General features: G+C 46.7%; 1 long non-coding RNA gene across 1 annotated transcript; it reads right to left on the bottom strand.

Annotated features, from left to right (window-relative positions):
- Nucleotides 1–26,771: 26,771 nt before the first annotated feature.
- LOC125940772 (uncharacterized) lies at nt 26,772–37,953 on the bottom strand. The gene is made up of 4 exons (XR_007463984.1): nt 37,937–37,953; nt 36,882–36,929; nt 30,809–30,876; nt 26,772–27,051 (listed from the first exon to the last, which is right to left on the bottom strand). It is a non-coding gene; the product is annotated as an uncharacterized LOC125940772 (long non-coding RNA).
- Between the last annotated feature and the right edge of the window lie 34,136 nt (nt 37,954–72,089).

Raw genomic sequence — 72,089 nt, 5'->3', positions numbered from 1 at the left:
CTGATTTCTCTTGGCACTCTTTCCCCGTTTGTGAAAACAGATGAACAATCTTAATCCGGCCTGAAGCCCTATCATGACAATGCACGCCCATGTCGAGCCAGCATACTGGCCTTTCGAGTGAAATGTGATGATTTATTTGGCACGTATTTAGATAACAACCAGTCTGTCATGTATACATTCGTCTATTAACTCATTGACGAATGATACTGAGATCCTACTATTTGGAACACGTACACTTCATACATACCTGACTCGACCATCCAGATTACATGTTGCACCACGGTGGCCATAGCACAGGAGTACCCTCCGTTATGTGGTCACACCCTCATCACTACAAAATAAATTATGTGTTAACTTATAGCAGTAGCCCATTAAAGCTGTCACATGGTGAACACATGCGAGGAGCACCTAAAAATAGTCACGAAAACAATGTTTGCAGTAGTGCAGGGTGGCAACAGTGCACATGATAATATGGCCAATTAATCTCTGTAAAATTTTCAACACACGCAGGAGCAGCACATCACACACAAATGTTTCGTTGCGTATATTTATGTCAACATACCTTGTCTTAAAAAGTAAGCTGTACTAGTAGCAAGCTGTGATTTTTTTCTCATAAACTGCTCGTAAACCGAAAACCTCATAAGCAGAGATTATTTACGACGTCGAAGCATTTATAAGCGAGGACACGGGATTGCAGTAAGAATCGGTGAAGAAACACATGGGTCACTATTATGCAACTTCAGCAGAAAAGGGAGAGCTCACGCACAGGCGCACATGATCACGATTATTTCCGAACGTAATATTTCTCATCGGAAGAAGACGCTTATCAAAATTTTCAATTTTGCATTGAGGCAACAAACTTGCATAACTAAATTCTGCCAACCGGTACTCAGCAAGCATCAGCACAGGTATTACTGTTGTCATGGGAGTACCATTTCCTACGTTCACGCACTCTGTGCACACACGAGGAGCACGCACAATGCGAGTGTAGTTAGCAAGCATGATTACTTACCTTTCGAATGGTACGACCCGGTTGAAAAGCGCTCTCCTAGTTGCCAGTGCTGCGTCGACGATGTTACTCTCAGCCAGCGCCTCCTCTATTTTTCTAAAAATAAAGGAGGTGCTGTCCCAGCATACATGCGTATAGATGTTGCGAGACACCATTGAACGTCCTATATCGTACATTATAGTTTAGCATAGAAAAAAATTCTATAATGTATTTTCGAGGTTCTTAAACGGGCATCCAATGCACTATACGAGTGCTTTTACTTTCCGCCTAAATGCAGCCGTCACGTCCTCAGTGTGCGCCTGAAGGCGAGAAGCGAAATATCACTGAAGTGGAACGTTTCAGAAGACGTCCCCAGTTGTTAGCCATATTTCAGTGCATTATGTGGAATAGAGAATTGCGCGGCATCATTTCGCCGTTACTTCGCCTGCAAGAAGCACGTGTATCGCTTTCACATAAAGGCCGCTGGCATTAGCGCCGATGAGCGTACACCTGACTTCGGCTGTGGGGAAGCAACTGGTGAAAATGCATGCCTTAACTTCAAACTGATGCCTCAACTTCATCAGATACAAACAGTGATGACACTGCTTCAAACTTTGACTTCATTGCGACAATCAGGGAAGCAGATAGCGATGTTCTACGTCAGAATCATGGAAAAGTTGAAGCTACCGTTGAGTACCACAGATGAAATTTTCACCGTTGTGAAAGCCCTCATTTATGTTGTCATAGAAGGGATGTTCAAAAAAACTGCAAAGTTCCTAGATGAAAAAATGTGGCACCGTGCACAATAGAAAACCTGGCATGCCAACTGAATGCTGCGGATATTGTTATCAATATATTTTCCGACTTGACAAATACTCACATGAGAAAAAAATACATTTCGGAACACTTTATTTACACTGAAGCTACTCAGATGCCACTGCAGACTGGCAGTTACAAAGACTTTACATGCTATATTTCTATCTCTAAACTGTTGACAAATTTCCTGAAATGCGAGTACTTGCTAGAATGCATTTCACAGTCCGTGTCAAAATCGCAAGATGTGCTCTACGACTTTTCTGATGGCAATGCATTCAGTTAGTACCGTCAGCTTGCACACGATGCCAGTCATGGCACTATATTTCTGCTTTTGTACACTGATGAGCTGGAGCTTGTAAACCCTCTTTGTGGTGCTGCTGGACGGCACAAAATTTTACCAGTTAACTTTTCTATTTTGAATCTACATCCTCGGCATCGGTCAAAACTCAGTGCCATTCACTTGCTTCTAGTTGTGGAGTACCGTGTCATGCTACGACATGGCCTGGCCTAAGTGCTACTGCCACTCGTGCAGGACCTAAATATAATACAAAAGAATGGAGGGGGCACTGGCAGTCTGCACTCTAATGTTGTGACTGTGGCATTCTTGGGAGATAACCTCTCAATGCACCGCTTGACAGGTCTCCAGTGCTGCTTTAGCAGCGGCACAGTCTGCCATTACTGCTTAGCTCAACACAGACAATTGCGGATGCTGCATAATTTGGATGACTGTATCGAGAGGACAAGTGTAGCACACAAGAGCCACCTTAAAGTATTCACACTTGACCTAGCTATAAATGGGCCCTTGTACGGCATTACAAATGTATCGCTATTGCAAGGCCTTGAAGAGTTTGATGTCACTGAACAATTACCTCCTGATGCCATGCATGACATACTTGAAGGGGGTATTGACTGCGTTCTTCGCCATGGTTTGAAGGTTTAGTTGCTGACGGAGCGATCCGCAAGCAGGACCTTGGAAAAACATTGTCCTTCAAGTATGGCTTTCATGACAAAAAGGCCATACCTCCTGCCATTAGGGACGCATTTCGCAGGGGCAAAGCCAGCCTTAGGGGATCAGCAAGCCAAAAATGGTGCCTCTTGCGGCTGCTTCCCCAAATATATGCAGAGTACATTCCTGAAGGCAACCCTCATTGGATGGTGTACTTGGCATTCAGGCATCCCAAAGCCACTGAGAAACCAGCACTCTTCCAAGTTCACTTTCATGTAGGCACAAAAAGGCACTTAAAAGCGGATCCTAACTGCATATACTTCTGTTGGCATTTATATGTCACAGGCACCTTCCCTTCAGGATGCTCAGTGGCTGGCTTTCGCATCGTTTCTGCACAATGAAAAAATGGCTAATTCGCCCGTTTTGCTTATTTGTCAAGATATAACTTCTGAACAATGCTTTGATGCACACATGCCAAAACCCATCTTTTCTTATGGCTGCTGGTGACATTGAACCCGGGTTGACGAGGTGGAACGCATAGAAATGCATCTGGTGCGCTGTTGAAGGCTGTGGTTTGTCATGGCCCCTTTATGTGCCGCATGCTTTCTATTTATGTGCCATATTGCCTGTGTCTTCGAGTGTTACAGATGGATAATGGTCACCACGGTCGATTTTATTTGTAAGGCAAATTACAATAAAGAATTACTATGTATTGATTAGCAGACATCAACTGTGCCACTGTACATATTACTAGTTGGCTGTGCATACAATGTTGTAGAAGTGTACTTTTTTGTTTTGTTTTTGTTTTTTTGCTTCTGGAAGAACCATAATGTATTTGATCAGAATATTGTGATGCCTTATTGAAACTGTGGCAGACACCTGCTTATTTCTTCCACACAGTCTTAAAACAGTTTCTTGCTCAGGTAGTGTGCTTTTGTTCATCATAGTATATTTGTTTTTACTTTTGTTATATGTTAATTACATTACTTTCGCTTTTAATCATTGTGGTGCGATTATTTAAAAATCATTGGATGGCAGTACTTTTGAATTGTGCAGATTTATTATGTTATTAGCTAGTAAAAGGTGACAGGCTCTTAAATGGCAATTTGGGCTCGTTGATAATTTATTACAAGCAGTAGATGTATAGCACAACTATGTATAGGCTTTTAAGGACTGGCACGGCAAAGTAATACCCCTGTCACACGAGCAGATATAACCGCGGTTAAGCTTAACCATGGTTTACAGGGTTAACCGTGGTTAACGCAAGCGCGGTCTGCATTGCTACACGGACTTGGTTAAGCAAACCGATGCAATCACGTGGTCCTCATGTGTGCAAAATATTTTGCGCGAAGTTCACTGTGTATAATAAAGAAATAATAACCAGCATGCAGATAAACGTTGCAATAAAATATACGCTCACATTTTCAATACTACAAGCCTTTATAACTAAATAATGTTGATGAACTTGGCGAGTTTCAGATTAAGTCTTTCAACACTGCTTGCTGTAGCCGGTTTACAGTGGCTAGTAGCCGGTTAGTAAGCCTTTACGAGAGCCAGCGCATTCCATTGCGTTTCTTTTTGTTGTGCGTGGTAGTTGCGGTGTGTTAGCAGTTTGTGCGCATTATTTCCTCTGCTACAGGTTACAAGTGTCGTATGGCCAGTAGGCTTTGCTGAGAATAATTCACGTCGTGTGTTTTCTGTGCTCAAGTGGTTTGTGTGTGTGATTCGAGTTTTAGCATATATTCGGGCATTCCTTGTGTTCGACCGCAGTGCGGTAAGGTGATCCTCCCAAACCCGTATAAATGTCCTTGTTGTAGCGTTGGGTTGTGTGTCAAAGGGAGCGTTGGTTCTCGTCCGTAAGGGAGAGTAGCCGGCGGTGTCATGGCGTGAGGAGTTATAGGCAAAGGTGACAAAAGGTAGCGTAGTGTCCCAGTCATGGTGTTCCGACGAAACATACATAGAGAGCATATCAGTGATAGTGCGATTCAGACGTTCAGAAAGACCGTTCGTTTGTGGGTGGTACGCAGTCGTCAGTTTGTGTTTGGTGGCACAAGAACGAAGTAAGTCTTCAATTACTTTAGATAAGAAGTAGCGACCCCGGTCGGTGACAAGCTGAAGAGGAGCGCCGTGATGTAAAATTATGTCTTGCATCAAGAAGTCGGCGACGTCTGTAGCGCAACTGGTCGGGAGAGGTCTTGTGATAGCGTAAGGGGTCGCATAATTCGTAGCAATGGCAATCCATTTATTGCCAGCGGTTGAGAGAGGGAAGGGGCCAAGAAGGTCGAGGCCAACACGAAAAAATGGATCGGTGGGTATGTCAATAGGCTGGAGGAGCCCAGCTGGAGGAAGAGATGGCCTTTTTCGGCGTTGGCACGACGCGCAGGCAGCGACATAACGTTGAACAGAACTGTAGAGACCGGGCCAGAAAAAGCGCCGCCGTACACGGTCATAAGCCCTGGAAGCACCAACTAGGCCGACTGTTGGGACATCATGCCGTTGCTCGACTACGGTCGCCCGAAGGTGCGCGGGAACGACGAGTAGTACTTCCTGTCTCTCGGGGTGCATGTTACGATGATATAATGTGTCATTTACAATGACAAACAGGCGAAGAGACCAGTCCAACGAGCCAGACTGCAGGCCGTTGATGAGATCATTTAGAGACGTGTCCCGCAGTTGCTCGTCACCAATGTGGCTGAAAGCGGAGAGCGAGAAAAGGCCAGGTGGTGTATCCTCCGTGGTAGCTTCGGGGGCATCAAGGGGTGCCCAGACAAGCAGTCGGCATCCTGGTGTAGTCGGCCAGACCTGTACACCACAGTGTACGTGAATTCCTGGAGACATAGAGCCCAGCGACTTCGACGCCCAGTTGGGTCCTTGAGGCTCGAAAGCCAGCACAGAGCGTGGTGGTCAGTGGTAACAGTAAAAGGCCGCCCGTATAAGTAGGGGCGAAATTTGCTAACTGCCGAAACAAGAGCGAGGCACTCGCGCTCGGTAAAGGAATAATAGCGCTCGGCACGGGAAAGAAGCCGGCTGGCGTATGCAATGACTCGATCACAACCACATTGGCATTGGGCTAAAACAGCACCAATGACATTGCCACTCGCGTCTGTGCGTACTTCAGTTGGAGCATTGGGATCAAAGTGGGCGAGAATCGGCGGGGTAGTGAGTAGCGTGATAAGGTGTGAAAAGTATGTGGCTTGAGCGAAACCCCACGAAAACGGAGCGTCTTTCCTGAGAAGATCTGAAATCGTCGGAAGTACGAGCACAAGCCCACAAAACTCCGAACATCCTTGGCACAAGTTGGTACAGGGAACTCGATGACAGCACGAACCTTGGCGGGGTCGGGACGGACGCCAGTTGAATCGACGAGTTGCCCGAGGATGGTAATTTGGCGGCGACCGAAGTGCCATTCCGAAGAATTAATTTGTATCCCACCCGAAGGAAGCACCGACAGGATGGATGAAAGACATGTGAGGTGTGTGGCAAATGTCCGGGAGAACACGATCACGTCGTCCAGGTAGCACAGACAGATGGACCAATTAAAGCTGTGCAGCAGCGTGTCCGTCATTCACTCGAATGTGGCCGGGGCATTGCACAAGCCAAACGGCATAACTTTGAACTGATAGAGGCCGTCAGCTGTAACAAATGCTGTCTTTTCATGGTCCCTGTCGTCCACGGCGATCTGCCAGTAACCAGAGCGCACGTCGATGGATGAAAAATAGGTCGCGCCGTGAAGGCAATCCAGAGTGTCATCAATTCGCGGAAGAGGATATACATCCTTCTTGGTGATCTTATTGACATGCCCATAATCAACGCAACATCGCCAACTGTTGTCTATCTTTTTTAACTAAGACAACAGGGGAAGCCCATGGACTCGCGGATGGCTCAATAATGCCTTTTGAAAGCATCTTGTCAAGCTCTTGTTGAATATTATGACGGGGCGTCAAATAGACGAAAAAGGGATAGTATTTATCTACAGGGATTGTTGGCAGAGATGGCCAAGATGGCTGAACACGCGCAGCGTTTTTCGGCGATCGTCGTCTTCTTCCTTAATGCAAGGAGGCGGCCCGTAACATCTAACCGCCCCGGCGGGCTGAGCGCCGTCTCGGCGCAGACTAATTACACGAGGAGGTGACGGAAAAGTACGGCTTCAGTCGGGATACGTGCACGACGTCACGAGATGGCAGGGTAGATGGTGAAGAACTGTTCAGCGGGGCGATTTCATAATTCACGTCACTAAGTTGCCGTAAAACCTTGTAACGTCCGGTGTAATGCGATAAAAGCTTTTCGGAGAGACCGACGCGACGAGAAGGAGTCCAGAGAAGCACAAGAGATCCCGGAGAAAAGCAGAGGTGCCGGTGGCTGCGGTCGTAGCGGTCCTTCTGGCATAATTGTGAGTCGGATAGTCGCTCATGAGCTATCTGACGTGCCAGATGGGCTCGCGCGGCAGCATCGCGGGCATACTCCGTGGTATGTTGTAGAACAGCAGGTAGGAGCTTGTCAAAAGGCAATGCAGGGTGGTGGCCATACAGGAGGTAAAACGGCGAAAAACCGGCGGTGTCGTGACGGGAGGAGTTGTACGCGAACGTGACGTATGGCAAAGCGCTGTCCCAGTCCCGATGATCGTCAGACACGTACATCGACAGCATATCGATTAAGGTGCGGTTCAGCCTTTCGGTGAGCCCGTTGGTCTGCGGGTGGTACGCAGTAGTGAGCTTGTGCTCCACAGAACAGGAACGAAGGAGGTCATCGACAACTTTCGACAAGAAGTAGCGGCCTCGGTCTGTGAGCAGTTGCCGAGGAGCACCATGACGAAGGATGACGTCATGAAGGAGGAAATCGGCGACGTCAGTGGCGCAACTAGTCGGCAAAGCTCGCGTGATGGCAAAACGCGTAGCGTAGTCGGTCGCAACTGCGATCCACTTGTTCCCCGAAGCAGACGAAGGAAATGGGCCGAGGAGGTCGAGACCGACGCGGTAGAATGGCTCCTGGGGTATGTGAATTGGATGCAGAAGGCCTGCAGGCAACCCTGAGGGCCGTTTACGTCGCTGACAAAGGTCACACGCAGCAACGTAGCGTCGAACAGATCGGTACAGACCAGGCCAGAAAAAGCGGCGCCGCACGCGATCGTATGTGCGGGATACGCCAAAATGCCAGCGGTCGGAGCATCGTGGAGTTCCTGGAGAACAGTAGCTCGAAGATGCTTGGGGAGAACAAGCAGAAGCTCTGGGCCGTCGGGAGTGGTACTACGACGGTAAAGAATATCGTCGTGAAGCTCAAACAGACGAAGCGATGGGTCGGGCTGACGAGAATTGAGGCGGTCAATTATAGATCGTAACGTGTCGTCACTTTGCTGTTCAGCGCGTATGTTGGCCAGATCTGCAATAGCCATGACGAAGTCCCCGGTATCACGTTCGGTGGTGTCGGGAGGATCGACAGGGTAGCGGGATAAACAGTCAGCATCTTGATGCATCCGGCCAGATTTGTAGAGCACGTCAAAGGTGTATTCCTGTAGTCGTAACGCCCAGCGGCCAAGCCTTCCTGTAGGGTCCTTCAGCGACGAGAGCCAGCAAAGGGCATGGTGGTCCGTGACCACGGAAAAAGTTCGGCCGTACAATTAAGGGCGAAATTTTGCCACAGCCCAGACCAAAGCCAGGCATTCGCGCTCAGTTATCGAATAATTCCGCTCCGACGACGAGAGAACGCGGCTGGCGTAGGCAATGACACGGTCCTGGTCGTTCTGGCGTTGAGCGAGTACTGCACCTATGCCGTGGCCACTAGCGTCGGTGCGAACTTCTGTAGGGGCCGACGGGTCATAATGCGCCAAAATGGGCGGTGAAGTCAGTAAACTGACAAGGGCGGTGAATGCGGCAGCTTGTGCACGACCCCAGGAAAAAGAGATGTCCTTCTTGAGTAGGTCAGTAAGCGGCCGGGCAATGTCGGCAAAATTCCTGACGAAGCGGCGGAAGTAGGAACACAAGCCGACAAAGCTCCGTACATCGCTAACTGAGCGAGGAACAGTAAAGTCTCGGACGGCACGCACCTTGTCGGGGTCAGGTTGGACACCACTAGCATTAACAAGGTGTTCGAGAACGGTGATGTGACGCCGAGCGAAACGACACTTGGAGGAGTTGAGTTGTAGGCCAGCGCGGCGAAACACATCAAGAATGGCCGACAGGCGGGCTAGGTGGTCCTCAAAAGTAGGCGAAAATAGAATCACGTCATCTAGATAACATAAACACGTAGACCACTTATAGCCCCGAAGGAGAGAATCCATCATTTGCTTGAAAGGTCGCGGGGGCATTAAACAATCCAAAAGGCATAACCTTGAATTGGTAAAGTCCATCCGGTGTGACGAACGCAGTCTTTTCACGGTCCATGGCATCAACGGTAATCTGCCAGTATCCGGAGCGTAGGTCGATGGAGGAAAAGTACGTGGCGCCGTGGAGGCAGTCCAAGGCGTCATCGATTCGGGGCAGGGGGTAGACGTCCTTGCGTGTGATGTTGTTCAAGTGTCGGTAGTCAACACAAAAGCGCCAGCTGCCGTCTTTCTTTTTTACTAGCACCACAGGGGACGCACACGGACTGGAAGAAGGTTCGATAACGCCCTTTGTGAGCATTTTGTCAACTTCGCCTTGGATCACACGACGTTCGGCGAGGGAGACACGATAGGGACGGCGACGGATAGGGCTCGCGTTCCCCGTGTCAATGCGATGTTGGACAACAGACGTTTGGCTCAGAGAACGATCGTCGAAGTCGAAAATGTCGCGGTAAGACTCCAGGAGGCGGCGAAGGTCGGTAGCTTGATCAGAAGGAAGGTCATCAGAGATCATTCCGACAAAGACATCGCGCGGCGAACTGGTTGTGGTGCAAAGGAAGGACGAACTGGAGGAACGGGTGGAATCCAACGCACAAATCTCGCAGTCTTCGGCAGCAGTGATGGCCGCGAGTGACATGCCTGCCGGAATCAGTTGAGGAGAGGCGCTGAAGTTTAAAATAGGAATGGCGATGCGGTTGCCGGTGACGGTCACGAGGGTGTTAGGCACGGCGACGTTCTTGGCGAGCAGAACGTCCGTTACCGGGGATAGCACGTAATCGCCATCAGCGACAGGAGGGCTCGAGACCATGGCGATATATATGGCGGCTTGCGGGGGCATGCGCACATAGTCGAGAGAGCAGAGACGTGCCGAAGGCGTGGTTGGGGCATCGGCTAGGTGAGGTAGTTCGAGCTGCAGGAGGCCAGTTGCACAGTCAATTAGGGCAGAATGAGCCGCGAGAAAGTCCAGACCAAGAATAACGTCGTACGAACATTGTTCAAGAACGGCAAATAAAACAGTAGTTGGGTGATTGGCGATTGTGACGCGGGCGGTGCACATGCCAAGGATGGTGGGAGTTCCTCCATCGGCCACTCTTACAACGTGGGAAACAGCAGGTGTGACCACCTTCTTTAGGCGACGGCGAAGACCAGAGCTCATGACGGAAATATAAGCCTCGGTGTCGACAAGTGCAGAAATCGTCACGCCATCAACGTCAACGTCCAACACACAGCGTCGAGTCGGCAGAGTAACTAGAGGGTTTTCGGGCAGAGTCGTAGATGCAGCGTTACCTCCGGGCGCTGCATCGTTTAGTTTTCCAGAGTGAAGGAGCCATGGTTGCTCGGCGACGGGGCGCGGCGAGGTGGCGGGGAGCGGGAGGATGGACGGCGGTACGGTTGCGAACGCGACTGGTGACCTCTAGGTGACGGCGAGCGGCTGGACCATGTCGTGGCAGCGTCAGGATTGTAGGGGTGTGCTGCAGATAGTGGTTCAAAAGGGCTGCGATCAAGGCGGCGAGCATGGCCAAAGGATGGAGTACGTTGCGGGAACGACCAGCGGTTGTGACAGTAGCGAGCAACGTGCCCGACACGGCGGCAGTGAAAGCTGATAGGCCGATCGTCTTCAGTTCGCCAATCAGCAGGGTTTCGCGATCGTGGAGCGAACCGCGGATATCGAGGGAACGATGTCGGGGCCCCGGAAGCGGATGTAGGGCTGACAACGGCGCAAGCAGCGTGGACCCCGAGATTCGCGAGTTCGTTTCGCACGATGGCTTGGACTAGCGAAACCGCTGGTGTGCTCGAGTCGCCGGCGTTAGAGTTGGTAAAGAGGCTAGCGGGAGCCATTGCCTCGATTTCACGACGGACAATCCTCGTCAATTCGGCCGACGGCGGTGAAAGGTTAGATGGCGGCCGCTATTCACACGAAGATGTTGCAGCGGTGTTGGGAAGCTGGGCGAATGGTCGTTCAATACGGCGGCTCTTAGCCTGCTCGAAGCGCTGACACTCCTCGATCATGGCATCGACGGTAGCACAATTTCTGCACATGAGCAGATTGAATGCGTCGTCCGCTATCCCTTTCAGGACGTGGCCAACCTTGTCAGACTCTGACATGTTACTGTCAGCTTTATGGCACAGCGCCAGCACATCCTGTATGTAAGACAAATACGATTCCGTGGACGTCTGGGCGCGAGTTGACAGCTGTTGCTTCGCAATAATTTTTCGACTGGAGGCGTTACCGAACAGGTCACGGAGCTTTTGTTTGAATGTATCCCAGCTTCCGAAGTCGGCCTCGTGATTGTCATACCCCAACTTCGCCGTTCCACTAAGATAAAACACCACATTAGCCAGCATGACTGTCAGGTCCCAGTGGTTGGAATCGCTCACCCGTTCGTATAGCGTGAGCCATTCCTCAACGTCGATACCATCGGTGCCGTTGAACATTCCAGGGTCTCGGGGTTGGACGACTACAATCGGTGTCCGCGGCGCAGAAGCAGATTCCGGTTGGTGTGCCATGGTGGTCGCACCGCAGCACCGACCGCTTCGGAGCTCCGTCGTCTGGCGAGAATACCCCGCACCTCCCACCAATGTGGGACGGGGCGTCAAATAGACGAAAAAGGGATAGTATTTATCTACAGGGATTGTTGGCAGAGATGGCCAAGATGACTGAACATGCGCAGCGTTTTTCGGCGATCGTCGTCTTCTTCCTTAATGCAAGGAGGCGGCCCGTAACAATATCTTGTCGCTCGGATGGTGAGACGCGATATGGTCACCGGTGAATCGGAGGCGCATCGTCAGTGTGTATGCGATGTTTGACGAGAGAGGTCTGACCTAAGGAACGGCCGTCAAAGTCGAAGATGTCGGAGTATGTCACGAGCAAATGACGGAGGTCGTCGACTTGGGAGGGCAGAAGGTCCGGGGCAATCATCTTTGTGTTAGCCCTCGATCTGTACCGACAGAGAAGTGGGCACGTCGGCGGACAAAATTGCTGACGTAGGATCAGGTGACAGTGATGAAATCTGGTACTCATCTGATGGTGACAGGGTGGCCAAACTGTGCCTTGGGGAAGAACTTGAGGACAGTGTCCGAAGTTCAAGAGGGGCAGGCAAGTCTGGTTTGTCGCAACAGTCACAACAGTGTGGGGAAAGGATATGTGCGACAAAAGGACACTGGTAGACGGAGTAACCACATAGTCACCATCCGGTACACTGGGGCAAGGTACAGCGACAATACAGGTGAGAGCTTCGGGCGGCAAACGAACAAACTCGGCACAAGAGAGCTGGCTCTGGACTACGTCAGGGGCGTCTAGTGAAGCGGGGAAATCAAGTTCAACGACACCGGCCGAGCAGTCAATTACAGCAGAGTGGTCAGTCAAGAAATCAAGTTCAAGGATTACGTCATGAGGGCAGTGGCGAAGAACATGAAACAACACGGAAGTGTGGCGGCCAGCGACGCTCACGTGTGCGGTGCACATTCCAAGCACGGCAGGAGTTCCGCCGTCAGCGACATGCACAACGTGGGACTCTGCAGGTGGGAGCATTTTGTGTAAGCGTTCACAGAGATCAGATTTCATGATACAAATATGTGCACCGGTGTCGATAAGGGCAGTAACGGGTAGGCCATCCACTTTTACGGCAAGTTGGTTCTCGTGCGTGGGCAAGGATAAAAGAGGCTTTGCAGGTCGTGGGTCCAATGCAGCGTCACCTCCGGGAGCTGCATTGCTCAGTTTTCATGGGAAGAGCGGCCAGAGGGGTGCGGCGATGAATAGCGGCGGGGCAGAGGGGACCGGGAACGACGATCGTGCGGAGAAGGTGAACGGCTGGAGCTGCGGGTTGGTATAGGAGCGTCTTGGAGTGGTGAGTTGTTACGAGCGGGAAACTGCAGGGGCCGATTGTCGTCGCGGCGAGTGTAAAAAAATGAGCGAGGGGAGGAAGGTTGGCGATACCGGCAGTGAAATGAAAACATATGGGCTTATCGTCCTGGGTTCTCCACTGGGCCGGATCACGATAGCGGTGCAACGTTGCTGTATTTCTGTAAGGCGGAAGAACAGAACTGACCCGAGGGTGAGGCAGGGATGCAACAGGCTGGAGTCCTGCGTTAGCCAGCTCTTCCCTCACGACGGCTTGGATTAAAGAGACTGTCGGTCGGAAATCGGCGGAAGGGCGTGCGAAATAGGAAGGTGGCGACGCCGCCTCAATTTCACGACGAACGATAAGGACAAGGCTATCGGTGGTCGGTTGCTAATTGGGCGGCTGAGCGTCCGCGCAGGACGATGTAGCGGCCGTGTTTGGAAGACGCATGAATTGTTGGGCGATGCGGCGACTCTTCAGTGCTTCAAAACGCCGGCATTCCTGGATAATGTCTTCAATAGTCGAGCAGTCCTTAAAGACCAGCAAGTTGAAAGCATCATCAGCAATGCTTATTAGGACGTGACTTGCTTTGTCCGCCTCGGTCATGGTGGCATCAACTCGGCGGCAAAGGGCGATAACGTCAAGGATGTACGACACGTACGACTCCGTGGGAGATTGGGCTCGACAGGAGAGATCTTTCGAAGCGGCGTTCGGGCGGCCATTTGGTTTGCCAAATAGGTCACGAAGCTTCTGCTTACATAGATGCCAGCTGGTCAGCTCCGTATCATGAGTGTCAAACCAGACGCGTGCTGTCCCACTAAGGTAGAAACCGACATAATCGAGTGTCACTGTCGGGTCCCACCGATTGTTGGTTGCGATGTGCTCGTAATTCCTAATCCAGTCATCAACGTCGACGTTGTCGGTGCCGAAAAAAGATCCTGGGTCACGGGGTTAGATCAAGATCACTGGATGGGGTGCCGGTGTTGCGGTTGACGCAATATACCCGCCTGTTGACACGGTGGAACTTGCCAGGACACGTGCGCTGCGGAGTTCCGTCTTGAGTAGTACCCCAGCACTTCCACCAAAATGTCACGGGAAACGGTACGATTGAAAATATATTTATAAAATATATACAGCGAGCTGTAGCACTGCCAAGATGGCGGAAAGACAATCTCTTCAATCGTCGTCTTCTTCACCCAAATGGTCAACATCATGTTTGTCCCATTGCGCGCAGTCTCGTAACATTATATATGTATATGTCACGAAAATGTCAGGCTAGCAACTCGAAGAGTGCGCTTCATTTTCTCATCGCCCGCGCTTCCTCTTACTCCTTCACCGTCATTCTGCTGAACAACCGTGAACCGTCTGATATAGATTCTGTTCGAGCTAGGGGTCCTCTTCTGCGCATGCGTAAATATGCCAGCCCTTTGTCTAAAAGCATGATGGAGGCCATGTTGACACATCCCTCCCCGAGTTTAGAAATCCATGGAGATTCCGCGATTTCCCGTGTTTCATCGTTTTACTCTTCTTAATAACGGAAGTGTTTACAGGGTCGGGCGAACAGTTCTTGCAAGTGAGACAATGATTTCGTAGAAACCCTTAGAAAACTTTTCTTTCACTCGCAGTTTTTCGCGTTGCCTGCGTGCTCCTTGAACTTATCGTTAACAAACCTCCCAGTTTCGCCAACGTACACTTTTCCGCACCTTAAAGTAATTTGATAAACTAGGCATTGTGTGGAATCAACAAAAGGCAGCCTGTGCTTTAAGTCGCAGTCACGTAGCGGAGTTGCTTCAGGGTCGGTCACTGTGCGAAGCTTTGACAGCTTGTGAGGGGCAGAGAACACAACTTTCACGTCGTAACGCTAGGCCACCTTTTTCCGATTGTGTGAGAGCGTGTGAACGCAAGGTATCGCAGCTACCTTCTACTTAAGCTGTGCGCGAGCTTCACACGTTTGCAGCTTCGTGCGGAAGGTTTTGAGAGGGCTTTCTGCGACCGAAATGAGGAGGCGATGAGGATATCCGTCGCCCAATAGTTTTTCGACTTGATGGTTGAACGCATCTGAAATACAGTTGGGCAAGATTTGCCGAGAGCCTCTTTAAGGTACAACGTGACAATAGCTCTTTTAGCGAGCTTAGAATGGGCGGACTTGAAAGGTATCAGTTGTTTGTTGGCGCGGTTCATAGCACCAGCAGACACCAACACCTTTAAACCGGAATCCAGATATATAAACATCTAATTTGGCCATTGACCGGGAGTTCGTGCTTCAAGTCAAGCGGACTCATTACATCTTTAAACATAACCAACACCTTCCTGATTTAACACTCAATGGCCTGCACTTCGCAATTTAAAACAACCAGAACATAATCAACAAATCGGTGCACTTTACGAACGTTCTTGTCGGTGAGCGAGGCGTAAATGAGACGATCGAAATGACCATGTACTAAGTCACTAAGGACTGGGGCGATGTATATATATATATATATATATATATATAGATTGTACTGGAGATTATCGGTGCCGGCACGGTGAAGTGTGAAAGAGGAAGTCGACGAACTATGAGTGCGCGCTCGATCGGTGTCCAGCTGAGACTGCTCCGTCTTTTTGTACTTCAGTCAGACGCCCTGTGGACTTGCAAGAACATCCCGTGACATTTGGTGGAGGTGCTGGGTGAACGTCTTCCCTGACCTGGAGCTCCGCAGCCGTACGTTGCCATTTGCGGCCAAAATGACCGACGACGCCGGCCCTTCGCAATCCGCTCACGATCACGACGTGGAGGACTGGCTTGCAGAGTATGACCGCGTTAGCGCGCATAACAAGTGGGCTGATCGTAACAAGCTGACCAACGCCATCTTTTATCTGACTGATGTGGCAAATCTGTGGTTTAGAAACCACGAAGCCGAATTTACAACCTGGGATGCTATGCAGGATGCGCCGAGTTTGGCGAAACTCGGGATCTTCACGAGCTCTGGCGACGCCCCAAGATGAAAGAACTAATGGTAACAAGACAAAGTTTGTCCGTCGGCACGCCTCCAGTTTCTTTGGTTTATATGGATTCACTCTGGGTGGCTTTCAACCCTTGGGCGTTGCCATATGGGCGGTCGAGAAACTGGGGCTCACGTGATCATACGGTCGGTGCATGGTTGTGCCTTCTTTCACTTGTTTGTCGTTCCACCGAGTGCATTACAGGCACAAGCAAGTTATAAAATAAATGCATTTAGTACAATAATATTAGTGACATTAATGTGGGTTATAAGCATTTTAAAGTTTACAAGATGTACACTGAATGTGTATTAGACTAATTTGTAGTATAATACGTTTCACGTTATACCACGAGGGGACGCTTATCCTCCTCTTTTTTTCTTTCTATTGGATTGGCACGGCTCGCTACGTACTTGCGCTAGCATTCCCGACCACCGATTGGTGTGCGCTTGGTTTTCTCACTGGGGTTCCGACAGATCACTCGTTGCTCTTCTCTTTCCTCTGCATTGGATTGGTGCGGCTCGCTACGTGCCTGTGCTCCCATTTCCGAGCACAAATTGGTGTGCGCCTGGTTTTCGCACTGGGCTTTTAACAAATTGCTCGTTGCTCGCACTAAAGTAAGGCTGCGAGACGAAGTGAGCGTCGGCTAGCGCAGAAGTGGTTTGCCGCGCGCTTACCGTGTAAGCACTCAGGTACGCCGGAAAGCACTCATGCAAGGGTCAGAAAACTACGCTTTATTTTCTTTTACTTTGCGATGCACCTTCATACTGTCAAGCGTCGAGCGATGGCTTCTATCAACCGCAGGAAAGAGTCTTTATACTGGGTAGCCCGAGCGGTCCGTGGGTTCTAACAAACGCAAAAGAGGGTCTTTGCAGCGCACGTGGCCGTTGAGTACCACCACATCCATCCTAAGTGGGACTCCATCATCGGTGCAGTTACCCTGTACCCATCGCTGACGAGGTGGCGCTTCACTTTTTGACAAGAACTTTCTTTTAGGAGCGAAGCTCCTTATAGCGGCACCCGTTCCGTCCCCGTAGTAGTAGTAGTAGTGTGTAACCAGTCTGAATTTCGAAGTTGTGTCCGTAGCGCGGAATCGAACCAGGGACCCCTCGCTTTCGAGCGCGCGGCGTTAGCCCACTACGCCACGAAGCGCATAGACACACGCACCACGATTGCAATAAATACCCAACATTAACGAAAGGCCGCGTTTCTAGCGCGTTTCTAACGCGTTTGTGCTAGCGCGTTACGGCCCGTGTAAGAAGCTGGTGTAAGACGCTGTGGACTCTCCGCCTTACCTTCAACGCGTTTCGAACGCGCTGCCCAAGGTGGTGGCAAGTCAAGTTCAAGTCGAGGAGCGTTTATGAATACGGGGGGTATACTCTCTCAGCAGTCATGTGATGGCGTCGGCAAACGCGGTGCCCGTTCCGGCATGTGTAAATGGCTGCGTAAGACGCTGTGGCCGCTCCCCCTTACTAGAGAGTACTGCACGTTTCTAACGCGTTTGTGCTAGCGTCCCCTTAAGCGGGAGATCCGATGATTCCCTCCGGAGCTTCGCCCACTCATCATCATTCACCCCGTGGACATGCTGTGATTTTTTTTTTTGCGTGTTGACGCCCATGATGGGGTCCGCAAAATTCACGCTCTGGTTGACTATTTCCCAATGCAGATTGAGGCATAGCCCCGTCAGCATCCACTGAATTTGTGATATATTTGTATGCAGCCAATTCGTCACTATGAATAATGGCCCCCGGTTGAACATTGGCTGCAATAATGGCGCCTAGCATCGCCGCCTTTCATCGGTCAACCTTGATAGTCGCAGCACCCCTCTGGTCACGCAGAACATGCGAAGACCCATGGGCCACCTTCTTTAACACTACCGTAATTTTGGCGGCTCAGCGGAAAGTTGTCGCCCGACATTAGGCGGCCTCGGTTGCACTTTTGCTCGCCACGAAGAAGGCACTCGTCAATATGCGCTATCTCCACCGGGACACCGAGTGGAGGTTGCGCCAGCAGCTTGGCCCTCGCGAACTTACGGGGGTAGTTCCTCTATTCGGCGATGGCGTGCTCCGTAGAGGAAACAAGTCACCGGTCATCTCCTTCAACAGCCATAGGTCTACGCTTTGGCTCAGGCAGTACGTGAGCCAAATCATTTGCCGCCTCCAGAGGTGGTCGTTCGGACGGCCGAGGCGGTCCGTGTTGGCGAAGTAACTTCCTTCGCCTCTCTGCCCGTGCAGTGCAGCGGTACCGTGTAACTGCGAAAACTGATTTCGGCAGCTGTGGCACCGGAAGGCAGCCCGGCGTCCATTCTGAGCCTTGCAATATAATGTGACCGCTTCGCCTGCGCAGGTTGGTTGGTCCGGGTTGAATCCCAGGTGCTCGCAGGTGCCCCAGTACTCCGGTGACAACGCCGGACTTGGCCTGGGGCTGGGGCGCGGTGGACGAGCAGTGCTTGAAACAGGAGAGAGCTGAAGCGATCGGACGAACTTTTTCTCCGCAGCCTAGTCACACCACTCTGCGCTCGGAAAGCACCATTTGCCCGCCACCCTGTCTCCGCAGACGAAGGCCTTCGCCTAACACGTCACACAGCCAGCGCACTGACGTTTTGGAAAGGCAAAAATGACGTGAAACTATATACGTCGGTCATGTAGGTGAAGGGGTCCAGATGGTCATATTGACGCTTACTACCGCTGGATGCGATGACACAGGCTGCTGCTGCCGCCGCCATGTTCACGAGTTAACTCGAGGGGGGTTTCGCGATGTACGAGTTTGGCACGAGTTCGCCTGTCAATCAAAACCATAGTTCACGCCCCGCGCGAAGCATGTAACTCTTGTGCGCGCCCACCACGGTTGGGCCCCGCCCAACTTATTTTTCGGCAACAGCGACGTCGTGCGGAACTGAGAGGCGTTAACAATCTTGACCGGCGAAATAAAACACGCATAACGCACTGTCGTCGGTGATGTACTGAGCACCGCTATCAAAAAGAAAAAAAAAAGCGTCGACTTTCGCGAGCTTATGCATATATCTTTATGGGTTGTGATGGCCCCACAACACGGTTGATTGCCTGCATTGTGGCGATGTAGCGCAGAGCAAATTATTATCGGCAGGTCACTGTAGCTGCTTGCAAGGCGTCGATGCGGCGCGGTGGACGACGATCCTGAGCAGTGCGTAGTGTTTTCCAACGAAAACGTATCGCAGCTGTCATTTGAGATGGCTGCTCTGTCATTAGTGATGTATCGGACCCGCAGTGTCGCAAACACGGTCAGCGGTCAGCGCAAACGCACCCAGTTAAAGAGAAACTGAGACATCCACCCAAATGTAGCAATTCGCTACTATGGAAACCCAACCGGGTTCCAACCGGTTTCCATAGTAGCGAATTGCTACATTAGGGTGGATGTCTCAGTTTCTCTTTAATTACTTATCTCCACCTAGCGGATTTCCGCGGAACTATTACACCAAACGCACCCAGTGCGACGGCATTTTTTCGTCACAAGCACAACACACTAAACAATTGCAACACCTTCCTGCATTCGAAGTCTAATTTTCTAACTGCACACAAGAGCCCTAACCCGCCAAAATGCAATAACCGCGCTGTCGTTACGATATCCATCTGCGATCGTTGTTAGCTCAGCAGCAGAGGCAATCGGCAAGCACATTGGAGTGAACAACACAGTCAAATTCTGCGTACATGCGCCCTGAGGCACCTTCACTGGGCAAGCGGTGACAAGCGATGCATCGCTTTGCAATGCATCGCGGAGACTTCGTGCACGCAGATAAACTGGTGCATTTTCACTGTGCTGCTTCACTACGGACCCTACTATACCACAGAGCAATATTGCAGCGACAGCCGTTGCTCCCGTCTCGATGGCTAGATTGTCGTTTCAGTTGGTAAAGCGGCGGCCTTAATAGCCGCCCCTGTGAAAGCACCTGCGGTGAACAGCCATGCCACAGCGCTGCGTTGCCTTTCCCCTATAATAGACAGGGAATGGACAGATCATTGTCATGACTGACTTTATGCTTCATTATCGCATCGATTTTAATGAGAATAGCACTGCAGCGCCCCTGGCGACTCCTCCCCGTATATCAACTCCCTCGTGCGTGCGAGTGCGACCCTCGAGAATGTATCCGCTTGTAAGCTTTCGCCTCACTGTCGCCACTCGCGGCAAAAATGTGCAAAATTTATTAATTCACTCGATGTCCGTTTGTCATCGCAAATTTATATTATTCAAAACGAAAAACCGATACTTTAAGAAATAAAATGTATGTTATTTTATTTGCTGTATTTCAATGTATTCGATTGAGGGAAAGTGTAGGTGCAAGAATACACCGCATGTGCCCTGTTCGCATTCGACGGAGGATAGAAAGATAATGCTCGAAAGAGGAGGCACGCCCTTGACGCGCCCGAGAAAGGCGTGGCAAGCGGCTCACGGCAAGTGTACAGATAGACAGCGGGACAGCGACGGTATTGCTAAATTGCGATAATACGTTGATAAAAATACGCGGCGCTGGCGCATTTTGTTGCGCAGTCCTCTGTGCTTGAAGCGCGGAAGCGCGGAAGCACTGTGCAGCACAGGGTGCGCTCATGTTTTCATACGCGGCTTTATCTCGACATTTCTTTTTGCGTGCTGTTATTGCACCTTCCTTACTATCTCCGTTCATTGACTGCCATCGAGCAAACTCGGGTAAAACTCGGGTGAACGAGAAACTTGGTGCATCCTGCATAGCACCCCTGGTCAGCTTTCACCGAGACCCTCACTTCGGTCTTCGGCCGTCCCGCTGTGCGCAGGCTCCGTGCTGAACACCGTTTGCGTGGTCGCGCTCAACAAAGCGGTGAAACCTTCACGAGCTACATTGAGGACGTCATCGACCTCTGTAAGCGCGTGAATGCGTCCATGACCGAAGCCGATAAGATAAGGCATATCATGAAAGGCATAGACGACGATGCCTTCCATATGCTCGTGGCCAAGAACCCTACGACAGTTGCACAAGTAATTGAGCTCTGTCAAAGCTTTGACGAGCTGCGCAAGCAGCCCCTTTCCACCCGTCGCACCAGTGTGCAATCCGCGGACCTCTCGGCCTTGGAGCCTGGATGCCTTAGCGCTGATCACTCCGGATTGCTGCCGCAGATTCAACAATACATTCGGGAAGAAGTGGCTCGCCAGCTATCTCTTGTAGCGTGGGTTGCTGAGCCTGCTTCCACGCTAGAACCATCGCTCCGTCGTGTGATCCAAGCACAAGTTTCTGAGGCGCTCCCACCTCCCTCTCCACCGCCGCCTGTGACTGCGCCTCTGACTTACGCTGCCGCTCTCAACCGACCTCCTCCGCGACCGATGCCTACTACCTCCAGACCCGCCACTAGTTTCTACTCGTCGTTAGTTCCAGTACGTTCGGTTCACGTGCCCTTATCGCCTTACGGACCTTCTCTTAACCCTTGGCGTACTCCGGACAACCGCCCTATCTGTTTCGCATGCGGTATTCCGGGACATGTTGGAGGTTCTCATACCAAACACGTGCGCCATCGTTGAGGCTGAAATATACGTTTTTCGGTTTGTCCGCGTCGTGCCACTTGTTGAACGCGGCAACACGTTCATAGTGCACCAGCCAATCTTCAACATCCTCATGCATGGCACCGTGGAAGGGATTTGGCGTTCGCGGATGGATTAGCGTAGAATGAATCGGCGTACTGCCTTCCATACCGGTTAGGATGGTCGGAGCTGCCATTGTCACTGGGAGGAGTCCAAACTCAGGGGCTTGTCCACGGATCCTCCTGCTGGCGCGGTGTACAGGCGTAACCACCGGTACGGGACTGGCGATCCTGCTGCTCGGAGGGGTTTGGTGCATAGATTAGATTACCCCGCACCTCCACCAGTTTGTCACGCGCTAAGGCAAGCGCAAGCAACAGTATGAGCAGCCAGACACGAAGAATCCCAGACACGAAGGAACGGTTGATGATGATGATGATGCACCTCCGTTATGGCTCGCACCCACTAAGAGGGATAGGCCAAGAATCGGGCGGCAGTGGGAATGCTAAAGAAAATTCACATTTTAAAACAAGAAAACAAGAAATGCCAAGTAAAAGACAAAAAAGACAGATGTCGCACTAACCAGATTAGCACGCGAGCGAGCAGTCAGACTGACTGAAAAAGGTGAAAGTGAAGAGTTGTTACAATCAGAGGGAGGTAATATTAACAAAACAATTTGGAGAAATCAATTTAGGTGATATGAATGCATCTGATGTGTAGAATACAAATACAATAATTAGCAGGGTAATCGTTTTGTTTCAATTAAAAAATTAAATACTGCGCAACACACGTCTCTGTGGCTATAGCCTAGTGCTGAAGCCCCCAATGATAACAATACTGGTATGTTTAAACCTAATCCAATTTTGTAAAGTGGAGCTTCCAGTAATAACTTTCTGTGGTGTGAATATCGTCTGCATGATAAAAAGTAATGTTCTATTGATTCAATTTCCTTACAGTTGTGACATAGAGGGGACATCGTGAGACCAGCTCTATGTAAATAAAAATTCAATTGCGGGATGCGACAGCGTAGTCTGGTGTAAGTAACTTCCAACTGCCGAGAAGGGCACCACTGTTTATTCCAGCAAAAACCGAGATGCTGAAAGTCTGTAGATGGTTTCAGCGGTAAGTTGCTTAAATCATTTTGCAAACAAAATTTTCTGCATCTCGACGCAGTGACGTAAGAAGTGTCCGGTAAAACAGGGATCAAAGGCCCACTTAGAGACGTTCTTGCTAATAAATCTGCCATTTCGTTTAGATATAAACCGCGGTGTCCAGGAACCCACAGAAAGTTAATTTTTTGTAAACTTTTAGGGACTAAATTGTGAAACAAGCTAAGGAGAGCTGCATTCGTTTCCGTGGAAAGCGACACACATACCGATAGAGAATCTGTAACTACGACAGCTGTTGATTGATTTGCAGGAAGTTTACGTAGCGCTAGGACAATGGCCAATAATTCTGCTATGAAAATAGGTCTGTAATCTGGAAGGCGAATAGAGAAGGACCAATTAAGATAATGAGAGAAAATGCCTACGCCAGCCTTCTCTTCGGACTGTGAAGCATCAGTGGCGGTTCTCCAGCTGGCGCGGGATCTTCGATTTCGTCGTCTTCTCCGTTCTTGCTGGGCACCCAATGATGATTGTTTGCGGGCTCAAAACACCTAGTGGCAATATAAATATATATATATATATATATTTAATAATAAAACTAATAATAATAAATAAAAATAATAAATATATAAACACCCTGTATATATATATATATATATATATATATATACAGGGTGTTTCAGCGAACACTTTCAAAATTTATTTAAGGTTGGCTGTGGCAGATAGCGCAATTCTAGTTAATGAGCTGGTCTACTCGAAGAGGCGGACATAACTTGCAAAAAAAATTGAAATACATAATAGACTAACCAACAAAAATTCACTAATTAAGTTTTTAACTAATTACCTGATAGCCCATATTGCAATTTGCGAATTGTAGTCGTGGAGTTCGCAAGGCGGATCCACTTGGAACGAATTCTCGGGATGACACCAGTTTCGAGATATTAATTCCCGAACTTTGCGGAGAAATCCATCGGGGTTCCAGTTAGCTTCTTAACAAAACGTCGCTTTTTGCATTGAAGCACAAAATTAACTGGAACGCCAATGCTCCACAAAGTTCGGGAATTATTATCTCGAAACTGGTGTCATCCTGAGAATTATATTTTAAGTGAATCCACCTTGCGAACGCCGTCGCTGCATTTTGTAAATTGCAATATAGGCCATCAGGTAATCAGTTAAAAGATTAATTAGTATTTTTTATTAATTACTCGATTATGCATTTCAATTTCTTGTGCAAGTAATGTCAGCCTCTCCGAGTAGACCAGCTCATTAACTAGAATTGGGCTGTCTGCCACAGGAAACCTTAAATAAATTTTGAAAGTGCTCGCTGAAACGCCCTGTATATATATATATATATATATATATATATATATATATATATTATGAAAGAAATGCTCACACGTTTAACAACAACAAAAATACTATTATTTTACTGACGTTTCGGCCGGTGGTCCGGCCTTCATCGGAGTGAATGAGAATACACAAGACGTTCGTTCCCAAGGTGTCGGGAAGTCACGTGGAAAGCACATGTGGCTCCAAACAATGTGTAAGGGGAAAAAAACAAAATAAACAGCAAAAATACCCGTTTTTTTAAAACGAGGCACTAACAGATGGAGAGAGCACCACACGTGGATGGCTGTGATGAGTCACGGAGGTGGACGCGTGGTCCTGACCGTCAAAGAAGCGAGGGGAAAAAAAGAGAAAAAAAATTGGTGGCGGAAGGGGGAAAAATTTTTTTTTCTCTTTAGCACACTCGACAGAGTTAAAGACATCGTCATTTGGGGTGCCGAGGACGCCTGTGCAGCATCCATCAAGGATGACTTCTCTGGCAAGTACGAAGAGGATCCAGCTTGCAGCATTGACTCGCTTCCCTTTTCAAAGGCTAAAATAAGGCCAAGACGACCAAAGTGAGCGCCATCATCAGGGCAGCATACGAGGCTTCTCCGGAGCTACCAAAACACACGAGCATCAAGAAGTGGACGCTCTTGGTATTTACGTCACATATGAAGAATATACCACGGTGGTGGTCGTGGCACACCGACAGCATATGAATTCAACAGAACTAGGAAGGGTCCTGCTGTAAAAGGTGGGATGCCCCTGAGTGGGCAGTACAGCTGGGAAGAAACAGTTTTGCTGCTTAACATACAGAGGAGGGAAAATTTGTTTCAGCAATCCCAAAGAACATGAGCACGGAACACAACCAAAGCAGAAGAAAAGCACGATCAAAGACCTTACAAAACAAACATGGAAGAAATCCAGACATATACTGCACGGACGTGCATAGAGTGGCAACAAATTCACAATAGTCCACAGTGATAACTGGCTCCATTCGGACCCCTTTGGCTTGCACGGAGGAGGCAGCAGCCATAGCACTGGCCTTTCAAGATCCAGAAGCAGAAGAACAATCTCCATTAGTCCTGACGTACTCCCAGGCAGTGGTCCATTCATATATAACGGGCACCATTCCACACAAAATCCACAGCATGCTAGGCACCACGCTAGAATGGCACCACGCAATAATGTAGTGCCCTGCACACTCTGGGCACAAGGGAAATGAGAAGGCCGACCAAACTGCTCGAGGATCCCTACAAGGAACCCCTGATCCACTTTCAAAAGATGAAGCGCCAACAGTGACAGCACATTAGGAAGGAACAAAGACAGGACAGGCGCTACTTGCAACTGTTTATTGTGGTCAAAGGTGGTTGAATATATAGCCATGGGGAGAGGGGGGACGAAAAAGGCGGAACACTGATTGTATGAATGCGCACGCGTGAGAACACTGAAGATATGCATGAAGGAAATGGCGAATCTAAAACTTATCTAAAAACACACTTTCATTTGTGTATATATTCAGAGACGGGGAGCTGACACATGTTTCCCCTCTCTTCCTAATCTGGTTGGCCTCCAACAATTCACGTGCCACAGAGTCTTTACTTTTAAACAAGATTGTAGTATCTTGAAGCGTTGCTTCACATGCTTGTTTATTTCCATTGCCGCAGGCCTTGCAATGAAGAGGCAAGTTTGAGCCATAACCATATTTCAATGAAAGCTTATGCTCCCGCAGGCGATCATTAATACATCGGCCAGTTTGGCCGACGTACTCTTTCCCACACTTCAGCGGTATACGGTATACAACTCCTTCCTCACACTTCACAAAAGGATTCGTATGTTTAATGGAACACCCTGCTTTCAAAGAGTTATCAGAACCAATCAGGCGGCACAAAGTAGCAAGTTTTCGGGGTGCGGAAAAAACCACAGGAATTTTGTATTTCACGGCGACGTGTTTAAGATTGTGCGCCACTTTGTGAGAATACGGAATCACCACAGGTTTGGCTTTCTTTTCGAATGTTTGACCTTCTTCAGTGCTTCTTTTTCTTTCTTTTTTCACCTTTTTCAATAACGCCTCCGAAACTGTGCTTACAACCGCACAAGGGAAGCCAGCCTTCCTCAATTTCAAAATCTGTTCGTCAAAGCTTCCTTGTGCCTTATGACAGCACGATTTTTTAAGGGCGGATTCGAGGCACATAGTGGCAATCGCACGTTTAACAGTCTTGGAGTGTGTAGACTCATACGGCAACAATTCCTTGTGGGCACGGGGTCGATACATCCAGCAGGAACCTTCATCAGTAAGGGTTATGTCAAGATATAAAAACTGCAAGCTGTTATCCTTGGCTAGTTCAAAAGTAAAATCTAAGCCTTTAATTGCCGTGCCGTTTAAGCCTTTGCCGTGCTGTTTAGATTTTAGCTGGTAAGGTCAATATACAAAGTCTGTCCCAGAAGTTTGAGCAGTTCATGTCAGTACATTCTCTGCCGCGTTTTTGCTGGCTCAGTGCACAAACTTTTGGGACAAGCCCCGTAGCTATCAGTACCAGTAGCACTACCTTCTTTGCGCGTCAGCGAGTTTCTGCACCAATTGCCTGCGCACTTCTTTCAATCTTTTTTTTTTCTCATCTTCCGGCATGACACGGTTGCCCATGAAGATCCGGAGGAGGCCTGCACAAGAAAAGCAATCACGAGTACAAAATTCATGAAAGCATCTAAACAATAATTTCCAGCATGCACAGTGAAAGTTCCCAACAATATGCCACGGTTCAATGAAATATTTTTGCAAAGCTGCATATTCAATAACCAAACTGCAGATTACTTTTTTCATGTTAACTCACATGCCTCAAATTCTTTCTACAGTTTTAACATGAAATATTTCAGTAGCAGATGATCGCAACACAGTGCTTTAGCACTAGCTTCGCTTTTACTGTGGCTATTTGCATGTGCCATCTATACATGAGAAGATCAGTTCATTGGAACAGTATGTTCATATACTTTTCAAGGATGACAACTTTTGTGGTGTCACGGCTGGTCTGGCCTCAGTCCTTCCCTTGGATCGCGACTTGTTGGACAAAGTCCCAGTCACGCTTCTGTTCTTAAGCTCATCTGGCATCCAATACATTGTGGACGCCATACGGCAGAACATAGTAAGACGTAGACCGCAACAATGTCCCCCAAGCAGCCTTTTCTATTCATTGCCCGGATCCAGCATACACCTGCAATATATAATAACACATACATAGCTTGTAGCTAACAGGTTTTATACTGGACGATATACACTATGCATTTTCTCAACTCTACTGTTTTCTGGCATTCTGGCCATTTATTAGTTGTAGTGGGCTGACCTGCATGAGCAGAATGAAATTATACAGTAAAATTTTAAAAAATCTTTTAGACACTCCCACATAAAAATCTCCCAAGCATAAATAGCAATCGCTGAATTTGTTAAATTGACAATGATCTGCAAGAATATTCCCTGCTATCTATAGCTCGATGAACTCACTAACATCTACCTTGACATTGGGTAGCCAAATTTCAAATACATGTGTTGTCTGTAGACCACTCTTTATTTTCAGGTTGATCTGTGCGGTCCCTAGATGCAATATAGAAATGTGCACAAGCATTGCGTTCCAAGGACTGCATGATTACATAATTATGCCATCAACATTAATATACACATACAAAAAAAGCCTTCACACAAGTGACATGGCTGAATAAACGTACACTCGCCAACTGAAGAATACACGTGGCACGCCTGCCTGGCAGTCCTTGCAAGGAATTTTATAGACGATGCCGGGATATTTTTCTTTTTCGAGGCAGTCTTTGACTCGGACGAGTTGTTGTTTTAGCTTGCTTGAAGGGATGTGGCAGACTTGTACATCATAATCTTTGAAAATTCTTGACATTGACTCGCTCATGCCTCATGCATAGGGGAGAGCCGCCCGTTTCCTTGTTCTCATCGGCCTGATAGGGGGTTCAACGACACGCTTTCCTTCAGTCTTTATAAACTGGCCGTGGTTGCCATTACTGACCAAATCCTGCGTCACTCTCTTCAACTCAGCTCTGCGTGCATAAGTAGTCGAGCACAATCGGAATGCACGGGTGAACAGTGTAGAGGCAACAGATCGTGTGTCTAACGGGATGGGCCGAATCAAGGTGCAGATATTTCCCTGTGTGCGTAGGCTTCCGATAAACGCTTGTTGAAAGGCCGGATGCAGTACGCGTGACTTCAACGTCAAGGAAAGCCAGGCGACCATTAACTTCTTCTTCAACGGTGAATTCTATTGAGCTTCGGAAAGAGTTCAAGTGCTGCAGAAAAGGTACGACGTCTTTGCGGCAGATAATGGAAAAACAATCGTCGACATACCGCAGGAACAATTTTGGAGCGGGCTGGAATGTCGTGAGGGCTTTACCTTCGAGGGCTTTCCAAAGCACAATAGAATTCACCGTTGAAAAAGAAGTTAATGGTCGCCTGGCTTTACTTGACGTTGAAGTCATGCGTACTGCATCCGGCCTTTCAACAAGCATTTATCAGAAGCCTACGCACACAGGGAAATATCTGCACTTTTATTCGGCCCATCCCGTTGGACACAAACGATCTGTTGCCTCTACAATGTTCACCCGTGCATTCCGATCGTGCTCGACTACTGACGCACGCAGAGCTGAGTTGAAGAGAGTAACGCAGGATTTGGTCAGCAATGGCTACCCTAGCCAGTTTATAGAGACTGAAGAAAAGCGTGCCGCTGAACCCCCCATCAGGCCAATGAGAACAAGGAAACGGGCGGCTCTCCCCTATGCACGAAGCGTGAACGAGTCAATGTCAAGAATTTTCAAAGATTATGATGTACAAATCTGCCACATCCCTTCAAGCAAGCTAAAACAACAACTCGTCCGAGTCAAAGACTGCCTCGAAAAAGAAAAATATCCCGGCATCATCTACAAAATTCCATGCCAGAACTGCCAGACGTGCTACGTAGGCGAGACGGGAAACTTTAAAAGAAGGCTACAGCAGCACCGCAATGATGTAGCCAAAGGACACACGGTTTCCAGCGCCCTAGCAGAGCATCATGAGAGGACTGGTCACAGTATTAACTGGCATTCGGCTTTCATCATCGAAAGAGAGAAGAAATTATCCCGATAGCTTCTTGAATCATTTTGCATACTATAATCTACGACTAACACAATAAACCGGACACGGGGCCCCCTCCCTGAGTTGTACGCAAGGGTCTTACGTCTTCCAACGCATGTATAATGAAGATCAATCACCATGCATTCGTTCATTGTGAACAAGGCACCCGTAGTGGGTGCCAAAACGTCAATATGTTGTTTTTGTGTTCTTCAGTTGGCGAGTGTACGTTTATTCAGCCATGTTCTTTCCTCGCCAGACAAGTTTTCGTCAAACCCTAGATTGCATCACACAAGTGACATTACCATAATAAAAGATTAGTCCATCAATTATGTTTTCTCGCGCCGTTTTGGAGACCTGCGTCACTACGAGCGCCGTGCACCATCTAACTTATAGTAGAAGTACAATTTCATTTTATATAGTTGTTTCTTCTGTGTGGCGGCAATTTTTTTATGGGCTTGGAAGACACAGCGAAAATGGCCATCTCCACAAGCATCGAGATCACTTTATGGTGGCTTAGTTAGAGGAGCCGTCAAGCTAGTCTCGCACACAGCTGTTTCTTTATGCCCACTATCCCACTGCTGTCATTTCTGCACACTCTTAATTTTACTACCACCAGCAAACGCAGATGATCTACAAACACTTCTAGTACATTTGTATGCAATGAGAGCAAGCATAGTTGTGCTTTCATGGGACACTATTCTACACAGGAAATTGTGGCAATACTGTTAAGCAACAATAAACACAACTAAAACATTTATGTGAGACAAAAATACCAGAGCAAGCATATTACCAGGGTCAGATTTTCTACTTGGCCACTCCAGCCAATCAAAAGTGGCTGCAGTAGAGTGCTGTAAACTGACCCCTTTTCATTCATTTTGGTATGTCTGTGGTGTAGCAAGCCAATGACAACAGCACCAAAGGGGCGTCATGTGCTCGGCCACTTGCGGAAAGCAACATGCGATCATGATGCTGAATAGCACAGCTGATTGACATAAGCTGCCTGCATACATAATTTATAAGAAAAAGCCAGTGCCGGCTTAAGAAGCCTTTCCCAGAAATGCTGCCACACAGGATCACATGGCAACGTCACCCAAGAACTGTCTCCTTGTCCTTGATATGTACTGTGGGCACCTTACTTACAGCATGAAGGCTGTGCTCTCCCAAGCTTGAATGGACATCGCTATTATACCAGGTGGCATGACGGACCAGCCTCAGCCACTTGACGTCTGTATCAACAAGCATTTTGAGGATGGATTGTCTGCGGAAATACTTCGCGATCTGGCCGAGTGGTAAAGCGTACAAGCTAACAGCAACAGCTTGTACTAAAGGCACATAACTAACGCAAGTGGCGAGCTGGGTCACTGCAGCATGGGACACACAATGAAGATTGATTGCATGCCTTCAAGGAGTGCAGCATCCATCTAAAGTGCACTAAATGGCACCAAACATTGTCTGCTCTTTTATGCTGACAATGATAAGAAGGTAAGCGACAAGGCGACCAGCAATGACAACACTGCATGGGCTGGGACGGGATGTGACTAATAAATGCTGTTTGCGTTTTGTGTCTGTTGCCCTAACTTGTCCGGCTTACTTTCAAGAAAAGCACTTTTTTCACCGGCTTCAGACCTTCAGGTGCTGGCTTAGGAGTGAGACCGGCCTATATTTGAATAAATATGGTACTCGGCCATAAATCTAGTTCGTGGATCATACACAGCTATTTACATCCATCAAGGAAAAACAAAAGGGACATAGCTCAGTTTCCCCACTCTGAAATGTACGAGCCCTTTCAGCACATAAATGTAACATCGATCCTTAAAAAACAGTTCTATGACTGTTAAAGTTACCTTTCCGTCATCTCTTGAGGATCCGATGACAACATCGATGGCCTCTCCAGTGAATATGTCCATGTCAGCTACAAAAGAAAATGTACAACTTTTCCCTTGAATTGCCAGGTCTCATAAAAGGTAAGGATTTAAGACTTCAAAAGCAATATAGGAGTCCCATGCTATCGAAAGAGCATAATGCAACCATTACACATTGCCGGGGTATATAAACCAAAAATGTACACACTGGTACCTTGCAAACATGACCTGTACAATGACGCTGCAATAATACATAGGTAATTATTTCTGCCTACACTCAAGGAACTCGGGTACAGTCAAACCTCATTAATACGTACCCGCTTAATGTGTAATTGCAGTTTAAATGTAGTCGCGAAGATTCCCCCACCCAGCCCCCATTGAACCCCATGCCTGACCGCTTAAGCCGTAGTCACTCATTTGCCATCAAATGGTTATTGCATACTATTTTCTTTCTAGTTCTACACGCACAGGCACAAATTCGGCAAAATTTCATGTGCGGAGATGTTCGATTCTCGAGTTGCGACACCCGGACGACAGCCGCCAGCGATAAGGACCTTAAAACATGGCCATCATGACGCATTTCATGCTCATACAGCTGTTGCCGAATGCAGCGCATAGGAGCATGCCTTCGAGATTGGCTTCTGGTAACGAAAAAGCTGCCGGTAGGAGGTGCGAATTCGCTGTCGCCGCCGAATCCAATCCAATTCAAGTAGTAATCGCGCAGAAGCACATTTTGTTGCGACAGCAATCTTATGGACTCTCCATTTCTGCCGTGATCCTCGCTTTAAGGTTTCGTATAAAGTCCAAACACGCTAACATCGTCGCCGCGTGCCATACACTGTATGTGCGAGTGAAAGCTTGCAAGGGTCAGCCGACGTTTGTGGCTCAATCCAATCTCACGCGCACGAGGGAGAAAGGCGGGGCAGAAGCATGCTTCTGATGCGTGTGAGGCACAGCAGAGAAGGCGAGAAAGTAGGGGGTGTTTAGCGGCGGCGGCGCGGTCGCCTATCTTGAAAGCAATCTGCGACGTAGAGAAAGCGCGCGTCCACGCAGGCTTCGTTTTCAAAGCGATCTGCAATATGAATCAAGTGCAACTAGTGCTCGTAGCTTCATGTGCGCTGTGCTTTCAACCTTTAGTTCGTAATGACGGCACGAAGGTCAATTCACTGGCTGCTCTTGCTGCACCTCCTCACCCCAACGTTGGGACATCCGAGTTTCCACGGTCATCGAGAGAGATGTGTTCATACTTAACTGTGCACGCTTTAAACCGTGCTTGTTAACTTAGTTGGTAAGCGATTGTTTAAAACTTTATATGACCGATAAAACTACTATCCTTAGTTCATATAGTTGTCTACTAATTTGAAATCGCAAGCGATGCTTCGCCTATCGGGTGAAACTGACATTTTTTTTTTCTTCATTCCGCCAGTGTGCTTGCTGTCGTGGTGTTGTAGTGTTTGAAAGATGCCGTCATCGCGGCAAGTGAAGATATTTCTGGGGTTTTACGTGCCAAAACCAGTTCCAATTATGAGGTACACCGTAGTGGATGGCTCCGGATTAATTTTGACCACCTGGGGTTCTTTAACGTGCACTACAACGCAAGCACACAGGCATTTTTGCATTTCGCCTCCATCGAAATGCGGCTGCCGTGGCCGGAACTTGATACCGCAACCTCGTGCTCAGCAGCGCAACGCCTTAGCTAACTGAGCAACCACGACGGGTGGCAAGTGAAGATAACCAATTTCTTGCTGCATACCCAAGAATAAAGCCTGTCCGAGAGTGTATGTTTGAGAGCATCGCGACGTAGTTCTTTTCCAGCCGGTAAGTAGCTGCTGAAGTGACACTGGCTGCTAATCCGTACATCATTTATTGCATACCTAAACACCATTCACGGCCGACTACGTATTAACGAGGTTTGACTGTATGAGTAGCAATCAGCAAAGGCAATGACTGTGAAAGAACAATCTAAGTACAATGTTTGAACTGCCATACAAGCAGCTAAACAGAACCACTACATGTAACACAAATCAAGGAACATTATGGCTTTGCTTTGCACAACCCTATTTATAAAATAATCTACAATATCATAGTGTGAGGTTTTTTCAAAGGTAAGGTGCAGGACACCAGGCACATGCTGCAACTGTGTCATGCACTGACAGCAAAGCCTAATGATGCGTGATCAAAATGTTTCCGAGTTGTTCAATGCCAGGCATACCAGAAATGGTATGGTATGGTATGGTAAAACTTTTATGAACAGTCAAGAGTGTGAACTGCATTCCAAAAATATTTCCTAAAGAAAAGTTTACTCCGTGCCTATAAATTTTCTACTAAAAGGCAAAATATGGTCCAAGATAAAAATTGTCAAAAATAAGTTTTTCGCATACAATTATGAATTGAACCATTGAATTAATGTTTCTTTGAATTTGTTCTGCAGTTTCAAAAATATGTGTATTTGCTAAAAATTTAAGTTATAAAATCGATTCCTTTTCTGGAATAATTTGTCTTAAGCAAAAAAAGTTATGACTGCTCTGCACTGTCTTCACAGCACTGCACACAACAGCATACACAGAACTGGCGATACAGTGTCTGAGCTCTTTCGGTTATGGACTGAATATGGCACATGAGCCCTCAGCAAGGCAATCCATTATGTTAGCTGCAGATATGCTGATGCATTCTCTATATATGTATTGTTACTGGGTGCACATTGTATTTGGATGTACTGCACACTTAGGATATCTGGGTTCAGCATGTGACACAAGTACTGTTTGTTCTCAAAACAGCATTAAATATTTCAAACAGAGGTCTTGATCCTGCTGAGCAGAAATTATGATGCAACTTCTAAACCACTACATGCAAGGCAGTGTTTATATGGAATATCAGACTTCTTTCTATGGAATCGCGCATGCTTTGAGTGGTCAAAGTTGCAATATCAGCTTGCCCAGATGCAAATGTACTAAGCCAAACTGGCTCAGATCTGAAAGGGCACATTTTGTCAGAGGGACACTTCACCACTTTGAACCCTCACCACCCTCTTATATTCTTGCTGGGCTCACATTCTACTCGCAGATTCAACAGCTTCAAATGGCTAAGTACCCATAACATTAATAGCCCGACTGTAAGCATGACACCCTGCCACGACTTGGCGCTCTCACCACACAGGAAAGCACCGCGGCATTGTACTGTCAGTTCTGTGTGAAGCATCGCATGCAGTGTAATGAGAAACATTACACGGACCACACATTGGGGGTGTGCAAACAGTGACTTTTGACACCAAGTTGAATACGAATCGAATAGCATCAATACTTCTTTTTGGGCGAGTTGGTACATCTTGAAACTTCGGGTAACAGCGCAAAACAGACGACCACAGGAAGGAAGACGCGTACGTACAAGCGCTGTGTGTCAGCGCTTGTGTGTACGTGTCTCCCTTCTTGTGGTCATCTGTTTTGCGCTGTTACCCAAAGAATCGAATAGCGCCAGAGCGAATCGAACCGAACAGTTTTAATAATAGTTTGTGAATTGAACAGCCGTTATCACAATTAATGTAAAACGGTGTTCACATTGTAGTATTTTTAAAGTTATTATGAAGCGGTTATTATATGCAGAAATGGAGCATTATCTTCACATGCGCAGGACTCTGCAGAGTGCAAATCATTGATGTATAGCCTATAAAGTATGGCTACCTAAGTGGCGTAGCCTGCTCTACTATGCAAGTTCTTATGCTTTGCCTATACTATGCCCGCGGAGGTGAGAATTGACCATACTTTTGCTCCAATGTGGGCATAGCTGAAGTTTTGATATACTTGAAAAGCATTAATGAAATATTCGCATTTATGAATAGTGACTATTTGATTCGATTCATTATTTGAAAGTTGCGAATATTAGCACACCCCTAACTACAATTAAGGTGAAACAAAACATTTTCCTACCAAAGTCTTTTGGCATCATGCTTTTAATATGGCTACATAAGCCACCTTCAGGCACTGAAAATGAAAGGTGAAATCGGTTTTACAATATTGTAAAATGTAGCATTTCTCAAATTTTTAGAAGGCATTTTTTCTCTTAAAAAGGGAAACCATACGACCTATATCCTTTATGTTTGTATATACTATGTAATAATAGTTACGTGTCCATGTTCCGTTTATGTTGCTTCACAGATACTTTCAAATTTGAGAAAAAGCACTCCGCATGAAAATGTAGCCTTTACCAGTTGGTCTTTGGTAGCTTTTTCTGGTAAACTGTTAGGTTCTGTTAAAAACAAAGTTCAGTTGCATGCTTTTGAATGGCGTGCCCACCATATCTGTTTGGTCAAGAAAAAAAAAGAGAAATATACAACCCGCTTCGATCTCGTGAAATTTCTGACATGACCGGGCATAAATCAATGTTACCATGAGTGGGCGTCAGTCACATCATAAGAGCAAATGTGAAAAAGTGCAAATGGTTGCAAATCTATGATGATGAGTACCTATAGGCTCAAATGAATGGACCTTTTTCCAATTCAGCTGTGCACATGGGCATGCCCCAGCTGCATTCCATGCCGTGCCGCCATTATTACAGGGCAGGTGTGCGAAGTGAGTGCGTGAACCCTTGCATGATCCGCGGCAATTTCCTGAGCTTGAGTTGCTGATCAATAATTTTTCTCGTGTTCTGGGCAAGAATATTGGTTAAAGGAAACACTTAGCTGTTTGTGGGAAAGACTGCAAGCACTTTTGTCGATGAAAAAGACTCTGTGCCTATCGCTGTGCTCGAGCGATAGGCACAGCGTTTGCGACAAAACTCATGCAGGCACTTTCTGTACCGTCGATTGCACAAACCGGCGTGGAATGGTGAACATTATACTGAAGTGGAGCGCACGGTCAAATTTAAAAAAAAATAAATACCCCATGTTATCAGCTAGTTATCATGCAATTCTTGCTGAGTGAGGTAAGCCTGCGTTCTGGTAACAGCATGATGCTGGCGCTGTGATTATTGGACTTCTCGCCTTACGAGCGACTCGGAAGTCACGGCAATGTTTTAATCTACGGGTATGTATACCGCACGGATTTTACCATTGGCTTAAAAACGTGCTACCGCATGCAGGCGGAAATAGCTGTACGGTTACCTGGGGCCAAACGAAAAGAAGAATCTCGCCACACAGCCAATCAGAATGCATCGTGCGAGGCCAAAGCGACACACCCGCGGTGCCGCATTATACAAAACTCGCGAGTCTTACTTTTTGCAGGCAAATGAAGCTTTACGCACCTGACAAAACAATGTGTTGCGTCCACTTACATTCTGCTTAGCCCCCCCCCGTATTGTGTTGCGTCCACTTAGTCCCCAGTACCATGGCATATACGATACATATCTCGATATAAAACAACACTTGCCCTGCAGTACACTCGCAGTATGTGTGCAGAAGTTTTGCATGTTTGTTCATCATGGTGAGCTGCTTGCATGCCTGCTCTTGAGGGCAAGCACGTGCATGCGTCTGTTGACCGCCTGCTTCAAGTCGAGCCACTCAAAACGACGGTCGAGTTTATCCTGAAGAAAGTCCTGCCGCGGCGCGTTTCACGCTCACACATGCCTTCGCCAGTTGAGTCAAAGTACTGACCAAGCTCCTGAAGAACAAAAGCCGGCGAATCTCTCAAATCTTGGTTACAAATGGCCTGCACATCGCATCAGCATGCTGCCATTGCATCGGTAAATGTAAAATGTGTTATTGCTACATGTGAGCAAATACATATGCGCTAGAGCAGGACAATGAGAAGCTGCTTCAGCAACACAAGCGACAGAAGAAGAAAAAAAGCAGGGACAGCCGTCGCAAGAGACTGCTTGGTCAAACGCTACCATGCTTTGCGTAGAGGCGAGAAGCGGTGGGAGCGTGTGTGTCTTGCCCGTCAAATTTAGTTGAAGTGGCGGCAGCTAGAGGGGTCGCTTACTGGAAAAAGGTACATTTGTAAGGTAGTGGCTGTGAGTAAGCACTGCTGAGCATGGACGAATATCAGTGAGTGTGAAGTACTGCACAACTAGAAAAAATTGGTGCTTGAAACTGAACAGTGCTGTACAAAAAATGTACTCTTACCATGCTCCTGTGACAAAGGTGCCATAGAGGCCATGGCAGTTATAATTCCTGTAAAAATTACTCAATAAGATGAACACAGACATAGAAGTGCAATTTGAAGTCATAGAAAGCCACACACAAATGTCTTCATGCACAAATATGCACTACATTGTGTCCACTGCAGAGCTCACTTCCTTTGCAAAAAGATGCAATGCTCTTGTAAGGCCTTCAACAAGCCTTAAGTATAAATCGCATGCACGCGATCTTGCACGCGACAGCGACAAGTGACGCGACGGAGATGGCTGTCGCATTCGCGCGTCGCCTACAAGTCGTACCACACGCGAGCGATGACTTTGAGCGCTGTCTCCCCGGTGTTGCTGGTATGAGGGCAGCAAATACGCGCCGTAACTGGTGTGACGCATGCTCTATTAGTTTAACTTGATATGTTTTACTGTACACAGCACCATAAATATTTCTTAAGGTCTTGCACTAGGTTCTAATCTTTGTGCGTATCAAAATTGAGGCAATCGCTTGTTCCGTACGACAATCGGTTGTACTTGACTGATGTACACCCGGCGACAAAATAAGCCGGGACATGAAGTCTGAGAAAAAGCTGAATATATCCGCAGCCTCACAACGTAGCCTGGTATTTGCATTTCGGGCTTCGACTAGAATATGCTAACAATATTGTCGTATACAGTTTTACTTGCTACTGCTACAGGCTACGAAGATATTCAGCTTTTTCTCAGACTTCATGCCCCGACTTATTTTGTCGCCGGGTGTACATCCTGTTCTGGCTTCGCGCTATTGGCTAGTCGCTCATAGCTAGTCGCTCCGGGCGAAGAATTGTAGATTTCCAGAACCAAGCGATCAAGCGACAAGAACGAGCGATTAGTTTGCACGACGGCTTGTTCCGTCGCTCGTCGCCGTCGCGCACAAAATCGCTCGCATGCGGTTTGGGCTTGGGTAAAAAATGCTAGCATGTAGCGCCATTTTTTTATGTAAAGCACAGCCACATGACACAAATCAGCAACAACATATAAATCTAAAATCTTGTCAACTTTCAGTTGCCATACCTTTGGTGCTCTTGCCCAAAGGTATGGGCAAGAAAGGTAGAAAGCTGTCCCGGCTAAGGACAGCTTTCTGAGCCTTTTCGACGTCTGCAGCACCATTTCTTCAGTTTCTGCATTGCATTTAACAAAGCATTACAAAGCTGACACTGCCGACAGGCAGCAATGTTAGGTGATAAACATTCCAGTGTCATAATAACAAATCAGGCCAGAATATCAGTTCCTCTGGTCTCCCCCTGGCATTACTCTCGTTTCATCCTTTCATGAATGCAAAGCATTTGCAAGCGTGGCTGCCACGTCCACTACATGACAGATACCCGTTCATGCAGTAGACAGGTTCTCATGTGGCATATGTCATTCCATCAGACTAAATACGGAGCCACTGAACATTTACGCCCAAAATTATGTGTCCAAAACCAAAATTCTGCTGCTAACTGCCAGAAGCACACATTTGCGCCGATGGCTCCTCCTGCGAAGCAGTGTCTACCTTGAGCGTCCGCGGCAGTGCGTGCTGCACCCCCTCCCCATTTCATAACGCCGACCCTTCCAGACATATCGCAGACTGCCCGAGACTCTAATCAAAGAAGAGATACGTCTCAAGCAGCCAGGCCTAAACCCCAAAGTCACGCTACGAGATTGCGCCGGCCATTTGCTTACTGCACAATGAGCGGGACAAAACGCATGCCGTTGAAGATTAAATCGTTCGAAGCGTTAGTCGTATAAACATTTAAGGTGTGCTTATTAACGAATGAGTAGAACTTACCAGCCATGTGCAGCACTCTGTCGCATCGCCGTCCCATCACATGTCGTAGAGGACAATTGGATCGAAATCCACGACATTCTCTGGGTTAAAGTTTTGCACTGCAGTGTGCCTGACAACCGCAGTGGTCATGTTCACTTCATATTCAACTAATACAAGCATCTCGAGCTTAACACAGTGCAACGCAGTCGTTCTCGCTTAGATGACAGCTGTGGCTATGGCCGTGGATTTTATGGATGCGGATTGGCATGCGACTTCGACTGGACCCCCACTGCATCACCCAAACCAAACCAAAAAAGAAAAGAAAAATACTGCTAAAGCAATGCCGTACAACAGTAGTGGGTGGAATCATGGAGGAAGGAAAAAAAACTTTTTTTTCAAGTTGTTTCCTCCCTCCATGGGTGGAAGGTACAAAGTTGTACAGTTGTACAGAAGCTTAATGATAAGAAATGGTGAGAACTGCATTAGGCTTAAGCATTCTTAAAATGGCATCCCAACTCATAAGGGTAATTATGAATTTGACATCGATCGTTTGTGTGTTTTGTATACGTGCTCAATGAACACGATTGTTGGCGTTCATTCATTTTGCCCACCGCGTCATGTAGAGTGGCGTGATCAGATTTCTCTGAGCGCAATAAAAAAAATTTTCAGTGCACGCAAACTCGCACAACACAGACACAGATGCACATGCGCGCGGGCCGCGTTTTTGTAGCGATTCCGTCTCCGATGATATTCCTTTTTGCACTTTTCGCGCTTTGTCAGGGGTCAGAGCGACGCCCCGCCCGCGTTATCAAAGCGAAGAGGGCCGCGATTTTGTATCAAGGCATTATGACTTATTCTACTCTAGTCTTATAATCCACCGCTCAAGGCCGGCTGATCCCGTTGATAATGCGAGCGGACCGTCGCTCCGACCACTGAAAAAGCACGATAAGCGCGTAAAGACATTATTACATTAAAGGCATCGCTACAAAATACTGGCCTAGCCGGCCATGAGCGGTGAATGATAAGAGGGGCATATGATCGAGCGAAAGGCATCGCTACAAAATCGTGGCCCTGCAGTAATCAAAAAGAGTTTTGGAAGTGAGCGTTTGCGTTGTAACTTCTCTGCCTGGGCATGCACGCTAGGTTCATCGCTCTGTCATGCATTGTCAAGCAGCTGACCGCGTCTATTAGCCCGGAATATATATATATATATATATATATATATATATATATATATATATATATATACGTCGCGCAATGGTGCACCAGAAGGCTGAGCAGGAATCATCAACGAAGATGACAAGCCAAGAGATTGAAGTTCTTCGCGTATGATCGCCCGGATCATCAAGCGCAAGTCGGGGTCTGCCGCAGATCGGTGTTCGCTGAAGTCCGGCTGCAAGCGTACGGACTCGAGCTCGTCGAGGCGCTGGCACGTCAAGACGATGTCAGCGACGGTAGCCGGGTTCTTGACTGCGAGTGCGTTGAAGGCCACAGTCCCAATACCTTTAAGAACGTGGCGTATCCGGTCTGACTCAGCCATGGCAACATTGACACGGCGACAGAGTGCAAGCACATCCTCGATGTACGATGTGTAGGACTCGCCGGAGTGTTGTTTGCGAGCATCCAGAGTTTTCTTCGCAAGGGCGGAGCGAACCGCCGGCGTGCCGAAAACTTGCGGTAGTTGCTGCTTGAAGTTCGTCCAATCGGTGAAATCAACCTCATGGTTGAAAAACCAGGTCTTCGCCACACCGGTCAGGTAGAACGAGACATGGCGGAGCTTGTGGGGATCATCCCACCGATTAGCAGAGCTTACGCGCTCGTAATCATCCAGCCAGTCCTCAGCATCTTCACCACGAAGACCAGCGAACAGATGGGGATCGCGCTGGTGGCCGCTGATGATCACAGAAGGTGCGGCTTGTGGAGGCGGGATGGTTAGGGTAGAAGCGCCAGGCTGCTCGTCCTGCGACATGCTGACGGACAATGGGCACAAGCGGCGACCCGAACGAAGCTCCAGGGAGTAGGCCAGGGGCGTAGAGGACGGGGAACCAAGAAGCACCTCCACCACTTGTGACGTCACAGTAAGGTCGGACCTTTATTGAGCCCGAGAGACGACACGGCGAAGAAGGGCGGCGTCCACAACCAGCCTGAACAGCCTTCGACAGTCCACGCTGATGATGATGCCACCGCACGCGCGATGAAGATGAGGGGCACACGCATGATGATGATAATGTACAGATGATGAAGAAGTGCACAATAAATACCCACAATATATATATATACGAAGGCCAAGAGCGCGTGGCCAATGCGGCTTACAGGAAAACACAAAAAACATGCTTTTCATGCCACAGCAATGCAGCACACGCATCATTAACGTAGGAGCTGATCAATTACATATACGCACATGGATATTATTATGCAAAATGACACCGCCGAAACAAGGAAACCTTAAACAGCTTGTTTCTGTTTAGAAACGGTGATCATGCATACAAACTAATAAAAGACTGCACATTTCTGCCCGAGTAATAAATGAAGAGGAATTACAAGCTTAATTGTAATTGCACCGAAGCTGCGTGCGACACATTGGGCACTGAAATACAGATCATAAGCACAAGGTTTCTCAACAACCAGAATCATACAAAAGTAATTGTTCTATAAGCAACAGGTGCACTCGAAGCAGAGCATTATAGCGGGGATTAACTGGCCGCGGTGGGGCAGAACTCAGCATTACAAGTTAGTGGTGGCTGGATATTTCTTTTTTATTTACTAGTTGTAACAACGTACCATTATTTCTTATTATATTGGCGTACAGTTGCCGCGACACCACACGCCTCAAGAACACGGAAGCGGCAATGGGGACACCAAAACCACAATCCAGACTGGTCCATGGGTTGGGGCTCGCCGAGGCCCCTACTCATGGACCTACTTGCTTCCAACTTTGATCCCCCCGCTGCCCCTTGGGTGCCCTAAAGATGCTGCGCTGCCTGCTTTTGCCATTTACACGCGGCCTCCATTTGCCATTTACATATGTGCCCTCTTGGAGCAGTACTTGTAAAAAAATCCAGTCTATTGTTGCGACGAAAAGAGGACCCTGCAACGAAAAAAGCTGCCCATGACTTCTGCAACACCACTCAGATCCTTGCCGAGTAAATATAGCATAGGTACGACATGGTTTACTTAACGTGTAGATCGTGCGCACCGCTTCTAGGAATGTGCTGCCACACGAAATTATGGTAGCATTGCCACTAAATATGCAATGACATCGATCACGGTTGAGTCTATGGTAGGATCAGTTCATATGGCACAAAAATTCATCTAGCCATTTTCTTGTCTGGCATGTGTGTGCTTCTTAATTAATGAGCAAGCATGAGTAAAATTAAGATATAGTATCTTTCTCTATTGCAATATCCGAAAACCATCTTCTCCGCTGTTGTGTTTCTCTAGCTTGTTTAGATCGCATCTTGTGCTAGCAAAGTAAAACTTGCGAAGAAACAGAAACACAAAGCACATTTTCCCTTTCGCCATCCCATAAGCAAAAAACATTTAATCAATCAATAAATCAATCAATCGTATGTGCATGCATTCCTTGTTTCTTGATATGTATGCCTCTGCACTCCCATGTCAGTTTTCTAAATACTTTATTTATAAGGTTATTTAAAATGAACAACTTATTAGTTCATCATTTTTCTGAATGCTTTCACTGCCTTGAGCAACTTTACAAGCTTTCACGGCAACCGATGTACAGTAACATCCTTGCGTATGAGGCATTTGGCTGTAATCACGCCAAACAAATAAATTAGAACATTTTTTTTTCGCATTTTTAGTGACATAATAACCTTTATAATCTAACCCGTTATAATTTGACATTGGCCTAGCATTGTGTGATGTCGTCAGCAATACCGTGATTCTGATCACTAACGCGAAGCGAAGCGAAGCTTACTAAAGCTTACTAAAAGCTTGCAGTTGACGTGATCGCGACTAGGTATTGCTTACACCTTTATATTAATATAGTCCGTATAGTCACACTATACTACCCCGCAGTGTTCGCCCCAGTGAAAAATTTTGGCTTTGAACGTCGCAATGTCCCAAAATCAAAGGAAGCATTATAGGCAGTACCTGGAGCCGGACTCGAACGTTCAAGTGCCACAGAAAACTCGAGAGTACATGCTGAAAAGACCAAGGTCATCCACTGCTGCAAGTCAGGTACGTGTCATTATTGCAAGTTTCAGTATTTCATACTGCGAATAACAAAAAGCAGCTACAAGTCTTACTGCGTGAGGTGCAAACTATGATGCGTCCAAGCCGCCAGTGTGCTTCCTGAGCCAAGAAACGCGTAGTCTTCAGTGCTGCCTCGCGCATCGATGTGTCACGACGCGGGGAAAGCGGGAATTGTTTCGTGCTAGCACTCGATCATGACGCGCACGTTTCTTCGGAGTGCAGTTACAACCAACGTTGCTTGCAACCAAGGATCACGAGGGTTGCAATGTGGGCTTTTTGGTAACGCATCTTGGAGGGTTTATGGTTGCGCGATTTATTTTGGAAGGACGTGCCACAAAATTAATTGAATAATTCACGTGTAACAGCAACGTTCTTAGTCTCGAACAATGCAACGTACAGGATCTACCATTGTAAGAGGGAACAATCGAGCATGTGACCAATGCTCCATGAGGTGCCATCTGCTGGTGCCTGGCACCCGCTTGGTGCAGAAAGCCACTGGCGCTCTGTGTTCCGTGTGTCGTCTTCTACTACCAAGCACTGGGCGGTGTAATTGCAGACAGTGCATGGAGCGTACTGCCTCAGCCGCACTCTGTGCCTGTGCCGAGCGGGCGCCAGCAGATGGCACTTTACAGAACAACAGCCACACGCGTGCATGTTCCCTCTAATAGTGGTACCTAAGCTGACCTACGTCCTTGTGTCAACGCGGCCTCTATGTACAAGGCAGGGTATTTGCAAAAGGACACAGCCGGAGGTGGCTAATGGCAGAATAATAGCAGACTCCCTAGGGAGTGCATCTTATCAGGGTCCTGTTCATTACCCGAGACAGAGTTGGTAAACCTGCACCTTCCTGCACCATTATGAAGTTAGCACGTGGCACATACACTGTCGCACCCATAATTCAATTCAATATATATAGAGCAACACAGTCCTTTTTTGCGCTACAAAAATAATCAGTGAATGGCTTTGCGCAAGAGTGGTAATCTCACCGTTGCCTTCCTATGCCGTATGTATGTTTCTTGTGAATGTGACACTTGTTTTGTAGTTGGTATCCCTAGAAGATAAAATTTCTTATTTGTTTGCACTTTCAGATGAACCTGAAAAACCTGAACAGCCCTTCCAGAAATGTCAGTAGTGCTTAATCAAGCGAGAATGAAGCTGATAATCTTAGGCACATCAACTCCAATTTTGCTTCAGAATTGTATGCGTGTGCAAGCACGAGTGCACATGTCAGCGACGTAGAAGACACTAACCAAGCTGCAAGTGAAATAGGCACTGCGTATGAAGGTACAGTGAACTTCAGTTGCGATGAATTGAGTTGAGTGATGATGGTTCGGAAGTGAATGGATGAAGGGCACAAGGGTGATGTAGGCAGTGAACCAGAGAATGGTGTTGAAGAAAGTGAGCATGCAGTACATGTACTTCACAAATCTCTCGGAGGAGTACCTTCCAAATCAGAAAACAACAAGGGCACAGGCTATGCTGCTCATACTGGCATATGTTGTTACTTCAGGTCTTACGTGGGCACAACTACAAGGACTTCTCTTTTTAATAAATGCTCTGTTTGGGGAGAAAGTTGTGCCATGCACTACATATGATATGAGGAGGCTGTGGAAAAACAGAAAAGCACTGAGGATCCATCTATACTGCCAGCGCTGTCATCAATATCTGGGAAGATACAATGATGCCAAAGACGAAGACACCATCAATTGTGCTTCGTGCAGCAGTGAGAAGCTGCAACATTTAATTATTACTGCAAGTTTTTTTCTGATATTCAACATTAAGCAGCAGCTTCTGGTACTGCTAAAACAGGTTGGCAGTACCTTGCTTTCTAATTTGCAGAAGATTGCATCTGCTCCTCATGTGTCAGGTGTTTTTGCTGACATCACGAATGGCATTCTCTACCGCAGTGTTAGAAAGCAGAGGAACATGACATGGAGCGACATCACTTTGACCATGAACACAGATGGGGCACCTGTGTTTGATACGAGCAAAAACTCCATATGGCCAATTCAAGTGATGATTAATGAACTTCCAGTTTTAACTCTGTGGCAAAATGTGCTAGCTTCAGCTGTGTGGTATTCAAATGCTCTCCCTGAAGCAATTTGTCGAAGAGATCAACAGTGTTGGAAAGCTAGTGTGGTCACACACTGGAAGAACTGTTCAGTCAGCAGTGCACGTTGTTGTCTGTTGTGTTGACTCCTCAGCAAGAGCAGCTATCCTAAACAGGAAGCACTATAATGGGTACTTTGGATGCAGCTGGTGCTTGGAGCAAGGTATGCTTATAGTTGGTAAGTGAGCTCAGTTAAACAGCATTTTGCCATTACTTGTAATGGCTATTGTCAAGTCTATGAGAGAATGAATGTGGGCTCTTTGCTTATGCATCCTGGTATTATTTGAATGTGATGTGCACACACTAAAGCACAGGCTGTCAAAAAAGCTTTCTGTCTCATGTTTCTCTGATTCGTGTTTTGGTGTATGTGCTGCAGATTTGAAGAATACCAAATAACTTGTCAATCCTATTTACTAGATTTTACATACACAGGAAAGTTTGTAGTCATTAACAATGAAAGCTATCCACTTACTGCTTTTTGTTTTAATTGTTTGGTGCATCAGAAGTTTTGGTTGACCATGCCTGATGTATTTTTATGTCGACTGCATACTTTCCACACTATTTCATGATGCAATTATGTCATCACTTTCAGTGGCCTGCCGTTTAATGGTTTTAACATTTATTGCAAATCTGACAAAACATGTAATACCTTAATGATATCGTGTTTGGCATTGGCAGACAGCAGCCTATGATCATAGATAAGTGGTGTGCCTGGATGTAACGACACAGATTTGTGCAGAAAGTGCCCCTAGCTAGCAGCTGATACTGTAGAAGAAGCGCAGAATTAGCTTTTGCACTTTGCAGTTTGGCCGACTGCTGTATTTCCGAATCTATGAAACAGCAATACAAAGCTGAAAACCAGGAAAACTATTTGCAGCACTATTAATTATGGCAGTTTAGCTCACGCGCATAACTTTTTAGTGCAATTTTTTCTATCGCTGAAAAACTTAAAAGAAAAGTTTCTGCTGTATGGTGGGAACGGAAAAAAAATGGAAACAGTGATTTTAGTGTCGCCATGAGGTGAGTGATGTTGATAAAGACGTGTGAATTCAGGATACAGTACACACAGCTGCATTGCACTAACTTGTTTTCCATTCTTCTTGGAATTTGACAGTTTGCATTTCTTTTACCATTCAGATGTGCGGTTTCTAAGTAGCATTTGGCCCAAGTCACAGAAGCTGACCTCTTAGTTGCTCGTGTAACAGAAACTGCGTGGCAATGCCGCTATAGACCTTGCGTGCACCATATTGGCTCATATGTGTCGGCATGTGCCGACAGACATGAACGACTAAAAGAACGTTGTTCTTTTGGTCTGGTTCCGATAAAGACGTTGACTTCTGGCTGTATCTGTTGTCTCACCCGCGACAATATTATAGGACTGTACCCGTCACAAAGCTGAAAGAACCTGACTAGGACTGTCCAAGACGTGCGGTATTCGTAAGCCATGCGAAATAGCCTTAACACCACCACTTGCACTGGAGTGATTGTGTTTGTTGAAAATTGAAATTATTTTAATCAATGCTCACGAGCCACTCGAAACATTACAGTGCACTGATGTTGACATTGTAATTCACACCTCAGTTAAGTGTAGTTTAGGATGTCGTGCAACTGTAAATTTCAAAGAAACTTGTCAGAATCACAAATGGAAAAAAATAGCAAGCGTTCACTTCCTTGCATAAAAATGCATAATGTAGTTAAATAAATCATATTTTACTTCAACAGTAGCTATACTTCTAGAAAATGTGGCAAAATAGGCTGTGATAAAATGCTGCTCATGCTGGTTGTTTTGTGGCATATATGCGCAAGAAAAAATGTGTCCTTCGTTTCTAGCTGGTATCTGAAATTTCTCTTTCGCTGCCCTTTTTGTCGCGGCAAAAGATAAACCCCGGGAATGTTAGGAATATTTTGCATGGCTCATGCAAACTGCAGGTCTTGGACAGTCCTAGGCAGGTTCTTTCTCTTTGCTGTGGGTGCAGTCTTGCAACATGGCGCCTTTTCCCCACTTGTGCTGTGCTGTCGAGAGATGCCATCAATTTTGCATGAGGGCCATCCGTGAAATGTTTGACCACTGGAAGTGTTTTAAAATCTTGCATATTTTCACTGCAGTGTCCATCTGAACATTCTAAATGCAGTTATCATTCTGATGTTTAGTACAATTGATGCTTTGGCTGCAGGCACAATGAAGTACCCTTTCAACAGCCAGAACGCACCTGACAGGACACACAGTGGTGGGCTCAAAGGAATGGTTCAAGCAGCTCAGCTTAAGGAACCTGTTTGTGGCATCAAGGGACCATCAACTCTTATCAAGTTGCAAGGCCTTGATCTTGTTTGAGGGCTGCCACCTGACTATATGCATTGTGTTTGGGAAGGCATGACAAAGAAAGTGATTGAATTGTGGCTATCATGTACTGGTTCTTCGTGGTACATAGGCAGGCACTTGAAGTTTAATTGTGGATGCAAGATTACGTTCAGTAAAGCCACCCATAATTTTGTCAAGGTCGGGATGGCCCTTGTCAGATCGGTCATATTGGAAGGCTGCTGAATGGCGCCCTCGGCTTTTATTTTAGTATTGTCTATCATGATGCATAATTCCTCGAGCATACGTGGCACATTTTGTGCTACTTACACAAGCAGTCTTTTTTATGTTGTTGAAAGATATTGTCACAGAAGCTAAAATCTGTACCGCCTAAAAGTTGCTCTTAGCATTTGTTCAGCAGACTGCAAAGCTGTACGGAGAAAGTGCAATGACCTTTAACATGCATTAGTTATTGCATCTTTCAAAGTGAGCACAGATGTTTTATCCCTCTTTGGGGTACCTCAACATTTCCATTTGAAGATGGCATTGGTAAGGCACTCCAGCTTGTAACAGCTGCCAAGCATGTGCCTGTTCAAATTGCTGAACGGTGCATCATGCACCAGGCCCACGACTGCTTCAGCACAAGTGGAACTTTCGTCTTGTCTGTTGTCTGCAAAGAAAGAGCTGGAGCACACGTATAAGAGGTGCTTTCAAACATGTGCTCTTGGACAAGCACGACCAATTCATGATATTCCACAAAATGTGAAAAGGCTTTTCGTATCATGATTTGGTACCCTCCCACAAATGTGCAAGTATTTGAGGTGCCAGGTTGGCCCGATTGTCTTCACAGTTCTGAGTACTCTGTTCCAAGAAAAACGTGCTCTTCCTATGTAAAAATGTCCGATGGCATGTACTGTTATATCTCAGCCATTTATGTTGTTTCGTGCACTATGTACTTTCACTGCCAGCAGCTGCTCACTGCACCCGGTGCATTTGATGTGCCGCCGTCATCCGCCTCCTATCTGAGAACCACGTCTTGTATTGTGTTGGCGATATAACATTGCAGTGTGTTTTCTTAAATGTTGGCAACGTATCATATTTGTGTGAGTTACTTAATAAGGTGGAAAACAACTAATCGGAATTTGAATGTTTCTTTCATATTTCAAGATTGCAGGTACAATTGACTCTGGAAATTGAGTTATAGAGTCAATATTAAGGTAGAGTAGCTGTATTTATGAATTCTGAATTGTGTCATCCGTCGAACTGTAGCAGGCTGCTATAATTTAACCGTATGTACTTTCTTCAAAATATAGGCTTGTAACTGAAAAATGATGATCCATCTTTCTGGGGCAACTGCTTTATGTCTGAGCGAAGTGCATGGCTATCACCAAAAGTGTTGCAGTGGACTGAAGCTCAATCTCATTCATCAAGTCATGAAGACTAATGCATCAGTTGATCTAATTCTGTTGGTGAGCGCATGAGAGGTGCTCAAGTCAAGCTTGGACTTTTTATTTTTTAGGATTATGAAACATGTTTACATGCATGGAAGTGATCTCATTTTTCGAGGTAATCCCTTTTCATTTTGGCAGTACAAGGATGCCAGCAGCGTAGAAAGACTTCTTTTATGTTGCAGCCATGCATGGACAGCCTACTTTATTTAATTATCCTAGCGGCCCAAAGAAATGAGTCTTGGAATGAAGTTGGGCTTTTATGGCAGATGCGGCAGCACCTCTCATCCAAGATTATTTGTAAAGTGCCCATTGTGTGGTGCACTGTATGTGCACACATATTTTCCTGGATGAAGAGAACCCCCATGGTATTTAAGCAGGGCCGTTTCTTCCTAAGTGCACTGTCTACACGTTGGAGAACCTCACAGCTGTACTTGCTCACTACTCGTGTACTTGCTCAGCTAGTCTCACTACTAGGGAGGAAATCAAAATGATGCTACATATCCGCTCAAAAACCCATGACCATGAGTTCACCGGCCGACTGAGTTGCTCGAAACTTCTTGTGTTGGGAAGCTTCCATATGTGCTCATTGTTTAGGCAAGTGTAACTTTTATAAATGATTCACCCACATCTTGTCATAGGTGATGACCTGGCAAATAAACCTGCCACAAAACCTTTCCTGTCACAACATTCTTCAAGCTTTATGCTAGTTTGCAGTCTACTGTGCCAATCAAAGACTGCCAGTTGTCTTGAAATCCAGTATTCACTGACATTGCGGAACATCAGGTGTTTGTGAATGATAGTATTCAGTGTCCCTTAAGAGAGATACATCTGTTCCACAGTTGAAGCATCAGTTGGCGGTTTTCAAGGATTTGACACTTCACAGATCCTCACGGCGATTCTTGGAATTTGACTCGGGCTGGGCTCGCTTCCCATTTATGCTGCACTGGTGAAGCTTCCTCCAACTGAGTAGCGGTGGTGCATTGCTTGTACACACTTCCCTCCCTTCTCGGATGGAGTCGCCGTAGTGATTTCGAGGGCGTCATTTTCCCACTGTGGTCATGACGCTGCAGTCGTGTTCCACTCTGTATCCACAATTGCAGGGTAAGGGACAGTACCGATGTCTAGCTCGGTCACTGGTGTTCCAGCTTCCTGAGAGGCTCCAGTGTGCCTGAGCGGCTTCCAATGACGTGGGGTTATCTGCTCGTATCCCAAATGTACATGGGAGTAGCACGCTGCTCATGGTAAGCGTACAGCTGTTATCCTATATCGCTCAATCTTCTATGTTGTGTCTCAAAGTGCTGGGCTTGATGTGATCGCAATGTTGTCGTACTAACCTGTTCGGACCTTTAATGAGCCGCAATCTGTGCCCTAGCTTTCTCGAAACTGTTCCCTCCGTCCAGATAGGGTTCCCTCCGAAGTTTCAAAGGAAAACTGCTTGTCCGACGGGGAGTGCTCTCTACACTGTGTCCCTGTGGCAGTTTGTATAGGTTTTGTTCTTGGTTTGGGCTGAATGTGCAGCTGGCGTTTGACCGCGGTGTGAAAGGAACGGTGTGAAAGGGTTAAGTGGCCTTAGCTCTTGCTTTATGTCTACTGGTTGTTCTACTCATTGGTTGCTAACCACGTGCCACTTGCGCTCTCAGCCTTGGCAAAGACACCATAGCTTTGTTGCATTGGTGGACAAAAGCAGCTGCTTGAAAAAAAAATTCAAGATGCCTTTTGTCAGTTTTGTTGCTGTTGTGGTATGAAAGTTTAATAGGTCATGACTGGATGCTGTGTAAATGACAGTGAGTGAGAATATTAAAAAATAAATATTAAGAAAATAGTTCTGCTTCATTTTTGTAACACGCATTTGTGAGCATCGACTTGCTTAGAACATGCATGGCAGAAAACCAAGAGGGTTGAATCCTATTAGAACCATTTGTAGTGTTAGAAAGAGGACTGTAGCAGTGATCCAAATTCACTTCTGTTAGTCAGTTATTTTAATGTTCGCTTCCTGTATACTACGCATTTTTTTTTGTTTTTTCATGGTGCCGTCAACTGTATCTTGCACACTAGCACAAAGGGAACTTTTACTGCAAGTATGTATGGTTGTAATACTGTCATGAAAGTCTTAGCACTGTGCTTCACTTGGTGGCTATTGTGCACAGTGCTAGGAAGTGACATTGTCATTTTATAAGCACTTTTTTCCTATGCATTTGCTTTTGTGCAATGCGGTCACACTTTTTCATGTCTGTAATGAACGAGGAACATGCATGGCATAAATCTATGCTGTTCCAGCAGCAAACATTTGGGCAGTGTTGTGTGAGGCTTTCTACACCTGCTTCTACGTGTTGCAGTCTTGTACATTGAGACCCTGGTGTAATTAACCTATGATACAACAATAAAGTGATTGATTTTTTATATGATAAAAAATGAAATTAAATTTGTATTCATTCTTACAAGAGGGGGAATGTCCATACACAAAAAAAGATATGTGCAAAATAGCTTGAATCGTACACGCAGACTGGGTACGACAGCTACGCACGAAGTCAAAGTATAATCAAAGTTCAAAGTTGGCGTGCCAAGCTGCAGGACTAATCATTATTTTGATTCGTTTGTTCCCAAGACTAGTGCGGACTGGAACCACCTTCCTGCCTCCGTCGTGTCCATCGCAGTACCCGAAGACTTCAAGTCTACTGTATATGACCATCTTCATTAATCTGCCTACTACAAATGTATTCTTGTATACCCAGTTGTATTCTTGTATTCTCGTATTCTTGTATACCCACTCCTCTCTGTAACGCCGAACGGCCCTGAGAGTAAATAAATGAAATGAAATGAAATACAATCTCCCTGCGGTGATCGACTTGCACCGAACGAAACATTGACACGCTTCCGATAACATCGAGCGCGCATGCGATCAGCTGTTTCAGCTGAGCGCTTGCTGTCCGCCCCACTCAGACCGGCATATGCTAGCAAATGCCACAGAACCGCTTAGCGGGGACGATATAATTGCGCTTGCGCACGACGCTCATACCGGCAGCGGAACGAAGACCGCATCCCTCGCTCCGCTACAAAGCTGACTGAGCGGAGCGTGATAGCGGTGTCTACTTGGCTTCTTCGTCGTTTTGCAGCCGAGTTGATAGCGCGTCGCTCGCGTCTCGGCAAGACGCGCTTATCAAATGCGAAATCTACGCAGTTCCCTGCAGTATCTCGGAGCATGAAATTTGAGCGGCGCGGAGCGTAAACAGCGATCTTCTAAAACTGTCTATATAGTGTCTACCGGTGCTCGCATGTAGTTGCCGCGCGCAGCTTCAGAAATACGCCGGCATGCAGGCCAACTGAGAAGGCAACTTTGGTCATGTGCGCATGCACCCGTAGACTCGCTCTTGCCTTCACGCAGCTGACACGCGTGGACGACTGTTTTCAGCGTTTACAAATAATGCCGGAGCCATGCAGAAGAGAGGGCTTCCTTGGCAACTCATCGTGACGTCTTTCCTACTTCATTGATGGCTCACCATACCAATCTACTTGCATCGATCTTTCATGAAGATCACTTTATCGAATATCTGTGGTTTGGTGTCACCTCGTGCCTTCATAAATGCGTGCATTAGCTAACATGCGTCGACGCCGCGACGCATTTCGCAGTGCCCATCTAATCGCGGGCGCCATATTGGCGCTCCGTCGTTAGTGTCGATCTGCTAGTCAATCGTGCACACAGCATTGCTGTCGGTGTTGTAAGGCAGCAAACAGGCTTGCTGTCGTTGCAAACAGCATTGCTGTCGATGTCGGAAGGCAGCAAACAGGAATGCTGTCGTTGCAAACATCATTGCTGTCGGTGTCGGAAGGCAGCAAACAGGCATGCTGTCATTGCAAACAGCACTGCTGTCGGTGTCGGAAGCAGCAAACAGGAATTCTGTCGTTGCAGACAGCATTGCTGTCGGTGTCGGAAGGCAGCAAACAGGAATGCTGTCGTTGCAAACAGCATTGCTGTCGATGTCGGAAGGCAGCAAACAGGCATGCTGTCGTAGGAAACAGCATTGCTGTCGGTGTCGGAAGTCAGCAAACAGGAATTCTGTCGTTGCAGACAGCATTGCTGTCGGTGTCGGAAGGCTGCAAACAGACATGCTGTCGTTGCAAACAGCATTGCTGTCGGTGTCGGAAGGCAGCAAACAGGAATTCTGTCATTGCAAACAAGAATCTTGTCGTTGCCGACAAGAATGCTGTCGTTCCGACAAGAAAGCTTTGACGGATTTTTTGACTAGGTTAACACATACCACTGAGAAATGTCACCCCTCAAATCTGAATAAAAAGGAATTCTGTCGAAGCGTTCCAATGTTAGGCGCTCTACAATCTCGGTAGGTGAAGACTGAAGCAGAGTAACGCGACAGTCCAGGAAAAAGCTTATTCAATTTGAGAAAAGCACTAATCAACACTACTCATTTCTTCTGAACAAAGTGAACATTGATAATAAATGTTACGCGTACTGCTCAATAATAGTGTGTGCGAAGCTGAAGCACATCATAGCTGCACGGATGCTAGTTCCAACAGTCCCACTTCACCTAGTGATGCGCATATGTCGTCTCCATAGGTATGACATGGGCAATCTGCCCGTGGGTTCTCGATCTTATTCACTAGTGCTCGCAACGTGCGTGATAAGCGGGACTCACTGCCCTCTGCAATTGACACTTGTTCGGCAGATCTTGTTATTGCAACTGAAACATGGCTAAGTGAAGATGTAAGACATGATGAAATCTTTCACTGCGAATCAAGTTGCGTATCCTAACGTTGTGACCATTGTGATCGTGCCAGAAGGGGTGTTTGAATTCTTATGACGCGATTACTTCTTAGATGGTCACACATGAAAGTTCCCTGGAAGTAGCGTGTGCGCGTGTAAGTACTGGTCTCAGGAACTTTATTTGTTGGCCTTGCTACAAACGACCTACACAGTGTCACAATTTTTGGTCAGATCTGCACGACCTTCTAAACAGAGTGTTGAACGTTCAACAGGTTGTTGAACGCAGCTGTGTTAGCTAAGGCGTGCACATCTATCTACGACGGCAATTGGCTTAATTTAGCACAACTCGTCCTATATATGTCAACGAACACCTTACAAGGCAGGGCGAACAGCTATTGAGAAGGAAAAATGCAAAACAAAAACGAGAAGTAGAATGGAGGTTTGTTTGGAGACATGGCGGAAAGTTTTTTAACAAGGAAATCTGTATCATCAGACAAGTTAAACATTATCTGCCAAGAATATATGGATAAAATGCAACGTTGAAGTTGGCGTTGATATAACGTTTGTGTTTTTAGTGTATAACCCAACAGAGTTATGGCTGCCATGGCAGAATATAAATACTACGACCAGTGTTGCCAGGTAAGACGAGGCGGCGTAGCCCAAAGTTAGAGAACTTGTAGCCCAAATGTAGCCAAACACAACATGAGAGCAAAATATTTCGTAGCCAAATATAGCCATTTTTATTTGCAGTTTTATTTGTATATAAATTTTCACATTCAACAACGCAATCCGTTTTTGTACAACACGTTGTAACCAAATGTCCTTGCCGCCGTGACGGTCGACATCACGCTTGCAGCGAATCGCTGCCGAAGGCCAAATCATAGTGCCTTTATTTTAAGACATAGTACTAAGTTATTATTTTTAGTTATATACAGTAATACTAACTACAAGCTCTGCTTTTTAGCTCACGTGAACGCAAAGTAATGTTTAGCATCATTGAGCTCTCACGTGACATCCAGCTGCGGCGTAGAAAAACTTCAGCTGTCCAGCGGTCTGCGACGGTGACACGCCCACGGCTTCTTTTTGTATGAGACTAAACCAGTGTATCGCACTATGATATCTGGCGTTATTTGTGTCATCGTCCTATCTTGTTTTCTCGTTAATTAGGTTGGCCCGGGTTACCTGCTGGGACACACTCTATATGGTTTCCATTTACATCAACCTGGTCGCCATCTTAGATGTCCAGCACGCCAAGAACATGCGTTAAAAAGAAGTGAGAGACAACAGATGCCACTTGCTGTCTCAATCGGTGTAAGCGAAACTTTAAACGGTTGCTGCGCAAAACGGCACACAAGTGTAAGAAGCGCGCAGTCGTTTGTGGCGACGAGCACGTCCCGAACGTAACTCGCACGAAATGGCAAAAGCCGCGACGGCTAACAAAGAGCAAAGGTAAACGACTAATTGATAAGTGGTAGTCCTGTGAAAACCGGTTGTCAAAAAGCAAACCATGTTGATATGCTATTAATAATAATTACTGGGGTTTTACGTGCCAAAACCACTTTAAGATTTGGAGGCATGCAAAAGTGGGGGACTAGGGATTCATTTTGACCACCTGGGGTTCGTTAAAGTGCACATAAATCTAAGTACAGGGGTGTTTCAACATTTGGCTTCGATCTAAATGCGGCCGCCGTAGCCGAAATTCCAACCCCCGTCCTCGAGCCAGCAGCGCGACACCTCACCTGCTAATCTAACACACTGATGATATTCATGTGACGTGGTGCACTGATGGCATCGTGCAAACATGTTTCGATATTCGCACAATTAAGTACCTGCATCGGCCAAGTTACGAGCAAACCATCTATAAGTAAACGCACCAGGACTCATTTTGGGATCTAGGTCTTGCTTCCATTCTTTTTTACACTTTCTCGCATACTTGGCCCACTTTCTCATGGTTCGATTCTCCTCTCCGAGGAGGATTCGGCCTTAAGTCTAACCTATGGAAATGAACCTCTAATGTAAGCAAAACAAAAACTCATCTCGCAGGAAAACGAGAATGGCAGTAAAGCTTAGCGTGATAAACGTGAAGCAGGTCGAAAGCTGTGCCCGGAGCGATAGTTCATCAAGAAGCCATGGCCGTGAACACATTGGAGCGTGTCATCTACCCGTGCTTCTTTCATGTCGGCGCCACGATCGTCCGACCCTATTTTTTTGCTTTCTGAGCATAGCGATGTTAATACAGTGTACTGTGAAAAACCTTATACTCCCAGGCTCATCCCTATGCCAGGGGATCGGGCGTCTCACGGTGTAGAGCGATGCAAGTTTAAGTACATCAAAGGTCAAAGCCACCGGCTCAGAGAACGGCGCAGAGAATGGAGGGGGAGAGGGGGCGGAGGGAATTTCGCGCACGCACACACAGGCACAGGCGCGCCCCTGCCGGTTCAGTCAGATAAAATATAGCCTTGGAGATTTGTTTCTACTCGATCAGAGCCCCTCTGGAGCGTCGATTAGGGCGCCACTTATAGCCCAAGCAAAGTCAAGTCGCAGATATTCAGTAGCCCAAATATAGCCACATAGCCAACTGGTCGAAGTCGACGCCAAAATTTTTTTTCTGTAGCCCAATTTGGCTATATATAGCCAAACCTGGCAACACTGACTACGACATTGACAGCTGCAACACTGAAATAAGGGCGTCGTTTACTTACTTCAATGCATTTGATTTAACCGCTCGCAGCATTAAAAATAAAATGAAGAGCCAATGCTCGTTTTTCGGCAGCCTATCGGTAAACTTTAAGGCTATATTCACCGAATCCTGGCTCTCTGTAATCGATAACCCGCCGAAAATACCAGGAGATAATTATCACGGAATTGTGCGGTCCGCTAACAGTGATGGAGGTATTGCTATGCACATCCAAAATTGCATAGCTTGTGATGTTGTTAATGAACTGACTTGTATTACAGCCAATGTAGAGCGTCTAGTAGTAAGACTTACGAAAGTTGTTATTGCAGTAGTTTATAGGCCACCATTAGGACTTAAGTCCGAATTCTTTGAGTTCGTGGACACTTTACTGCCTAGTCTACACTCAATGCGCACAGCCATTTTAGTAATGAGCGATGTGAACATCAATATGCTCAGAGGTGACGCATCCAGTGAACATTTTAAAGTGTGATTTATTGGTGCAAGGGCCAGATGTGGGCAAAGAGCGCCAAGGCGATGATAATGGCTTGTCAGTGGTACATGTATAGTGAATACGAGGTGTGGAAAAAACGTTAGATGTGGCATGGCTGTAAAGGGGCCCTAAAATGCTCGCTGTAAAATGCGTAAAATATATGGGTAATAAGGCTATAGCAATGCCTAATGAGGTGTGCTATAGACATTGAAAAATGCATTGAGAAAGAATGATACGATATACAAAATATGTCAGATGCAAGGATAGGCAAGCAGCACTATTGCCTAAACAGAGTCCTTGAAACAGAAGGGCCCGGAGGCATGTGCTATACAAAACTACAATCACAGCGGCATCCTCTGGAGAGAGGATGCGCTACGAATTTATTGGGCTAATAACGTGCAGGACCACATCGTTCAAGAAATCGATGACTGATTTGGCATTAAACAGCGGCACTCCAAGAAACATAGCGGTATGTAGAGGGACATGATAGCGGTATGCTAGAGGAAAATATTTCTTCCTCTCTGTTTCGGCTTCCCGACACTCCAGGAGGATGTGGAGGAAGGTGAGCCTCTCGCCATATCTACCATAGGTTGGGGGATCATTCCTATCCAATAGAAAATTGTGAGTACCATATGTGTGTCCTATTCAGAGACGACGAAATAGAACATCAGTTCTTCGTGTTTTCGTAGTGGAGCGCCACAAACACAATTTTGACTTAATCACGTGAAGCTTATTGTTCATTTCATCATCCCACAAGCGTTGCCAGTGGCTTCGCAGTTTTTTTTCTTAAGAAAGGCTTCAATTCTGTGGCAGGGGCCGCAGCGGGAAAATTAAAACCTTGCGATGCTATTGATTTGGCGATTTCGTCGGCAAGCACATTACCCTCGATTCCTCTATGGAAGAGAACCCAGCATATTATTGCATGTGTATGAGATAAATAAACGTTGCACAAGAGTGAGTAAAGCTCAATAAAAACAGTATTTTTATGCTTTTGTAAAAATGTTTACGCTTTTACAAGGCTTAACGAGTCTGTGAATATTATTGCTTGGCCTAGTTTTAATTTCTTTATATGTTTCACCGCGGAAAGTACTGCATAGGTGTCTGCAGTGAAGATACTTGTTAGGGGGTTCAATACGTCCGATTTATTAAAAAGTCACAGGCCTGCGCGGCACACGCAGCACTGTCACATCCTAAGCTGGTTGAGCGGTGCAAGAGTTGCTCCAATTTCGACACCACGTGCAACAGGGTCTTTGCGGCAAAGTGTCTTTGCCTCATTTTCACGAGAACGATCTGAAGTGTCCGCCCGGCGTCGACGGCGAGCTGCGGCGTGTAATGCTTTCTGCACAGCAGTTTGCTGAGCCCGATGATGCCTGGTTGTAGCCGCGCACGTAGCTCTACGATTCGCTTCTTCAGCAGCGGTTCATACCTTGCGAGGAGACGCCATAACGTGTACCGAAGAGTTATCCAGAATACGCGGCGCACATCTCACATCGGAATGGTGCTGATTGCGTGCCTCGTCTGAATCGCATCTCGTTGTCTGCGCCTGCGCAAGCTGCGTTTGCAGGCACCTTAACTAGATGGCGCCACCATATTGGCGGAGGCTGGGGGCGTCTGTGCCTGCGTGCCGTTCCTTTAAAGGGAATATTAATGCTGCGTGATTGCAAGCGGTTGTGTGGCTCAGTGGTAACGTATCCGACTCACACGCAGCGGGCCTGGGTTCGATCGTGACAGAGAGCGGGTACTTTTTTTATGCATTTCCGGCGATAGCGGTTACGGCCAAACACCGGCGGCGCCATCATCGCGAACCGAAACGGCTCTTGAAATGAGTCCATAACAGTTTATGCTGTAAAAGAGCGGCCAACAGCCGCGTAAGATACGCCAGCATGTGACTTCGGCGCGTCGGTGTAAAATTCTGAGCACGAGTACTTCGATTGAAGTTCGCGGAAATGCATTGCGATTTCATGCTCAAGAGCGTGCTTTGTGACCTCTACAAGGGATAAATCACATTCTATCACCTGCCACTCCCAGGGCGGTGACAGTTTAGCTGGAGACATAAGGCGATGTTCGAGAAGTGGGACATCCATCTCTTCGTTAAGTTCTCTCCCACGCAGCGAGAAAGGCCGCCTCTTAGAGGGTGGATTATGAAAAAGCGTTGCACAGGTCAAATCATTAACGGTGACAGAACAAGGATGTTACCGATTAGAGTGCACTTTGAGAAAATAGGTGAAGCTGATGTATGGTCTCTGCAGATAGAGTGACCACTCATTTGATTCTACGTATAAACTTTCGACAGGGCTTGTTCTGAATGCGCCAGCGGCCAGGCGGATGCCTAAATGGTGGACGAGATCTAGCATAATTTGCGCGATCGGGGCGGGAGAGTGATGTACCACGGCATCATAATCTAATCGTTACCTCTTGTGAAGATTCATTAAACGCTTCATGTCGCTGCCACAGGATGTGTAAGATAAAATGTGCAGTAAGTTGATTGCTTTTAGGCATTTCACCTTGAAATATTTTATGTGTGGAATGAAAGTAAGTTAAGAGGCAAGTATGATTCCTAGGAACTTGTGTTCTTTGTTCACAGGTATTTGTTGCCCACACATTTCGACAGTGGGATCTGCAACAAGCCTGGTGCAAAGACAACAAGAACTTTTTTTTTTTTTGGGGGGGGGGGGTCACTTTGAACTCGTTTTGTAGACCGTCCTTCTCTGAAGCCGCACTGATAAGGATCAAGAGTTTTGTTTGACTCAAGGAAGCGTAAAAGGCGACGGTTTATCATTTTTTCAAAAAGTTTGCAAATGCAGCTTGCGAGGGCTATTGGGCGGTAATTCGTTTACCTTGTATCAGAATCGGAACGAAAAGGGATTCTTTTCATGCAGTAGGAAGGTACCCGGTAGCCCATGTAGCACTGAAAAGTGCGAGTAGCGTTATTTGAGTATCGCTGTGGATGTGTTTAATCATGTCCTACATGATCATGTCAGGTCCAGGTGCACAGCTCTGACATGCAGTCAAGGAGGCTCTCAACTCAGCGATGTTAAAAGGCTTGTAATACGATTCGTTGTCTCTGCACTTGCGGTCGATAGCCTTGCGTTCTGCTATTTGTTTGTGCTTCAAGAATGCCTCGGAATAATGATTAGAACTACATACGCGCTCCAAGTGTTCGCCAAGAACGTCAGCTTGGTCTTCCAAGCTGTTTGCTTCGTCGTTCACTAGGGGCAATGGATGGATTTCTTTTCTCTTTAGCCTTCTTAGCCCGTCCCATACTTTCGCCTCTTGAGTATACGAATTTATACCTTAGAGAAACCTCTCCCAGCTTGCCCTCTTAGCCTGTCGTCGCGGCTTTCTTCCCTAGGATTTAAGATGTCTGAATTCTATTCGATTTTCAGCCGTAGGACATTCACGTAGTTCTCCCTAAGCCTTTTTTTTTGTCTCCTTTCTTGCCTGTCTGCAATCGTCATTCCACCAGGGGACCCGTCTTTTGAATTAAGTGCCACTTGTTTGAGGAATGAATTTATCAGCGGCGTCAATGATAACAGCAGTAAAGTATCATATGGCATGATCTATACTAAAATTATTTATAAAATCTGGTGATCAGTAGGTGGATTCCCTTAAGCATTCCCAGTGAGCTCAGGCCAATTTCCAGCGAAGGACATATGTTGGGTTACTAAGTTTAGGGTTACTGGAAAGTAATTTTTAATCACTTTCCATATATTTAATTACACGCCATTCTAAATCAGGGAAAAGAGAGGCAGAGCCAACCAACAGGTCTATTAATGAATAGGAAACATGATGGGTATTGTAATATGTTGCTTCCTTGTTATTGAACAGGCACGAACCTGAGTTAGCAAAAAAAGTTTTCAGTGAGTCGACCTTTCGCGTCGCATCGCGAGTCTCCCCAAAGAGTGTGACGAGCATTAATATTACCTGTGGTCATGTATGGTTCTGGGAGCTGGTCGATCAGGCTGTAAAATTCCGTTTTACTGAGGGTAGTGTTAGGCGGTATTTGAATGGAGCAAATGGTTATGAGCTTGTTAAATAGAATTGTTCGCACAGACACAGCATCGAGGGGCGTCTGAAGGGCAAACTGTTGGCAAGGAACAGACTTGTTTACAGCTATAGCTACACCTCCGGACGAGGCAGAAGCGTTGCCACAATCATTACGGAAAATGGCATGTTGCTTCAGAAACTTCGACTGTGTAGGCTTTAAGTGTGTTTCTTGGACACACAGCAGCTTATGTAGTAGATTATGTAGGAGTTCCGTGATGTCGTCGAGGTTACGAAGCAGTCCTCTGACGTTCCACTGTAGTATCGGTGTGTCCATATTGCAGACGATGTTTGTGCTGTATCGTGTAAAAAGATTAACTTAACCTACAGAGCCCTTGTCGGGCCCTGTGATCCGAGCCATTTCTTTTTTGGAGCGATCGCGAACTTCTCGCCGCTCCTTAGACGCTTGCGGCGCCGTCTGCCTGATTATGTCCATTGGTTCTTGCGAGGCGCTGGACGCGCACTCTTGCGGGCGGTTTGTTTGACGTGAAGGCCTCGTCTCGATGGACGATACCCTTGAGGCCACCGGCCCGGAGGTGACTGGCTCCTTCTGCTGTGGCGGCGGAGCAGCGCTATATCTGCAGAAGCCGGGAGGGGGGGGGGGGTGCGGTGGCATCACTGCCAGCTCACTGTGTGTGGACCGGACGGCCGCGGGAAGCCGTTGCGGCGCTGCCCCCTGACGCGCCACTTCAGCAAAGCTGTTCTTTGGCAGGTATGATACCTGCCTGCGTCCCTTTTTGTACGAAATCTTAGATGCGAAGCAGCTTATGGCGGGGGCTTTGTCCGTCCCTCCCACGGCGTCCCACACCCCCACAGCGCATGCGCGTCCCCTCCCGCTCTCTCTCCTCTTCAACGCTCCTCCCTTTCTCTCTTCTAGGAATCCGGAGGGCCGTGCCCGACAGGTGGTGCCACAGCTGCATACTACACTGGGTGCGCCACGATAGTTCCGCGGTATGAAAATGACGGAGCGCGCGCCCCTCATTCTCTCTCCTGTGCAGCGCCGCGATGAGCGCTCGGGCCGCTGCCGCGAAACCATCTCCCCACTGCTTCGCATCCACCCATCGTTCCCTTTAGCGGGAGATGGAGTAATTTTTTTTTAATTTTACTTAGACTGTGACATTTTTTTTTTTCATTTTTCCAGGATGGGCAGGACCACGTGTATGCGGCGTGCTCCCCATCACAGTTCTCGCAGTGGAGAGTGTTTTGACATGTTTCAGAGAGGTGTTCAATAGCACTGCATTTCGCACAATTCTGACGGGCTCGGCAGTTCTGTGAACTGTGCCCGAGTTGCTGGCACTTAAAACATCCAGGCGGGTCAGTCACGTATGGCCTGACACGGATCTTGACATACCCGGCCTCAATGGTCTCGTGTAGCACATTAGACCCAAAGGTAAGAATCGCATGTTTAGTTTTAATTTCTTTGGATCGCGCCCATCTTAATTCGTTTTACGTTAACCACGCCCCGTTCTTTGAGTCCTTCCAAAAGTGAGCTCCATCATATCATCTTTAGAGGTTACACCACGGATGGTGTTCATGGTACGGTGAGGGGTGACTTTAACTAGGATTCGTCTGAGAGAGAGTTTAGGCAACTTTTCATACTGTTTTTTTTTTTTATCGCGGAGCTCCAAGAAGAGGTCGCCGCTGGCCAACTTAGTTGCTTTGTAGCCTGGGCCTATAGCTTCTGTCATACATTTAGAAAGGAGAAACGGTGAGATCATCCTCACGGTCTTCTCTGGTCTTTCACTGTGTACTACATGGTAGCGCAGAAAATTCTCTCTTTGGTGGCCAAGAAACTTGAAAACAAATTCGGTGCATCCCCGTTTCTGGGGGCGATCGGGGAGTGGGGGGAGTGAACTTGCCATGCATGTGTTCTTATTTCGGCAGTAACGCCAGCCACCCACCATGGAGCCCAACAAGGGGACGCCGCAGAACGTGTAGAACAAGCCCTGCAGACGCCGGCTGTACGTTACGGCTACAACCTAATATGATATAACCTAGACTGGTTACGTCACACACGGCTAACCCATGCAGCTTAGAAATCGGAACTAAAAGGAAGTGAAGAGAAGACAAGAAAATCCAAAGTGAGAAAGAAAGACGAAAATTAGAGAGGGGGATAGGCAAAGGGACTACCTATTTCCCCCGGGTGGGTCAGGCCGGGGGTGCCGTCTACGTGAAGTGGAGGCCAAAGAGGTGTGTTGTCTGCGCCGAGGGGCCGTAAAGGTCCGAGCACCCGGCAGCCTTGGACACGCCTACGCCCTAAGGCCTTTTCACTTGGACACGGCTAAGCCATGCACGGCTACACGCGGGAGGGTTCAACCCTCGTATGCTCGGGTACGTGGTGTCGCAACACACCAAACTCCTGCTGGCGCAGACGCCCCTGCGGGGAGTGAACATTTTCAAAACATCCTTCATACGTTTTTCTGCACAAATCTGGGGCTCTATAACGTAAAATCATTCCAAACTGTTTTGATTCCAATTTCTACAATAAGTCTTCACGATTGGTCAAAACATTTTCAGGCTGGTCCGAACTTCGCCAGTCTTTTACGTGACGTCATGAAAACCGCGATAGCTCCCCATCTGATATAACGTGTACACACTGATTATGCATGATTAAACCCCACAAAAGAAAAATAATCATTCCTGATTCGACGCCTTTTCACCATTAGCCCTCTGCTATTATCCGACTGTTTTCTGACTACGCCCACTTCACCTGTCTCACGCGACCTCACAAAACCGCGAAAACTGACCAAGTCAAAGTGACGTGTACGCGAAAAAAAATGATAATTTTTCTGAATAGCCACAGACTGCCCGGTTGCGAAAGGAATAGGAGATGGCTGCTCAACGATCGCTGAGGCTCTCGCTACTTGCACCTGCCGGTGAGCATGTATTTATTTGCGCATGATAAACCTTTTTGCGCGGCAGTAAAACGTTATCGAGCCCTTTCGGCACGCATACGACGTCGCTCTGCCAACTCTTCCTGGCTGAGGATCCGTTTTAGCGGCATTCTTATCCTCCCGTTGCACGCCGCCGCGATTTTCGACCAGCCAACGCAAGCTAAGTAAAGGCTGTTTCACATGGTGTGATTTTTCAGGGCGATTTTCGCACCGGAAGTGCGATTTCCGTCGCATGCGACGAAAATCGTAGTCGCAGGGCCGATTCTGCGATTTTCGGCTGCGACCAACCGGTTGGTCGCAGCGTCGCAACGTCGCAGCGATCGCTGCGATTTTTCCGTCGAAATTGCGCCGAGAGCTATTTCGCGGTCTGTTTTCGAAAATGGCGTCTCGCTCAACAAGTGCAATGCGCGCGGAGTGGATTGCTGAATTCGGTACGTATGCGAAGGGAGAATAAAAAACTTGTGCCATCAATTCGATTCTCCCATTTCTATGCGTTTCTAGCAAACGAAGTGCATTTTCACCTTTGCTTCGTATGCTGTAGACACACCTATGCGAGTTCCCAATACTACGATGTGTTCGATCGCGACAAGACGGCATGGCCTTTTGGGGTCGTCACAATTTTAATTTGTTAGTAGCATACAAAAATCGCGCGTACGGAGCAGTTTATATAATTACAACCCCTGCAAGGGCAATTGACAAGGCAGCAAACACCCGAAGTTTCAACGTTGCGCTGAACGCACGACCGTTGAGATGCATTCTTTTCCTGTTGTTTTTGCATCTTGAAAGGTTATCTGACCTCACTTGCTTATTAAATTTGACATTCCAAGCTTACAGGCTATTGTAATGAATTTTCTACGATAGAATATTTCACTCCGTGGCTTGAATAAACATAGTCAAATTGCTTTCGAATACTCATTGCACGTTAAGTTGTATCTTCTGTGGTGAAGAATTTTGTCTTTTCCTAGGCATAAACCAATAAATGTTTAATATATTAAGGACTTTTTATCCTGTTGATCCTTTCTTTGAACCGTAATCTACACCCGCCGTGGTTGGTTAGTGGCTATGGTGTTGGGCTGCTAAGCACGAGGTCGCGGGATCAAATCCTAGCCACGGTGGCCCCATAATATTATTAACGGTAATTAACTATCATCATCATCACCATCATCATCATCAGCCTATATTTATGTCCACTGCAGGACGAAGGCCTCTCCCTGCGATCTCCAATTACCCCTGTCTTGCGCTAGCGTATTCCAACTTGCGCCTGCGAATTTCCTAACCTCATCATCCCACCTGACTTTCTGCCGTCCTCGACTGCGCTTCCCTTCTCTTGGTATCCATTCTGTAACCCTAATGGTCCACCGATTATCCATCCTACGCATTACATGGCCTGCCCAGCTCCATTTCTTCCGCTTAATGTCAACTAGAATATCGTCTACCCCCGTTTGTTCTCTGATCCACACCGCTCTCTTCCTGTCTCTTAACGTTACTCCTAAGATTTTTCGTTCCATTGCTCTTTGTGCGGTCCTTAACTTGTTCTCGAGCTTCTTTGTTAACCTCCAAGTTTCTGCCCCATATGTTAGCACCGGTAGAATGCAATGATTGTACACTTTTCTTTTCAACGACAGTGGTAAGCTCCCAGTCAGGATTTGGCAATGCCTGCCGTATGCACTCCAACCTAATTTTATTCTTCTGTAAATTTCTTTCTCATGATCAGGGTCCCCTGTGAGTAATTGACCTAGATAAACATATTCCTTTACAGATTCTAGAGGCTGACTGGCGATCCTGAATTCTTGTTCCCTTGCCAGGCTATTGAACATTATCTTTGTCTTCTGCATATTCATCTTCAACCCAATTCTTGCACTTTCTCGATGAAGGTCCTCAATCATTTGTTGTAATTCCTCTCCCTTGTTGCTCAATAGGACAATGTCATCTGCAAACCGAAGGTTGCTGAGATATTCGCCATCGATCCTCACTCCTAATCCTTCCCATTCTAAGAGCTTGAATACTTCTTCTAAGCATGCAGTGAATAGCATTGGAGAGATTGTGTCTCCTTGCCTGACCCCTTTCTTGATAGGTATCTTTCTACTTTTCTTGTGGAGAACCAAGGTAGCTGTGGAATCCTTGTAGATATTTGCCAAGATATTCACGTATGCCTCCTCCACTCCTTGATTACGCAATGCCTCTATGACTGCTGATATCTCTACTGAATCGAATGCCTTTTCATAATCTATGAAAGCCATATAGAGAGGTTGATTGTACTCCGCAGATTTCTCGATTACCTGATTGATGGCATGGATATGGTCCATCGTACTTAACTATACAATTAACTATACAGTTACATTATTGGCTTGCTATAGTGGCACAATTACAACGTGTCTTCCTGCACCGTTGCGTAAAACATGTGCAACAGTGTTAAATGCAGTCAAATAGCCTGTTATGTAGATGGAACGGTAGAGGACACGCTAAAGAAAAGTAAAGTCAAAACTGTGAAGTCAGCCAGATATGCATCTCTTCTTCTGAACGATTGGACCTTTGAAGTATGAATGGTTCTTGCACGTCCACAGTTAATCAAGTGTGCAGAAACATCCTTTCCTAAATGTTTCCAATAACAATTTCTAATAAGTTTGTGATCACATTAACCATAAATAACGATATCCTCTCTGATTACTGCATAAGTAATGAAGGGCCATGCTGCTTGCAAGAACATTTCACCCTGGTATTTTAACAGAAATTCCTGCATTTCAAGTATACACATGCAGTATGCAGTTTATTCAATAATGGGCCACAAACAGCTTTTTTTGCAATGACACACTCATTTATTGCAATTTTTACGTACATGCAGGCAAGAAAAAACAATACTGTCGACAACAAAATTTTTCTTCAATTTATTCACTTGCCACTGTGGCAATGGAAGGTGAAGGGTTGAATTGCCAGCTGTGGCAGTCGCATTTCGATAAGAGACCTAGGTGAAAAAAAAGCTCTTGCACTTAGATTTAGTTCATCATCATTTATTCAACCCTTAAACTTCCAAAGGCATGCATGTGCAAAATATAACAAGCAATACTAACGCCAACAAAAAAAGCAAAGGGGACAGTTGTAAAACAAGCATCTTTCAGTTACTTCCAATGTGGAAAACATTCATTACGTCAATATGTATTGTACAACAGCACTGCACAAATAAGCATGATCAGGCATAGAAAGTAGTCTATCAGGTAGCGGGTTCTACAAATGTACAGGGTTTGTCTGGGAAGTAGTAGGACTGATTTTTTCCCGCCAAAACGTGGTGAAGGTAGGGGATGTTACTGCGCTAGTTGGGTGTTGGGGGGGTCTTAGCTGTGAGTGCACCAGTCGCCAGTCGTCTCCAAGCTTTCACGCAGTGTAGATCGAGTTTAAGGTGCCCTTTCAAGGTGCCTTGTCATCTGCACAATGAATCGTTTGTCAGAGCAGCACTATGCAGTGAAGTCATGCGTCAGACTGGGTGAAACTGCGAGTGAGAACCATGGCATGATCAAGACTGCTTATGCAGTGATGCCATGGTCCGATCAAGTGTTTTATATGTGAAGCATCTTATGGTTGGGGCTATGTCACTCCCTCCCTAACTACCTCCGCCGTGCGGCGTCCACACCCCTACTGTGCATGCGCATCCTCCTCTCCTTGTCTCACCTCCTATCTTCCCTCCTCCCCTTGTCTCATCTCCTCTCCGGATTGCGCAACGAATGGCAACACATGCGGCTCCGCGCGCGATAATGCGAAGCAGGTTAGGTTAGAGGCGCGACGGTAGGCGCCCCAGAGGCACCGGCAACAGTCACCAACGCCTCGCGTGTTCGGTGCGAACGCGGGCAAAACGCCGATGGCGTCGACAACAGTTCTGCGCGTTGCTGGTGCTGCTGCATGTATCAGCTGATAAAACTACCTTGAGTAGACCCCATCGCTGCTTCGCATACTACTCAGGGTTCCCCTACGGGAAGATGGTGCAATTCTTTGTTATTTTTGAGTGGCACAAATTGTTTCGGGGGGGGGGGGAGAAGCAAGTTTAAGATGAGCAACGGTCGGGACCAGGATCATGGAGGCTATATGACGACAATGCGCCGAGCCACACCGCCTTTGCTGTCATGGAATTCGTGACCAAACATGGCGTCAAACAGCTTCCCCAGCCACTCTACAGCCCAGATGTCACTCCTTCAGACTTCTTCCTCTTCCCCCGACTGAAAAGAGTCATGAAAGGACGGCACCACGGCTCGGTCCGGGCCATTCAAGAAGGCCTAACGAGGCAGCTGAAGAGAATTCCAGTTTCTGCGTTCCGGGGAGCCTTCAGTGATCGGCAGAGTCGATGGAAACGCAGTGTTGATGCACAAGCGGTATATTTTGAAAACTATTAAGTTCATGTGTCAAAATTATCAATAAAGCTTTTTTTTAAACCACTACTTTCCGGACAAACACCGTCCGGACAAACTCTGTATAAAAATCAAAAGACATAATAACTTCATCACGCACACAGAAAAAAACCTTCAAGAGTTGTCCCTTCTGGCATATATGAGGGGGCAGAAACAGCAGCAGAAACATTGTTAGAGGGCATTGTGTAATATTGCTTATGAAAGAATGAATAGAGTATCTATCAGCAAAACTTTGTAGACAGATCCTCCTTTACAGCAAACACTGCCCTGCCTGATGTAAAAGGCAAAAATAAAATGGTACCCGTCGTGGAGGCATATTATTGGTTATGGCATCGCGCTGCTAAGCACGAAGTCTCGGGACGCAATCCCGGCCGCTGCGGCCACATTTTAACTGGTGCAAACTGCAAAACCACCTGTGTGCTGTGCATCGAGTGAACAGCAAAGAACCCCAGGCTGTCAAAATTAATCCCGAGTCCCTCACTATGGCGTGCCTCATATTCAGATCGCGAATATGGCACGTAGAACCCCAAAAGTTAAATTAATTTTCATTGAAGAATAAGACGAGCTGCTTTGTTTTGTAAAGGTTTTAAGCAATTTGTCAGGGTTTCTGAATGAGAATTTTTATTATGGATGCAATACTATAACCTTGCAGCCTGTGAGGTATATATATGAAGGGATAAATAAACAGATAAGCACATGTCATTCATTACTCTGCATACACCTCTCACCAGCCCTCCCTCAACAAACATCACTGTGTTAATTTCTCGCAGTGCGCATCCAGATTAACTGCCATTTGCATTTTGATATAGCTTGTGACCTATGCGGTGCATAAACAAACCTTGCAAAAGATTACACGTTGGATTGTTGAAAATAAGACAATCGTATCGCAGTTACCTTAACAGAATTTAATTGACCACTAGATAAAACTTTAACTTTGCATAGATTCCAACAAGTGCACTAAATCTGTATTTTTTGCGAATTATTGTGGTCATTACTGCATCGGCACATCTTGTAGATTTGAAAGCAATGTTGAATAAATTACTTTGGTGCAACACAGTTTAAAAAATGCATACATCACTGCGATTGCAGCACCAGAACATGATAGAAACGCACACTATAGGATGCGGACAAAATCCACAATGTTTCGATCATGAAACTTATGAAAGATCAGTTTCATTCCAACACTGTTAACGAGAGGGAGAAAGAAAACCTAATCTTGTCCAAGTAAAAAATTGCATGCATTAGTTTAGACATATAGTCATTGCTTAACACTTTCTAAATGAATCATTATAGCTTGCTATCAGCATTGAAGCAGCCTTTCAACATATAGAAAAGGAATCGGTTGGCTTTTCCAGCTTTGAGCATTGAACTGCAGGCAACTCAAGCAGGCATAAAATTGTGCGACTTGAATCTGTTTGAAAATACCAGACAGAAATGAACATTGAGGCTTTCCTTTGTATTTTCTTACTTTGCCTGAGTAATCTAATTAGCATATTTCAGAAATGTTGATCTGATACTGGTTAAACACATGACTAGTTTAAGAAATCTGAGTGATTGCTAAAAAATTGCAGTGAAGGAACGATAAAACTTAATAACATTGATAACAATATACTAATCATATTTCTTTGCACAATACAGGCTAACCGTGAGAGGTGTGAAGGAAGGAGGAAAACCCTACGGCAAGTGCGCCTGCCAGCATGCCGTGGGCCTGCGTTCCTGCATTATGTATAATACGTATTGATATGGCCTTCTTGTTGGAGGTTCAGAGTATACCAACAGCGCGAGACACACAACAAAGTGTGTGTCTCGCGCAGTGTGTGTCTCGCGAATTCCTAAAGACACACGACAGGCGTGTCTTTAGGAATTCTATGATGCCATGCACAAGTTTCTGCACAAATTACGGTAGCTCTTAAAAAAACATTGATGTGTCTGCTTTTGGGCCTTTAGAAATATTCAGAGAGGACATCTATATATAATCACAGCACACGCGCCGCGATTGACGAACAGGCAGGCTAGCGCCGAGGTTGAATTTCACAATACAATTTCTATTCGACGTTCAGTAACGACACACACAGCATTTGCGGCTTCCTTCAGGGGCAGACGTGGGCTTTCGGGTTGGCGATTGTTGCTGTGTTTGGTGCAAGAATATGGTCAGGAGCAGGCACCGCTTATGCGAATCACGAGCGATATACACACATCATTTCTCCAGAAGCGGACGCTGAGCACGGGTAGCGCGAGGATCTCGTTGCGCTGACATGACGACGTCGCTGCTGCCGAATTCGGAACACTGCATGTGCGGTGAGGGTAGCTGCATGAAAGGTCATCTTGCAATTTGGTGTAGCGCAGGCACAGCGACACATAGAAGAAACATGAGACAACACATAGCGCTGAACAACCAGCTGCGAACGGCTGTTTGCGTACGCCATGCATAGGAACCACTGCTGCGCACTCCAAAACAAATTTAAACTTGAAAACACTTCTAAATTACAAAACGCATGTAATACTTGGTCCTAATAAAGAGAGGTCAATTATAACGTGCATGTCTCTTTTATTACATTAAATGAATTTATGCGGCAGGTTCGACAAAATCTGGCAGCAAGCAACCCTGGGCGTCGCATCAGTCGCATTGTTGACATCGCACCATGTGAAGCGGCCCTCAAAAATCGCATTGCGACGCGTGCGATAGCAACAATTTTTTTTGCTCCAATCGCAGCATGTGAAACGGCCTTAAGGCGAAGCGGACCAATCGGAGAAGCCGGCACCACCCTCTTTATGCGGTCATCTATTTTCACTGTGCTGGCGCGGCCCCATCGAAACCCTCTCCACTCGAGCGTGCTCTTCGCCTCTTGACTGCAAATTAGATAAGAAAAACCGCTGAGTGTAGACAATGTTATTAGTTTTGAAAGCGAACAAAGGTGACCTCCTCTAAACGAGGAGAGTGTTTGGTTGGGTTGTTCAGACAATGCTGCGGGTCACCGCCCGATGCTTGCGTCGCTGGTTACGTAAATTTGGAACCAAAACAGTTTGGAATCATTTTACGTTATAGAGCCCCTGATTTGTTACCTACTCGTATTCCTGGAAATAACACCATCCTTCTTGATATCTGTATCGGCACCCTACCTTGTGACCAGTACTTGACAAGTGTTTTCTCCCTTGATATCAGTGCTCATCTCCCGATTTTCACGTAAATATCAGTAGCGCCCAAAAGCACAAAAATAAAGACAACTCCAGTTATAGCGACATTCACTCCACTTCGCTCAATAATTTATATTGTGGCACTGAATTGATAACATGGGACGATGTTTACGCTGAAGGTGATCCTCATCACGCCTACTAGATCTTTCTCAACAACATTACAGACTGCTGTGAAAAACACTTCCCTTTGTTGTATAAGACTAGACGAAGCAAAATAATACACCAACCTTGGATAACAACCAGCTTGCTTAAGAGAATAAAATCCAAAGGTAAATGTACCATAGGTTCGTTCAATCACGTGATGCTGTCTTGCTCACAGAATTTAAACCATGCCGCAATAAATTAAACGCCGATTTAGAAAATGCAAATATTTCCTGCTGACGTTCGTGAAGTTGACGTTCACAACATTAGATAAATCATGGAAATATAAGTTAAATAATAACGGACTTAAAATTGAACCTTGAGGGACGCCAGCTTTAATTTTGGTCAGGTTGCTACGAAATTTTCCAATAGACACAAGTTGGTGCCTGTGAGATGAGAAGTTTTTCAGAAGCCGCAAAAATGCACCCCGAAAGCCTAACAATGAAAGTTTGGTTAGTAGTATACTATGGCAGAGGCTGTCAAACGCTTTTCGGACGTCGATAAACAGTTCACAAGCAATCTGATTGTGCTCAAACGCAGAGTTTAGTTTATCGGCAAAATCTTCAAGCAGCAACTGTGCGCCCCGATTCGGCACAAAGCCGAACTGGCTAGGAGATAACACGCTATGCTTGCTTAAAAAGCTGCTCATTGTCTTGAGCCGACGTATTTCCAATATCTGCCCAACGCACGAAAGGATAGAAATAGGCCGGTAGTTTTCGATTTTGTTGCGTGCGCCAGTTTTAAAAAGAGGAATGACCAGCGCATTTTTCAGCTTATCGGGAATTATACCAAT

Source organism: Dermacentor silvarum, chromosome 10 (assembly GCF_013339745.2).
Source record: "Dermacentor silvarum isolate Dsil-2018 chromosome 10, BIME_Dsil_1.4, whole genome shotgun sequence".
Lineage (NCBI taxonomy): Eukaryota > Metazoa > Arthropoda > Arachnida > Ixodida > Ixodidae > Dermacentor > Dermacentor silvarum.
Note: the sequence above shows the minus strand (reverse complement) of the source record. Positions and strands in the feature narration are given on the sequence as shown.